At 44.6% G+C, this 60948-nt stretch overlaps 1 protein-coding gene across 9 annotated transcripts; it reads left to right on the forward strand.

Moving 5' to 3' along the window:
• The first annotated feature begins 11440 nt into the window (after positions 1–11440).
• PELI1 (pellino E3 ubiquitin protein ligase 1) lies at positions 11441–58215 on the forward strand. Of its 9 annotated transcripts, none has more exons than XM_080389584.1 (8): positions 11441–11532; positions 12528–12579; positions 49265–49409; positions 50467–50596; positions 52162–52263; positions 54276–54473; positions 54592–54780; positions 55799–58215. In XM_080389584.1, exons 3-8 carry the CDS (start codon positions 49339–49341, stop codon positions 56363–56365), a joined length of 1257 nt encoding a protein of 418 aa, XP_080245710.1. In that variant the 5' UTR covers positions 11441–11532; positions 12528–12579; positions 49265–49338; the 3' UTR covers positions 56366–58215. The 9 variants fall into 9 exon arrangements, with proteins under 9 accessions (XP_080245710.1, XP_080245707.1, XP_080245708.1 ...); XM_080389581.1 differs by having other exon boundaries at positions 11453–11838; positions 12528–12575; XM_080389582.1 differs by having other exon boundaries at positions 11454–11838.
• The last annotated feature ends 2733 nt before the right edge of the window (positions 58216–60948 follow it).

Raw genomic sequence — 60948 nt, forward strand, 5'->3', positions numbered from 1 at the left:
ACGTGCCCAACGCCCTGCCACCACCTCTGCCACAGCCTGCAGACCAGTACAGCTGCTGGTTTTCACTGGCAGCAGCACCAGAAGGCTGGAGTACATGGCGTACATTGTCTACATGGCATTGCCCGTCCCTTCCTGCAGCGTGGCAGGGGGCCAGGTGGGGTGCAGCCTTGCCCGTCACTGCAGCAGGGTGGGTAGCACGGTGGTAACGGGGTGCAGGTGCATGTGACTTTAGGATTCGGGGCAGTTTTGTTTTGCAGTGGAAGCAGCATTTAACTGTACAGCTGGTCGCCCTGCGAAGCAGGACCCTGCCGGGGGGCAGCAGTGCCTCCTCGCCGTGGCTTTTGCCCACCAGCGCTGCCACCAGCAGCATCTGCTCCGGCAGCCCAAGGTGGCCTTAGAAGCAGAGGGAACTGGGCTCCTGAGGTTTCGCAGCAGGAAAAAGGCAGTGAAGGGCCTTTCTGGGAAGGAGGGCCCCTCCCCAAAAGAAGCCTTCAGAAACACTCGTGCAGCTGCATGGGAAGGTTTGGCACTGCCAACGTCCTTCTCGATAAGAGTGCAAAAGTCCACTGCATTCCCAAGGGACCGTGTGTTACGTGTCACAGCAAAAACCAAGGCACACAACAGAGAAGCAGGCCAAAATACACAGCAGACACAGCACATCAGAGCCAGCACTGAGAAATGGAACCTGATGCAAAGCAAGGATTTTCAAGGTAGATACGGGCACTCAGGACCTGCCATGGGCTACCCCTTTCCCAAAGAACACAGTCTTAATGCCACCTTTTTTCCACGTGCTTTCACAGGCAGGAAAATGCCAATTATAAACGTTAAGTGAAACGCAGGAATACATAAATCCCATCCTTCACAGCAAAACCGTCTCACTTCTTCCTTTCTTTCTTTTTTTTTTCTAAAGCACCGCTCATTTCATGTCGAAGTACAAAAGATGCTGTTAGAGCTAAGCGCCCAGCTACCCCCCGGCAGCAGTGTCGTACCCAACGCATCCCTCAGAAACGCAGCATCCCACCAGGCGTTTGGGAGAGCCGCAGGCACAAAGATCATTGTTCGTGCCCGCTACCTTGACTGGCTCTACTCACGCTAAAACGATGCCACTTTTAAAACATAAATGCTTCATGCTTTTTATTTATTCTTGGCTATAAGCAGGTGCCTTCCTATGTTTTAAATAAGCTTTGCATGCCATAGCAGTTAATGAGTGACCAGTCCCTGCTAATAAAATCTGCATGAGTTGATTTATTGTGGGCATTAGCTTGCCAAATAATGCCTTAATAAAGAACTATTGCGGGGGAAGGCTTTTGGACTGTGGTCAGTATTGGGGGAAATCACTTACTAGCAAGGTGAAACATCATCCTCTTCAGCTTTTTGGGGGTTCTCACTGGGATCCCTCAGAGAAGAGTGGCGAACGGCACCTGGTGCTGCTGCAGCACCTCTAACTGCAAAGCAACGGCATCTCACCTCTCTGCCTGCTTCTCTTTTGCAGAGTGCCAGTTCCTCTGCTTTGACAAATGTCATTACTGAAAGTTTTGTATCTGTGTTCCCCGAGCAGCATACCCGGTAAAATGGGAATCACAAGCTGTAGATGGCACATTAAACCATAAGGAAGGGAAAATGAAGGAGCTGCATCCCAGCACCTCATTGCCTTTGCGATCTGCCTGGGATCTTGTGGTTTGTCTACATTTCATTCCAGTTTAAGGTGAGTGAAGCGTGCTGCTGGGAAGGGTGATGTGACTGCAGCGGTGGCCTTGGTGGCTCCCATGGGTGTGGGACGGGGTCCAGCTTTGCTATCTGGCCGTGCAGCCCTGTGCTCAGAGAGGTGGCTGTGGCACCACATGCCCTCCTGTCTCCTGCTCTGCCCTTCCAGCGGTCACATCCCTGCGCGGTGTGACTGCCACAGCGTGACCTGCATTCCTGTTTGTTTGGGGAAAACGGGTGCTGGGGCAAAAATACCCTTTGGCTGAAGCCTGGTTATGGCATCAGCTACGTGTTTATGCAAGAGGAGGTGTAGCAATGGCACCATTCCTGAGTCAGCTGGGAAGATGGTGCCATGGACTGAATATCTTGACTTCACCTGGTCCTCCCTGCACATCCTCTTCCCGCTTCCACTCAGTCATTACCCTCAGTGCCAAAGAGAAAAGCTCTCCCCACCCCAAGACATCCAGAAAAAGGTCATGCCCATGCTCAGCCAGGGTTAAACTGCAGTTTTGGCTTTGGTCTTGCATTCCCAGCCACCTCCGCGCAGGCTATGCCAGAGCAGAGCCCAGACACACTGTCTCCCAGCTGATTTTACTCATGGGTTATTTAAAGCAGACATTGATAGCTTTGAAGTCGAGGCAGCTGAGCGCGGCCGCTAGTGGCTAATGAAGGTGAATGTCAGGAGTCATCATCGAAGTGATTAGTATAATTAAACTGAGCCGTGAAATGCCAGCATGAGCAGCAGAGAAGTCCCTCTGATGGGAGATTTTGCTTCACTGGATTGAAAAGTAGGTGCTTCCCTTGGATCTCCTGATGCGCTGCCGATGGGTGTGCTGGTCTTCCTTCGGTCCTGACACCGTCACTGAGCGCTGCCTGCATCTTGGCAGCTGCTCTTGCTGTGACTGTGGACAAGCTGCTGCTTTTTTTTTTTTTTGGTCTCGCTTCCCCAAGCTGTAAAGCACGGATGAAAATATTTAGCTGCCTACCTGACAAGGCTGATGTGCAGATTAATTAATATTTCTCAAGTGCCTTGAAAATTGCCAAGTATTATTGCTACATAACAACTGTTGCTATGTAGGGAAAACGCCTGCCACCGGATCCAGGCACGGACGCCGCACCTACGTTTCCTGGCCTTGCAGAGGTCAAAGCCCGGCTTTGCTAAGAGCACGTCGCCAGAAAAATCCTCCTTTTGGCACCTCTGATGCTTTGCTTGTGTTGCCTCCGCAGCTTTTGTTATTCCCTTTGGTCGGGCGGTGCAGGACAATGCCATCAGATGCATCTGCGTGCCCCATCCCCCAGCAGCACAAGTGATGGTTTCTGCCAGCACCAGAGCCCAGGAGCAGCGGGTCTTGGCATGGCTGGGCTGCATGACAGCATGGCTCGCCCCCGTGGGGATCTGCTGGGCGGCCGCGGAGCAAGCCCACCTTCCCTGGGTGATGGGCTGTACCCAGAAACTGTGCCAACACCCAGCCCTGAAGAACTGTTTGGCTCCTGCTGGGAGGCAGTGAAGCAAGGGTGGACCCGCCAAGCTCCGCGGGCCGTGATACCACACCTTCACATCTGAGTGACTCACGAGGAGCTCCACGAGCAGATGACATCATTTCTCTTTCCCTTTCCACGCAACCAGGATATGAGTTCTTAAAAAATACCTTGTTTCCCTCTCCATTCCCTAGTTTTCCTTGCAGGAAAGCCTTGTTTCCCATAGGTGTGAGCATTGGCTTGGTGGACATCATGCTGGACGCTCCTGCCTCAGTGTTGGGGGCATGGAGGCAGCGGGGTGAGCATGGGTTACACCAGTGGCTCTGGGACCATCATCAAGCCTCCAAGACAAGATATATTAATAAATTAAGTGTTCCCCTGGTGGTTTCTTGGTCCTGAGGCCAGCTGGCAATGCACTACTGCTGTCAAAGTCTCCTGCAGCCCCAGACAGGGTGGCCCCATCCAAACTGCCTCCCCCGAGTGGTCCCCAGCTCACACAATTGCCTGGGCAATGCTTGGGCTTGTTGGCCTGGTCCAGAACGATGCCAAGGCTCCGGCATGGACCATTTTATTGCCATAGACACAGCCAATGTGTTTAGGGGCCATTTATCATCAAGCCATTACAGGCCATTTGGTGATGGGGTCCTGGCAAAGACCACCAGCGGTGGCTGGAACAGTGTTCCATTTTCCTCAGCATCACGCAGGACCCAGTGGAGGCACCAGAGCCTGGGCTGGTGGGCAGGCAGGGCTGAGTGTTTGCCGGGAGGGTGGAATGCTGGCTCCTGTTAGTGAGCCTGTGCTTTCACAGCTCTGATTCATTCTGGGTTGCAGCAAGCTGCCGTACCCTGAGCCTGCAGACACAAGCATGGGACGCGGTGTTCTTTGTCGTCTGGATAACATTCAGAGCAAGGCTTTTTCTTCACCAGTATCACAGTGACTTCTTTCAGGTGAGCCCAAGTAAAATGGAGGGGCTGCAGGAGAGGATTTTTCCCAGGTGCAAGGACCAGATCACATCAAATGACATTCAGTGATGGTAAATGCAAATTAAAGCACAGAGGCAGGAAACATTTTGATCTCTTCAGTGAAAGCAAGGGGATTTGGTATTGGCTTTATCAGCCCAGGATTGAAACGTGGCTATGAATGACAGAGTCTGGACTCTAAAATCCACCATTGCCCCTAAAAGCAATAAGAAATCCCAAACCAGTGGTAGGGTCCAGATGCAGACCCCAAGGAAGGGGCAAACACAGTGGCTACTGGCTGGTCTAGTGCAGCAAGACCAAGCGCTGCTGCTAGCCCTATCTCACAGGAGCCTGCAGTTAAATGGAGAAAAGCAGAGAACTGAAATGCTCGGCACACAGTCCTTGGAGCTCTCTTGTCTGGCGCCTCTGTGGTTGGTAGGAGCCTTCCAGTTCCTCCCCCAGAGATGTTACATGTGGCACCCATGGTCTGAGCCCCGCTGTGGGTAGTGCTGGAGAGACCAGAGGAGACCTGGTGGGTCCAGGCCCACCAAGCCACCATGAGTCTTGCCGGCGGCATCTTACCCGCCTCGAAATGGGTGGAAGGGTTGAAGGTGGCCGTGCTGACCTTAGCCCCGGCAGGGCTTTTGATCGGGTCCTGGCTGCAAATCCCCCTTGAGCAATGATTAAACAGACCTTGTTTTACAGAGCTCACGGTGGCCTCCTTCCCTTTAACTTCTCCCTTGGACTGCCAGCCTTCAACCAGCCAGAAGACACCATCTTCATCATAATTTTTTGAGTGGGAAAGCTGAGGGAAGAATATTACTCTGTTACCACGCAGCCAGCTCATGTGGCTTAAATCATAGCTACAACGGGCCTTCTGGCATATGGCTCCCAGGCAGAAAGCACAGGATTTTTTCCATAGCATGGGGGGGGGGGGGTAGGGAAAAAAAAAGAGCTTTGGCTGCCTATATTGAATGCAAACAAAAACACATAGACATCTGCGGTTTTGTGTGTTTTCATGGGATTTAAGGACTCAAAAGCTGCTTTGTTTCTTCAACCAACCTGTGGTTAGGCAGCGTGGACCTGGACGTGGCATAGGCTGGTCTCTAAGTGGTAAATCAGCAAGGGGATGGGGGTTGCTTTGCTCAGAGGAGGGTAGAAGAGGGGAGGATGAGTCGTCTGGATGGGAGATAGGTGCTATGGGTGTCCGCACTGCTTGCCAGTCTTTTTAATATATGGGTAAGGTACCGTCCCAGCATGTCCATCGCTCACGCTCCTGAGCTGGCCCTGATGCTGCCGATTCTCTGGGCCTAGCCCCTTCCTTTTTCGCTGCCTCAGTTTCCTCATGTGGAAAAGGAGCTGTGGAAGTCACCTGTGAAATGGACCTATCCTATGGGCACCGGCAGCACTGGCAAGCTGATGTTTATGTGCTGATTTTCTTATTACCTCACCCTCCAGACTGATACACCAGCTCTAACAAGTGACGCATGGTGTTTTCATTTCACCTAATTACACATTTAAATGTGCCTTGCTAAAATAACACCTGCCTCCTCCATTTTGCTGGTTGTGTCGAGGGTTGGATGAGAGGGAGATGTTAGCACATCCTCCTCTCTGGGAGAATGCATGGGGCTGATGTCCTTCTAGCCAGCAGCTTCAGAGATCATGCTTTAGAGAACAAAAGAAAAAGAAGAAAAAACAAAAAGTAAATTTTGGGACTGGGTGTCTAGAAAAGCTGAGATGTGTGCACAGTCCGTGGGAGGACCGCAGCAGCCGAGCACCTTCTGAGCCACCCACAAGATGCTCCTGGGGTGCTGCTGGTCAGGGGCTGACTGTACCTAGTGGGGTGCAGTCGGTGGAAAAATCACTGCAAATGCCCAACAAACTTTCCCTCTAGACCCACGTGTGAGGAAAAGCAATGAAATCCACACCAGAGCCCACAGGGCACAATCCTGTCCTCAGCAGAGGGGCGAGAGGCTTCACATGCTGCTTAAGCTCCTCTTTTGCAGTTGTCTTCAAGGGGAGGTCCTCTGAAAGGACTGCAGGTTTTGTCCCTCCTCATTAATTAATGTACATCAGCCAGATTGACCTGCATCCATCCGGGTGGATGGCTGGGATGAAAGCACCAGCATCCTTACTAAACACCGTGCTGGTGCAACAGCTCCATCCCTCCCTCACCTCTGCTGTTATGAAGTGCCTCTTGATTTTACATCTCTGCCAATATGCTTTGAGAAGGTAGATGTTTGCGTATTAACTTAACAAATTACATTTCTAAGAACCGGTGGAAAACCATGACTTACTCGGTGCACACAATGGGCCTGGCTGACGGTGAGCGATGGCACAGCCACCCCTTCACTCTGCCCAAGTGCTGGTGCGCGGCCCCACCGCTCTGCCTGAAAAAGGAGGGACCAGCTGCCGGGCTCAGGGGGGGTCAGTTTTTCTACCATCATTTGATGTTGAGTTCTGGATGGACCCAAGGCTGAGTTTGCAACGAGCTGGTGGATTCGGCACGTTCCTTTCAAAGAACTCAAAATTTGGTGATCAGGGCAATGCCTGCTTTCTGGGTTGCAGCATCGTGTCTTATGTGTGACAAACTCTGACCTCCTGTCATCCAGGGCTAAATATTAATTTGCTTAGCCCTTTCAAGAAGGAATTCAGCATTGACTTGTAATCTCAGATATTTTCACGCGACTGAAGCCTGACTAATGACTTAATCACAGCTCGTGGCACTGAGCCATGGTGATTACCCACGCAGACATGCACGGCAGCACGTTGTGCCATCAGCAGCTGCTCAGCACCTTGTCATCACACCCCATCCCAATGGCTTTGGTCCCTGATGAAGTCTGTTTGGGTGTAGGTTTGCATCCCTCCAAATGTTACAGACTGGATGGGAACGGCGATGCTAACCTCCAGCCTGGGGAGGCGGCTGGTTCAGAGGGGCACAAGGACACTCCTTGGGGACACAGGTTCTCCACTAAGAATGAGGGACCTCTCCAAGGTTTTGGAGAGGACTTGGTGAAGTATCCTGGCAGGCTGAACTTGGCAGCCCTGGTCTAGAAGATGACCTGGGCACAGCCAGGAGATGCACTGGAGCCAGAGGGGGAGTTTTGGACCAGACACATGTTTTGGGGGATGCAGGGTATTTAGCGGCATGACTGTGAGCCCGGCAAAGCCACCCCGGCTCAGGGTCATTTCATTTAATAACGTAGGCAGGAGCAGCACGGTGCAAACAAGCTGTTGCTGCTGGGGCCATGTGCAGCTCGGAGCAGGCACAAAGCTGGCCAAGAGCCTTTACTGTCTTTTGTCGCTGCAGTGATCTCACAGGACCATACGTGCTCTGGTGGGAACATTAGAGGGGACCATGTGTCATTTTATTTTGCATCTGACTCAGAAAGCCTGTTCGACACGAAGGCTGGAACAGTGTGTGGCTGTCAGAAAACAGAAAATCGTTTAAATATCAGAGATGATTTCAGAGCTGCACTTCACTGGGTGGCAGCTCCCAGTTTCAGTGCCATTTTTCCCCCTCCAAAAATGGTCTGAAATGAGGTGGCTCAGCAGAGGTGACGCTACCCACCTGCCCTCCCTTTGCCAACCGGTCACCCACGGTGCCAGGTCACCCCAGGACAGCCTGGCTGCCCCAGAACACCAAGCCCTTGATGTTTCGGGTCCCTGGTGTCTCACCGTGGAGGGGTACAGGCTAACAGGACAAGGGGACTCGAGGAGTCGGAGGGAGAAGCACCCCTGGGCTTGCCGCTGGAAGGTAGCTGAGTTAGGAAATCCAGTTTTAGCACCAGCTTCTCCAGACTTCAGGGCATGTCTCAGAAGACTGTAAGCCTCAAGCGTGGTTGCTCTTTTTCCATAGCAAGGGACGTGTGTTAAATATAAGGAAATGGCAAAAGCAGCCACCAAACTCAGCTGTTTCCTCCCCCTTATTTTTCTTTTTTTTCTTTTTTTCTTTTTTTTCTTTTTTTTTTTTTTCTTTAAGTGGGGAAGGAAAAGCTTTCTGAAAACCGTTCCTACAAGAGGAATGCTTCATAATGCTGGTTTGTCTTTTCATCTTCCTCTGAACTGTGTTTGAGAAAGAAATGAACCCCGAGGAAGGCTGGAGATGGGGAAGAAAACTGTGGGGACTGAGCCGGGGGGTTGCGCGAAGGATAAACGCCTGCACAGTTTACGAAGGTATCGGGGCAATAATGAACCAGCAGCCCATCAGAGGCTATTCATCTCGAAGATGCTAATTTGGAGTTAAATCAAAAAGGGTCAGCGATGGGACGTGAGCCCTGCTCCTGCTGTGGGTGCTGTGGATGCTCCCCTGGGACAGGAGCAGGCTTGGCTCCGGCTTTGGCACCCACGGGCAGCAGGGACACAGCTGCAGCAGGGGAGCTGGGAGACTGCACATCCCTCATCGGTGCTTTTGGCTTCTGCAGGAGGGCGGCACGGCTGGGCAAAATCTGGGAAAAGCATCAAAGGGGTCGAAGTGATAAACTCATGGGCTGCTACAGAGGAGCGCAGCAGGGGACAGCAGCCCAAAGCAGCTCTTGGGAGCCGACCGGGACCCACCCACCATGGCAAGAGGGACCCGTTGCCATGTCAGGGCACGAATGCTGTGGGTAAGGCTCTGTACCCTGAGTGCTGAGCTCGTCCTCTGCCCCCAGGCTTTCTTCAGCATCTTCCATGGGCTCTTCTGCCAGCTACACCTAATTCCTACAAGGCTTAGTAAGGTGAGCATGGGACAGTAGCATGAGGTCTTCTGCAACCTCACCCCTGTAAGCCCCAGGCACAATATTCACCACTCCGTGTCTCAGTTTCCCCAAGTAAATTGGTTAATAATGAGATCTATTAACACTGCCATGTTACATCACATGTGACAAGTGATTCATTACACACAAAGCTCCGAGCACGTAAGGCAGCACGCAGGTGTCAGGCAGCTTCGGGCTCATCCTGGCATGACGCCAGTGCATGATAGCAGTGGCTTTCCACCCACCCCACACCTCCTCCCCCATCTCAGCTCCCCCAGCTTTTGCTCCCCATCCCAGGGAAGGAAACACCTGGTCCCTGGCAGGAGAGATGTGGCTTTTTCCCAGGCAGGACCCGCCTTTGGTGCCGGGGTTCGTGCCAGCAGCTATGGGGAGATGTGGTGTGGGATCCTGCCCAAGAGTGAGGGTACCACTTGCCCAGTAGAGAGGAATTAGGGGATGCTGGTATCAACAGAGAGGAGATTAAAGGATGCCTCGACCAGAGGGCTGTAAATACCTAGGCTGGAAATAAAGCCGAGATAACGGGCTGCAGAGCGCGGGGAACAAAGCCTCAGCGGATCCAAAGGCAAACCAGTAAACGCTCCATGGAGGGCTCTGCTTCCACACTGGGCTTTGCCGGAGGCAGTCACCAGAGGCGGGGGTGGATTTATCATCGGGGCTGGTTTTATTGCAGGTGCCTACACTTCTTTGAAAGAAATAGTGCCTTTGAGGAAAAAGCTGGTTTTTGGATTCCCAGGGTTACACACTGGAGGTCAGAAGAGGTGATGGCCCTGACCCTTCTGTTCTTCTAAGCTGGGAGCTGCGCGTTTTAGCTCTTAATCTCTTTTAAGAATCCCAGGGCTGATGAAACTCAGGTTAAGGGCTGGTGGAGCCGTGCTTACACAGCCCAGCACCGCCACCATTTCCAACCCCTGCTAATCCTTCAGCAGCTCTCGGTGTGACAGCAACAAGAGCATCTCCACTGCATCATGCTGGGGCAGGACCGTGTTGTTTCCTGAGCGATGCCGTAGTAGAAACTCCCCTTTTCCCTTAAAAATCTCTTTATTTGTTTCGTGCTGTGTACAAGAGAACAAAACTGAGGTTGAAGGCCACAGCCGGGCTGTGATTTCCCTTAAGCTACAGAAAACATAGAGGAAAACCAATTGATGTGGTTCTTTCCATTGCTAGAAGGGTCTTTCAGCTGAAATAGGATTTCAGTTCCCCCATGAACATATTTTTGTCCAAACCGATGCTCCCACAACACCCCCAGAAGCAGCAGGGCCGCAGCACCCTGCCATACGGCGCGAGCTCCCTGCCGGGCTGGGATGCGGGTTCAGGTATTACCCGAGCCCCCCCGCCCCCAGCCAGCCGTACCCACGCAGGCCGGGGCAGCGCCCCGCGGGCTCCAGCAGCTGTTTCAGCCTGGCAGAGCAAGGTGCTAACACCCCCGGGGGGCAGGGCCGCCGGGCAGCCCCCCTGCTGCGGGGGGAGGGGGCTGCTGCAGAGCGGGGCCACTGCGCGGGGGGGCTGCGGGGCCAGTGCAGGACCCACCGGCTGAGGGGTGCTGGGGCACCCCGCCATATATAACGTGCCTCATGGGATATGCGCATGTGTGTATTTATGTGCAGGTGTGTGTGTGTGCGTACATAAATACACATAAACACATATCCACATGCATAGACATAGACATACATGTGTACTTATGTACACATATATGCATATACATACCTGTGTATATACACATATATATACATATATGTGTATACATATGCAGACATACATGTGTGATGTATAGACACATACATATTTATGTATAACTGTATGCATGTGCATAGACATCTAAACACGTACATAAGTGCATGCGCATACAGATATACACATGCATATATACCTATGCATGCATATATATGTACATATGCACACATATATGCATATACATGTGTGTGCATGCACACAGATATACACATATATGCATATATACATGTGTGTGATACACACGTGACATATGTATAAGTGTGTGCATGTGCTTACATATATACATAAATACATGCACATGCAGATGTATGCATATACATACACATATACACATATACACATATATACATATGTACATATACACATATATGGATATACATGTATGTGTGCACTTATACATCCGTGTGTGATATATACACACATGTATATTTGTCTAAATGTGTGCATGTGCATACATATCGATACACCTGAATATAGGCGATGCACAGACATATACACATGCGCAGCTATATACATATATGTATGCGTTTATACACTCATATATGCATATGTGTGTGCATTTATACGTATATGCGTGATAAATACATGCATGCATAGTTATGTATGGGTATGCATGTGCATATATATTCGCGTGTGTATACATGTATGCACATGCATAGAAATATGCATACGTAAACACAAATATATACACAGACACATACACACACATGTGCGCGGGAGCCACTACAAGTCCCGCCATGCCGCGCGGGGGGCGTGTCCGGGGCGAGGCCCCGCCCCTCCGCCCCGCCCCACCCCGGCGGTGGGGTGCGCGAGCGCGAGGCGGCAGAGGCAGAGGGCGGGCGGCGCGCTGAGGCGAGGCGGCGGAGGCGGCGGCGGCGGAGGAGGCGGAGGCCGCGGCTGTGGTGAGGGCGGCGGGGCCGGCGTCGATCGCGTTGTTCGCTCCGGTCGCTTCCCGGGCAGCTGCCGCCGCTGTTTTGGTGCCCGTGGGTCGTAGCGCCGGGGCCCGCGGGGGCGGAGGGAAGCGCTGCGGGGGCTCCTTCCCCACTGGGCCAGCCGCGGCTGCTGCCCGCCGTGGGGCCGTCAGGATAGGGAACGGCGGCCGGGGCCGGTGTCCCTGCCCTCCGCGTCCGGCCTCCCCCCCCCCCGCCTCGGCCGCTTGCGGCTGCCGGCGCGGGGTGCCTCTGCCGCCTGCTCCCTTCCTCCCTGGGGTGAGTATCGCGCCTGTCGCGACAGCCCCTCCGCGTGCCTGTATCGCGAGGGGGGCCGGGAGCCTGCCCGCTTCTCGGGCTGCTGCCCCCCCTCGCCGCCCTGCGCGCTTTGTGCTGCGCCTCGCCAGGGCTGCCTTTCTGGTGCTGTTCTTAAAACAATTATTTTTTCTCTGTTGTTTTTTTTTCCCGGGCGTTTGGGGAGCTTGTTACCTTTTTTTTGTTTCGTCCTTTTTTCTTTATTTTTTTCTTGTTCTTTTTTTTCCTTCCCACCCACCCGGAGTTGCCGAGCCCCGCTCTGGGGCTGGATGTGCTGGGGAAGCTCTTTGTCATGCCCAGCCGCCTGCCCTCGGGAAAAACAGCGCTTAGAAAAAAAAAAAGACAGAAAAAAACCCCAACAAAACTCGTTCAGTATTTGGACTCCCGGGTTCTGTTGAATTCGGGCGGTGGGTTTTTTCGGGCGGCAGTGGTGTTATATTTATTCTTTTAGGGGAAGAAGGAGCCCCATCCCCCCGCGAAAGTCCAGGCTCCATTGATCGCAGCCCCCCGTGCCGGAGCGCTGGCTGGGAGCAGCATGCAGGCGGGGGAAAACAAAACAAAGGGGGATTTTGTTTTGCTGTTGGTAACCTGCAGAACCTTGGTGGGAAAGCTTGCTTCTGTGTTTTTTGTTGGTTTTTTTTTTTTTCCCCTAGCTCTTTCAAATTTGATGTTGTTTTACTCTGGAAGAATCCAGACTGCCGGTAGGTAAGTTGGTGTCTTTTTTTAATTTTAGTCTTCTTGGGGGGAATCGCAAGTTTTCTTTCCCGTATCCTCAGCCTTGGTTCTTTTGTGAGCAGCCTGCCATCCAGTGCAACTTCAGTCGGGTTTTTTTCTTTTTTCTTCCCCCCCCCCCCCCCCCCCCGTAGTTAAATAATGCGGTTTCAGGAAGAGCTGATAGCAGGGGAACATTTCTGCTTGTAACAGCCGGGAGAAGATTTTTAAAAGGGAGGAAGAGGAGCAGTTGTGTTTTCAGTTGAATAATTTTTGTGTCTTGAAGGGGATATTTTAAAGCAATTATTACGTTTTTATACTGAAAGCTTGTTGGGTTTTTTACCCCCCTTTGTTTTTGTTTTAACTACCCCTCGAAAACTGCAGCTACTTCACCTCCGCAAAATGCAGCTTCTAGAATACATGCAAGCAAAACGCAGCCTAGCTGTAACGCTTGTGTTTCTACCCTTACCTTTCAAAGGCCACCCATTTGTTTTTGCTGGGACTCCTCTGCCTTGAAAACACACCACATGGCAAGTAAAATTATAAAGCATTTCAGCTAGACAGAGCTGGTGGTTCTGCATCCAAAGGACGATGGGTTTATTTTTTCCATTTTGAACACGCATAGGGGGTGGGGGGAGAGCCGGGGGAAAAAAGGCTGTTTCCGGTTTCTGTTCAGCAGCTTTTCATATTCTGTTTTTTACAAAGAAGCAGCCAGATGACCTGTTGATGATACATCTTCTGTCACTTTCTGGGCGGAAAGGCGCCGGTAGGTTAGTGGAGATGAAAGCTTCAGGCGAACAGGCTACCCAGATTTTCGTTTGCATGTGTCAGTGTGGCTTTGTAATGTTTTAGGCTGACAATTTTGGAGTGAGTAATGTAGTGCCAAAGTTCAGAGGACTGCACACTGCACGGGACACTTCTCCACTTCTCCCTCTTCTCCGGTGCGCCCCCCCCCCCCCCCCCCCCGAAGAAAAAGCCTGGTTTGTAGAAAATTGAGCACTTGTAGTTGGAAGATTAGACCTGTAAGTGTCCTAAATCTTTTTGAAGTCGCATGAATGGCCAGACAGGAAGCTTTAGGAATGCATTTGAGTTGTAGGTAGGCAACTACTGGGTACCTTAAGCTTAAATGTCTCCTATTTCAAATGAATTAAACCTGTAGGAACACCTACTTTATGCAGACTGTAGTCCTGTGAAGTGTGCCTAGTGAATGTTTCAGTTCTTACTAAACACTGAAATGTGTTTCGCAACGCCGCAGATCACCATGCTGGTATTCATCTTGGAAATTAAAGTTTTGAGCAACTGTTGGTATTTCAGTTAAAGCCGAATTTCGTGTAAAGTATGCCTGCCACAACCGTTTTGTATTTTGGTATCAGTACTGGTTTCTGTTAAGAAACTAGGCATGGAAAACAGGATCCTTTCACTTCAGGATTTGTAGTTAGCCGTTGCGTTCATAAATGCAAAATAGAACATCATCTGCTTGGAGCCAGTAGCATTTAAAACTCTTATTCATTTGGAAGGAACTAATTACAAGTATATTTCGATATGAAATGTCTTCTCAGACAGGAACTCTGGAACACAGGAAGGCAGAAAACTTGAAGCTGTTTATAGATGCTAATCCATGCCCTGAGCTAAAAAAGGAAGAATGAGGGTATTTCATGAGAAATCAGTCACCTTTAAGTGCATACTTGCAAGTGAAATTACACAGTTGATTAGGAATTCCTGCAGGATGCCAGTAATTGGAGGTACTTGTTGCTAGCTGGTCACTGTGCGCCTTGCTGGCTAGATCATAAAAGTTTTGACTGTACATCAAGAGGAAAAAGTCCAGCTCTTTTGCTTTCCAGACGTTCGTTCCTTAATCTCCAGATTCACAAGCATCCTGACAAACTGTCAAAGGAAGTGACAGCAAAGCGATGGTGTAGGAAGTAGGTCGAGCGTCGCTAAGTACTGCTGAGAGAGTTTCAGTGGAAAAAAGTAAGCGTGTTTCCATCTGATCTAGTTTCTGTTTCCTTTCAATCTACTGGTTAACAGGATGCACCAGTAAATCTCGTATTCCTACTGTAGTACCCCCATTCTACTGAAATTAATACTGCAGCCCTAATTGGGCCCAGTTAGTCTACCTGGATGGAAAGGTTCATGGAGGAGAAGGTAAAATAACAATTTATTTCTGATTCTGTGAGGTGCAAATCGTGTCACTTGGACAAAGCTGAAGTGACTCTGTGTCTCCCAGGAGGCTGTGGGCAGCTTGTGGGGTGGATTTCCCCTCTCCCTTTGCTGCTGTAGGCTCTCTGGTGGGTGGCTGGGGATGGGCTGGGGCAATAAGGTAGCATCACGGGGCGTTCTTTGTGGCCTTAACATTTTCCGGTGGATGTGGCAATTAATAGTCACAACCAATTGTGTTTCTTGTTTAAAATGTTTGAATTGACATACTGAAAAACCTGCCTTCCAGGTTAAAAAAGATGGAAGATTCTTTGGCGTGCTAGAAATCATCCTTAAACTAAAAATCCACCACCACCACCCAGTCCCCCAAGCTTTCAGTACGCTGTTGCCGCTTTCTGCTAAAAGCAGTAAAAACTACTGACAATAACTTGTTTTGCAGAAGAATTATAGCTTTGCACTATGAATATGTTCTTATATTTATATTGGTTTGAAAAGGAGATCTTGCTTCCAGTAGGAAGAGGTGCTTCCCTGCTTTGCATGGCTTATGGGCTACCTAGGTGAGCTCTGTGCCCTGGACTTCTTTTGCTGATCCATGTCATGTGATCTGGAGCACCAAATGTTGTTAGCTGCTCAAAATGACCTTTCTGGAATAACCCTGTAGTCATGAATTAATGTGAAATAGTTGACTGGAAACTACAGGCTTTACAGGAAAAGTCTGTTGTCCTCTCCTGGCACCCAGTGCTTGAAGGTAGGTGGTCATCCATTCCAGTCTTGCTCCAGCAGTGTCTACTGGCTGGCATACTAGGTGTAAATGCTGTCAGGTGATGTTGCAGGACATGGGCTCAAGCGTGAACTAGTTGGCAGCTGGTTTGATTCAGGCTGAACACAGCACCTGGGTGGAGGCATTTGGTTAAGGATTGCTGGTATCTTCTGGTCCCTGCCATGCAGGAGCACGGTTCAGTTCGTGAATAGGTAATAAAAGTTAATCTGCTGACCTTGTTTTTTAATCCATGCTGCTGAAGTCAATCTTAGTGACCTGACTGCCACCCGTGGTACATACTTATATAAATGCTGAATTTTTGGGCTTGAATCTCATGTACTCAAGAGCAGAGTGGACTGAACCTTGCAGTGCATTTCTGGCTGTGGTTTTGGGATTGGGAGTGTCCTATAATTTTACCCTTCTAGTTGAAGTTGTGGCAGTTGTTGGGAGTAGGAGTGATCAAAACCTCTTACTCTAGTCTCGCACTTGTATTCCTGTTGGGAATAGGATTTGTTTGATTCACACTCACATTGCAGTACATTCCTTGTTCACCAGTAGAGTACCTTTGTAGAAGATTTTGGGTATATGTCATGCTGGCTCAAAACGCTCTTGATGTCTCTTGATGTTAGCTATACAGCTATGTCAACCAGATGTTTTTGTGCGCCAGCCCCATTTGTAGTGGATTAATTGCGTAGTTGTGGTTTTAGAAGGGAGAAAAGCATTCCTTTCGGGAGAAAGTTCTTTAATAGCATAGAGATATTTGGGCTGGAGAGGTGCTGTCTGGCTATATTAGATATTATGGGCATGTATGTATTGGGGGGGGGGGGGGGGGGGAGCACCATCTAATTGATGAAAGTTAAAGTCCCAGGTGTAGGCAAGCTTTTGCTGATGGATTGGGTTTGTCAGCCTGTTAGTTTACATATTCAGTATTCAGGGAGGTAAGCATAGCTGTTATGGCAGAAAAGCTTTTGTCACTAAATGCTGCATTTCCATTTGTGGGTCTGTAACATTTGCTATAGTGGCTGAGGCTCTGCCTGGTAGACAAGTCTACAGTGCAGCACAGAAATGAACAGGTAGGAAAAAGCTGATGTTAAAAAGACTTAAACCTGAAGTGATATACAGAATATTTTTTTAAATTACTAGGATAGTTGATAATATGAATAGCTACTAGAGACTGCTGTTTTGTGGGTTGATTGAGCTTCTGAGTGGGATATTATCAAAATATTTTGTAGATGCTTGCAAGATATGGCATCGGGGCAAGTTGGTTGAGTAAGATTCTTTGAAGGATGGTTTATTGGAGCTAGGGCATGAAGAAAGGATAGGGGGAAAAAATCCCAAGCAAGCCCTCCCCTCCAAAACCAGAACAATAATAAAGCACAAACCTTACCTATCCAAAATGGTCTTTAGGTAGATCACCACCAATGTTTTTTTGCTTCCATTGCCAGTTGATTCTTCTGGGTGTACTTAGCTGCTTGTATTTCAAGTATGCAATGTTTCTGCAACTGTATAACCCCTTGGGCTTTATTAAAAATGCTTAAAAATACTCTTTCCTGAGCTAGGATACCTGTTTTCCTTCCTTCGTGGGCATGGTGGGGAGTAGAGAACATATTTGAAGGGACTGCTTTGTTTTATGTTAAGGTGACTGTTAAGAATTGCCATTGGCATCAGTGGAGGTCAAAGCCTGCAAGAGTTAATGGACACATGGCAAGAGCAAACTTAGTAATCTGGCTTCAGCATCTCACCCTGTCCTTCTTGCCTCTTCTGTGCTCCTACTTAATAGTCTGATGTTTTGCCTGAACAGAGTAGCGAGCAACTGGAAAGTAGCAGATGTTGAGTTAGTTTCTCCCTCCTGCCAGCTTGTCTTCTAGGATCGTAACCCCTTGACCGGGGTCAACAACTTGAATGTTTTAATTGTTCTTTGGGTCAGGGCAGCCAAACTGGCATCTCTGGGTTAGGTCTAGCTTGTAATGTTTCCACCCAGCTGGTCATCTTTGCCCAAGAAGTGATCAGTAACGGCTGGGGCAGCACACAAAGCACCTAGATGGAACTGTGGACTTCAGCTGTGGGAACTAGTGTGCCTGTGTAGCCTGCACATATGGCCCCCTTAACCATCAAGTCCATTGTGATATGCTGCAAGACAACATTAAACTATTAACAAAATTAGGCTTAGGGGTTTGTGTATTTGTAGCTCCTTTTCTTGTGTTAAGATCGTGCCTCTAACAGTTACAGATCTGCTCCAACGTGCCCACTTTCCCTGCACTCAGTTCTTCCAGCTTTCAATGGTCAAGCAGTACTAAGCAGTAAAGATTTGATTTTAAAAGTGTACAGACTTGAGTACTTCATCTGTATTTTCTTTGTCCCAAGACAAACTATTCATGTTAAGTGATTAAAGTGGTCCCTGAAGAATTCCTGCTGAGAAATCTCAAGGCTCCTTTTCTCTTAAGTGTTAATATGTATACTGAGATTTTTGTATGATGCTACCTTGATATCCTTTCCACTTATCTGAAGCAGTTGTAGTTCAGTACAATATTTTTACAAGAACAGATGTCGCCTTAATCATGGTTTAACACAAGGTTCAACTGGGAAGATAAGTAATGGTTCTTTTGTCATGTCATGTAGCTGAACTATTTATTTGGTATGAGGTTAGGGGAAAAAATCCAAAATGCATCACACAGGGAGGCTTACTATAAAGTAATTTGTTTCCTTTTAAAGAACTCGTTGCTCATTTTCCTTCTTTAATGCACCTCTTGGGATAAACTGCTAATTCTAAAAATATGTCAATTCCGCCATTTCCCACTAATACATTTTTTCTTTGTTTGGCTTGGTTTGCTTTTTCCCTAAGCCACTTTAAATACTCCAAGGAATGCTCAACATGGAAGCAAATAAATGCATGTAGGTAAGTGAGTTGCTGTATTTAGATTGCTGCTGTATTTCAAGGCTAGCGGAAGATGACTTTGAACTTCTGATTTACAGTGAGGGTACTTCAACCTGTAGCTAATGTTGTGGGTAGGGTATCTGCTTCCTCTTGGAGCTGGCTCCTTTCTGCTGGGTGAGCACTCAGTTTTGAATTTAGGAAAGAAAATGTAACATGCTCCTAAGGATGTCAAAAACGGGTAGAAACTGGGAGAGTTCCTCATGCGTAGGAAACCAGGGTTGTTGACTGTTTGCATGTGGGAAACCAGAGTTATGGACTGTTCAGCTCGTATTTGAGATATGCAGATCAAATTTTGATGGTAATTCAGTTTCAGATTTAGGAATGCTGCTTTCAGAACTCAAAAAAATGCTGCATGATGCCCACCAGTGGCATGAGTGCATTGGCTCTCCATGCACAGCTTCCTAGGAAATGTTTTTCCTTAAACCAGGTGTGCTCTGGTATAATCAGTCTCCTGTGCTTGAGTGGTAGGTGGCTCAGTGTCAGCTCTAGGACTCGACCTAGGCTGGAATGGTTGAGATAGATGAGACTGATAAGCTTGGGATGGAGAGGAGGAGGAATATCAGTTGCTGTACACTTGCTAACAATTTGGTATATTCAAGTGATGCACTGTTTTGTCCTTTTTTTTTTAATTTCTTCAACAGAATAAATTAAAGCCACATGTAAAGACTCTATTTTTACCCAGAAAATGTTTGCAGGTTGTTACCACATTGGATATTGGTTCTATTTAGTTGGCATTGTAATGTTAAAATATTTTAAACATTGATAGTGATGATTAGAAGTTGAATAGTTAGAGGGGAGAAGATAATAGTCAAACTGTAAAACAAGTCATTGCATTGTGATAACACCTGACTTTGACACCTGCTATTTGTGTGTGTTAAGGGGATATTTATTTAATATACCTTCCCCAAAGAGCTGGGAGAGAGCCAGCTCAAATTCCCTGAAGCTTTTGGGGGCAATCAATAAAAACTGCTTTTTAACAGGAAAAAGATCTAAACTTTATTTTCCCCCCAGTTTTTCAGATGGATAGTGTAGGGAACCAGAAGGCCCAAAAGCAGGCTCTTAAGAGTGTTTTGTTTGTTCTTTTTCTCATGTGATAGGTAATGTTGAGGCAAATTTGTGATGGTAGTGCTGACACCTTAGATAAGGATTGCTTCCTACTCCACTCTGCTGTCCCTGCACCTCTTCTGAGTTAAACCATTAGACGTGGTTTTATATACATATATATAGAAACCATAGATATATATATCTGTGCACTTCATACCCTGGGATTAGCAGACCAAGTTTAAGACAAATTATATTGTATGCACATTAGTCTGAAGACAGTTGATCACCCCTTTGTGCTTAGGTGACTTTCATGGCCAAGTCATTTTCTCTTGATTCCTGTGGTAGGTGGATCCATCATACTGGGTCTTCATTCTTTGGTATCTTTTGGGGTTTTTAATAGGGTAATTACCATGCTGCTCATAGTCCATGCCAATTCATTTGATGCTGTATGTCGTTGATTAGAAATACTCCAGTAGAGCTTTCCCTTTTGGTGCAGCATGAAGTGTTGGTTAAGGTTTCTGTAAACTAGGCAAGGTTGTTGCAGAGGGCTGGAGTGTACCAGTGTACCATGGCAAGGATAGCAGCTGGGTGATTTTCATTTTGTGTTTTTTTTGTTTTTTTTGTTTTTTAATGAAGTGATGTGTTATTCTGCTGAGGCAGTCAGCCACTTGCTGAAGTTGAGAAACTTGACCATGCAAATAGATAAATGCACGAGTAGTTTTAATTTTTCTCCTTTTATCTTCTTGCACATGTATATTTTTACAGTCAGTACTGTAGCCAGTGTATTAATTTTGTCTGAGGCTTTCTGAGCAACAGATGTGAACAAAAAGTAGGTCCATGTACCTCTCGCTGCTGGCTGAGAAAGACCAGGATGCTGTAGTAAAATGTGGGGGCTAAGCCACTTGTGACTTAGATAAAGCAACTGCTTTTGAATTTCTATGCCAACATGTATAGACTATTTAATTTTTTCCTCATTGAAATCACTATTCATATTTTACTGTTCTGAGACATGCATGGTTAGCAAGGGAAACTCCTACCTCTAGAGGGAAAGTGTTACAAGCATTTTTCCTGCAATCTTTCACTTACTGTAACTTTGGGGAGGAGCTCGTTTAAGTTGGCAATCTCTAAACAGGAGCAGAGATAGGAGCCTGATCTAAAAGATGAGGGAAGAGTTAACCTTTACCTTAAAGCAAAGAGGGACCAGTTGCAGGGAGAAGTGAGGAGCTTATTTACCATGTCAGTAATCATGTATAGCAAGCATCTGGTGTCTTTCAGTCTCTTAAGAGTCAGCAATAGCAAGTATTGTAGGCATGCTGCTATTAATGTATAGCTATTAACGAGGAGGATTAACAGTCAGATTTATCTGGCTGTATATACTACATAACCTCAGTCATCAAGAAGTAGCAGTTTTGAAGATCTAGGTAGTGCTTGGCTTATGTGTAGAGTGAGGAAGCATGAGAAGTTTCTTGCTTCATGCTGGGCAGATGTCAAGTGTAGCATCACCTGTGTTTTCTCTTCTCTTTCTCTCCAATTTTCCAAGGCAGGGCTGGAGCTGTGGTTCTTCTGTGCCAGCACCTTACACTGGCCTTAAAGACAGGAGGGGTCTTGAAGGGTGTGGGAGGATGTGGGGAATGATGTGTAAGCCCTCCCACACATAATAGCAGAAAGCCTTACAGAGCTAGAATTGCGCTCCACTCTCCTGTCCAACTGGCAGCTCAGTGTGTGGGAGGTGGTAGGGAGAGGAACCTGTGAGCTGGGATGATGGATGATGTCTCCAAAGCCCCAGATGAGTGTTAGGCTTGTCTTCTACTCCCCCCCCCCCCCCTTTTTTTTTTAAATTTGTCCTTATTTTAATAAAGGTAAGGAACCCACAGGTGTGTTGATGCTTAATTTGATAATGTTTGGAGGCTGCTACAGAAATGTGCATTAGTATTCAGTTACTAATCAAATCTTGCTCTGCTCTGAGGCATGTAAACTAATGAAGTACCAACAAATGTGAAGGTGGGGGAAAAAACTGATGGTGTAGTGTGAGTTCCTCAAGTTCACAGTTCCCATTTCTTCTGCCTCCACTGTCAGATGTGTAGAAGTGTCAGCATGAACAAGAAGCAGGTACAGAGCTTATGTGAGAGACAAGCTGGATGCTGAGGAGGAAAGCACAGTGATGTGGAATGTGGGGAGGTATAACAGCTGTTCGTAACCTTTGTCACAAGTGGAACGGATTATAAAATGATAAATACTGATTCTCTGCCAATTGGCATATACTCAATTCAGTATTGCACAAAGCACACCAATTAGATTTAATACAAATGTTCCCTCAGAAAGATCACCTTGATTTAATTCTTTTTCAGATGCATGGAGTAGAAATGGTCTGAGGCTTTCTGTTTGTTCTTTAAACACTAAGTGCTATATTTCTAGCTCTTGGCAGACATTGTCCACAAGTACTTCATGTTCCATTGGGCTTATGCCAAATCTAATGTACTGTGTGTACCGAAAGCATCAAAACCAGACTTACTTTAATTTTAGATTTTACAGCTACCATTATTGATTTTTCTTAGAGCTGTTCCATTCAGCCTGCTATTGTTTTAATTCCTTTTCCCTGCAGGAATTTGGGGAAGGATCTTGATAGTCTATTTGTGTGGCTAGGGACTGTTTATGTGAGTGAGAGCTGTAGATCAGGCTTGTCTGCAGTGGCCAAACTCTCCATTTATAGAAGCTAAATCAGCACACTGCATTATTTGTGAGCTCCTGTCTTTAATACTGACTGGTATGCTGTGACTAAGGATAGTGTTATAAACAGATTCCATCAACTGACTTTCAAGAAACTTGAATTTTATAAAAACCTGAGACGGGAAAGGACTGATACCATCAGCTAAACATACCAAAAATTGTGAACTTTAATTTTGCAGTGTTTGTATGCTGTATGACTAGAAGTCTGCCTGTAAGGCCTTGGACTCTGAAGAGACCAAAAAGGCAAGAGATGGGGGAGAGAAACAGCACAAATAGGGGTTACAGTAGGTAAACAAAGAGAGGAAGGAAATAATTGAGGGAGAGAAATAGGGTGTAGTGCAAAACAGCCAACCAGCATCGGCTGGAGCATTCATAACACTACAGTCAGGTCTGCTGTGATCCCTGCCTGACAGCTGTGTTTGCTGGCCTCATATTTTGGCTGTTCATCTTTTATTTTCAACCCTCAGGGCCAAGTAGCTGTGCATAAGCATGGCTTCTGGCCAGGTGGCTCAGAGCCCTCAGAGTGGAGCAGGATTCCCTTCCATTGTGCTGGTGTGGAAGAGCGTGGTACTCTGTGGAGCCTGGGTTTTCCCCCTCCTCTTCTTTTACTCCTATTAAATGACAAGTCTGGTTTGGTTTCTGCTTTGCAACTGTACCTTCTGGTGGTGTTGCTAGAGTAAAGTTGCTCAGCTCTTCAAAGACATGCATTTAAATGAGGAAGAGAGGTGTCCCTTGATACAGAGAGACATAAAATCCCAAGGAGTTCTACGCTCCTTATTAATAGTCATTATTGTAATTAGGATGTGTGGGAATTCCTAGTTAGCCTTTATTGCAGGCTTAACCATGGCACTTGGTGTTTCTTCTTAGGCCTAACTCTTAAGCTGAAGGTTTTGAGTGTGGTTTTGAATCTAACTTCAGTTGTTCAGTCCTCAGCCATAGTTTATAGATCAGACTTTACTCCGTCTTAAAGATGGTGATTAGTGTTCAGAAGCATTACTTAAGCTTTCACAGACTTCAGAAACGCTATTTTCTGCACCTGTTTTCTCATTCCACCTTAGCACACATGCTGGAGTCTGTTGAGGCCTGTTCAATTTGTGCCGTTTACCTTTGCCGAGCAATGTTAGAAGATGCTTTCCCAGTATGCAACCAAAAGACCAGTTTGGAAGAATTAACAGTAGAGGAGTTTTTGCAGCTGGACCCCAAGATGTGTTAATTTTATTGTAGCAGCTGGTTATGGAAGTAACTTGCATTAATGTTAGCAAACAAAACTGTGCCTCCTTTTTGCCTCACAAAAGTGTTTTGGTAATTTTTATCTTGGTGGTGTTCCTCACCAGAAGAATTGGTGCTACAGCATGCCACAGAACAGAGTAGAGGACTATGGTGCTTGTGTTCCTCTTGTCTCTTGAGTTGTTCCAAGTCCTAGAACCCCAAGCATAGCAAAAACTGTAATACAAAAATTGTCTTATGGGGAAATGCACAGGAAATTACTAAACTTGATCAAGACAGAATAAAGGGTTGTTACAAGTGTGCTTTTGTAACTGAGAATTTGAAATTTTTTTATTGCTGTTAATGTGCTTGTTTTCAAGCTTAATTTTCAAACATCCTTCATATAAGCTTAGTATTAACTCAATATGTACGCTAATAAGATTATTGCTGTACTAAGCTGTCTTTTGCTGATGAATATAGCTTTTGTTACCTAAAGGAACAAAATGAGTTGAATAGAAGAGCGAGTATAAAGAAAACAAAATTAGCTCCGAAGTTCAGAATAGCAGTAGTTTTGTTCCCTTGTTTTTCAAGATTAAACACAGCTTTTAAGTACTGCTTAGGAACAAACTCTTATTTCCTGTCATCTCACTGTTAATTAGTCCATGCATTTAAAAATACATCATTTTGCTCTTTCTGGAAATGAATATGAAGTCCGCTGTATGAAAGGTGGTCCCACCTCACTGTCTCTGTCCTGCGTTCAGATGTATGTGTGGAACCTGGTAAATCCACTGGAGGAACAGATTGGGGCAGGAATCTGGGCACCGTGGTGGTGCAGAAGCCTTGTGTCATCTAAATGGAGGGCAGCAGGCAGGGCTGCCCCTTTTGCAGGCCATGGTATCTTATGCTGCCTTAAAATTGCTTAACCACAGAATGTGCTCCTGCTATATGTTAGTGGTAACTGCTAAGTGCAGGCATTCCTGCAAGTCATGAAACTAGGTGCTAAATAATAGTTCTGTGATGCAGTAGTTCTTTGCATGCAAAGCTCGTGTCTCTGCACTAATGGCCAGGTTTGTCAATAAACAGAATAATACTTCTTGTGTGTGTGAATTGGGGATTGCCTGGTCCAGCTCACCCTACTCAAAGCAGTTTGAAGTTAAAGCCAGCTCCTGCATCCCTTTATTTTGCATGGTCTCAAATAGCGTACAGCCAGGTTGCCTGCTGACAATACTTGTCTAATGCTTACCTGCAACTGTCAGTCTTCTGTAAATGTAAAACTTAGGCTTATCCAGTATAATTCTGGAACATGTTCTTAAATTTCAGTAACTCTTGATCATGCTGAAACCAACTGATGGGTAACTGGATTCTTTGATTAATTCTGAACAGCTGAGTGTTTGAGTTGCTCTGCACTGGGAATACTGACTGGACACAAGGATATATGCTACGTTCAAAGATGTGTTAAATGGACTTTGAGAAAAGCACAAATATTCCAGTAGACACTGAGCCAACATTGATAAACCTCTACAAAATCATTCCTCAAAGAGGCTGTGAGCAACAGGTGGACTTCCCAGCTGACAGTTCTCAATTGCTGATGCTAGCCTTTTGGTGCTAATGTGGATGGGGCTTAACCATATGGTCTCACTCTGACTTTCTCTCACAGTGTTGAAAAATGTTGTCCTGTCTGCACTAGCAGCTAACTGATCTGAACCCATTGTTGACAGTCACCATCATCAACAGGTCATTTTCCCTCTGCGAGTGTGACTTTTGATTATGTATCGTAAATCGAAGTGGAAGTGCGGTTACAATCTCGTGGTTCTTGGACACGGTGAGTTTACATCTACACAGTTGCTCTAAGAACAGACTTTCCTACTTGCACCTGAACTGCTTCTCTAGATGAAAAATTTGAAGGGAAAACTCAGTAACAAGGGAACTTAAGAGTTAAAATGGACCTTTTATTTACCTCTAAGATTTTGATTCAGCTTAGTTGCTAGATGTACAAGTGTAGAACAATACAAAATACTCATACTCTCTTGCTGTTACTGTCCATAGTGGTATCTGTTCTTTAAACATTGTCTTTTTTAGTTAAGTGGGGAGAGAATGCTTTAAGTTGTTCATTAGACATCATCTCTCTACAGCAACCACCCCCAGCTTTTATAAAACTGCAAATGATTGTATTAGAGAGATGCCTCCTCAGCTGTACCACATTGTACTTTCTCATGCCCTAGTGTTGGGTTTCTACTGCAAATTATTCCCAGAAGCTCTGAGCTGATACAGGATTTAGTGCCTGCTGAGGGCTGTGCCTTTTCCCTCCCATCTCCCTGGGCTGCGCACACGCAGCTGCCCATCCCCAGATCCAGGTTGTACAGCCCTGCACCCTTCTTTGCTCCGGACCTGCTGACCAGAGTTTTTCCATGAGCTGACTTCTCTCACTAACTGGAGAAAAACAAATTCAATCACAGGAGTTTTCTGAGAGGTTCAGGGAGCGTGTCTTTAAGTTTTGTCATTACGCTGACTATATACCCTTCTGATGTGTTAAGCTTAAAAGTTCTTGCCTTGCTTTCCCTAGCTCTGTCTGTGTATGTATCTGTGGCTTGTTCTTTTTCCTTAGCCCTCTGGTTTGAGGATGACAGCTCCTGCCTCCTTTTCCTATTGCTTGCACCAAAGCAGTAATGTAGGGTTGTGAGAATATCAGCTGTTCCTTGCTTGAACCAGTTTTCATACCAAGTTAATGCAAGTGGAATTGAAAGTACAACCTCGGGTACAGCGGGTGTAATTAATAGTGAGAAGACTTTTAGCATGTAACTTTGAAAATGTTTACGGTTTTAGTTTGCATCTCAGGGGATTGGAGCAAGTAGGCATGAGATGCTAATCATAATAGTGTTTTTCATGATCAAAGGTATCAGTACTTCAATGGCTGCTATTTTTGTTTCAACTGGCAATGCCCTAAAACTGGTTATGAGCAGTCAGTATTGGTCGTTAACAGCCCAAAACTTTTTACGTACAGAAAACACCACTTCATTATTGATTTCCTGTGAGTTTGCTGACTTGAATTTATGCTGCATATTTATTTTAGTTTCTGATCAGCTGTATGTTCTGCTGCACCTCTCTACTTTCTGTCAAGTTTGTGTCATGAGTGAATTCTTATTTCAAAATCACTTTGCCATTGCATTTCAAGGTGAAGCTCAACAGATAGTAGAATATGGCTTTAACGGTAGTGTAGCTGTTAGAGATTTGTTTTACCAACTCAAGAGTCTCATCTGTTAGGAAGAAGGTTCTATCAAATGAAATATGGTGGATCAGAGAGGACTTGCTGTGTTCAAGTACTTGTGTATAAGCCAAAATGCTTGCAACAAACTTAGTGGGAGCGTCTTTCCTTAAGAGTTGTGGGATGCCATTGAAGCTGGTGGCTTGAGAAGCTGGAAGGTACCTGGCACTGGAGTGCTTCATCTCTTCAGACAAACAGTACGCAACTTAAATACTGTAACCGACATTGAGCATTGCTTCTGACGGCACTGCAATTATTCTGAAGGTCTGGACCTTATCCAAAATCAGAGCAGTGAGTTAAATTACACGTCCAGCCCAGATTGCTCTAGTACAGTCTTGCCTGTGTAGGCTGATAGTGATCTTGCTTATGCTGGTTAATTCAGTTGCCTTCGATGCAGTTGAATCCTTACTTGCACCTGCATAATTGGGCTCAGGTATCAGGGCTGATGGCGTGACCGGGTAGACAAACAAAAACAGAATTTGGACTTTACTTTCTTTTCCTTGCTAAGTATGCTTTTACTTTTTTTTAATGCATGCTATGTGTAGAAACAAAGTTCTGTTGCTCAATACAATTGATCATCTGTTAAACAGATGAGCTACAAACCTCAGTTTTATTTTTGCGAAACACTGAAGGCTTAATGTAATAATGAAAAGAGAGAGCGAACTCGGTCTGCTGCTACATTACTGTGCCAGGAAATAATCCTTCCTCCCTGACCAGTCCCTTAGCTGTTCCAGCCATGGTATGATGTAGTTTTATTTTTTTAACAATGGCTTTATTTAGATTATCCTTCTAACTAATGGTTTTGGCATGGTTTGAAAAGACTCTTAAGGAAGAGGATCTTGTTGCAGTATTCCAATCTGGGCTAAACTTACAGGCTGCAAGTATTTTTTTTTTTTATTTATTTATTAGAGATTCTTCATTTGTGCCACAGTATAAACCATCTTTGGAGCGTGTTTGCAAGCAGTTAGCCAAAAGGCTGAAGTTTTGTCAAAGGATGCAGTCTTCTGTAGGCTGGAGCTGTTTTAGATTACTCTGTGCATTTCTGGTTGGGAAGAGATTCCATGTAACAAGAAAGCTTTTCTTACGGTCTTTGATTTCAGTTGGCTGCCACTTCCCTGGGAGTTCCAATTGTAATATTTCAATGCCTCTTTGTGTTAGGTCTTCTGCTATCTTTGCTCAACTTTTGTGTCCTGGACCTCTATTTTTTGCAGGTAAGCAAGACAAATCTTGCTGCTTCAGTGTATACAATTATATAGGGTATTGTTTTGAGGGTGGAGATTGCAGCCTTTCTTTTCCTTCTTATCTGATTTTTACATTTTAAGTAGACTTCTGTATCAAAAGGTAAGGAGTAAGCACTGTGCTATACATTTGGGAAACACAGATATTTAAAACTGCTAATAAAAAAAAATGGTAAGTAGCATGTGAGGATGTTGGGACAGAAATCACATTTATTGTGATTGTAATAACCTTTAATTTTGCTGAATGAGGGAAGGTGACCTGGAAAATACAGGTCTAAGATGTTTAAAGAGGCCTAGTAATTCCTAAACTCACACCCCTTAATGTTAGGCTCAGCTGTGTTCTTAAAAGAAGGCCTTAGGACAAGTAAAACACAGTTACTCCCATAGTTGGGACTTTTGCAAATCCCAGCCCAGCAAATACAAGCATGCTTGCTTTTAGTACCAGAAGCAGAAAAAAAATAACTCTACATTGCAAAACTAGGATTTTAACTATTATGGTCACATGTAGGTTTTAAAGTGAACACTTTTTTTAGAAGATAGGCTTTTTGTATTTGCCTGGGTTTATAATTTTTTACTATTTCTGCAATTAAAATGAAGTGCCTCCCTTGTAACAAGGGAAAAGCCTCAGTCAGCTTGGAAGTGGTTACTGAAAGAAAAATGCTTCACATCAGAAACTAATGAAATTATTAATACACTCCATACACTGTCTTGGCTTGCTAATGTTCTATGGTGTTGATAGCATTTCAGAGTTGTTTGGTGCTGCTGACCTCACATCTTTTTGTCCTAGTGGTCATGTTTACAGACAAGCAAAAAGTATTATTAAAGAGCAGCTAGAGGAGGGCGAGTTTGTGATAGTGCTGTGTTTATTTGTATAGTTCAGAGTTTATTTTGGGTGATGTAATTCACTCGCTTCCATCAGTGAAATGCTAAAAGTACAGAATGACTTCAGAGTTCTGAAGAGTACAACAGTGGCTGTGGAGCCAGAGAAAGTCTTCCTTTTATGTTTGGAGAATATATATTGCTTCTGCAGCTGGTGTTGGAGTTGCTGAAGTGAGACTGAGTATGCTTGAAAACTTGTTCTTGAAATTCTAAATAAAATGTTTGCCAGTAAGTTGTATCAAGGCAATACTAATCAATGTATCAATGCTGCTAAAGGTAGCAACTTGCCTATTGTCTCAGCTGACAAGCCTGACAAACTTGTAGCTTTTCTCTTGCTCATCTGACAATTCATAAACTCATTCTGGTGGTTTAATATCAAATTGGCTACAATGATTTTGCTGTATGGTAGTTCTTTATTTAGTATGTCTGCTGCATAGTTTATTACTTGAATGTGCTTCCTTAAATGCTGGGGTTTTTTTTACTTTGAATTTGAATTGGTCCAGGAGCTTGAATGAGCCTCTGCTGAGGCTGGGTAGTAACTTCTTAATGTGTACCAGCTTGGTTGCCTGTGCCTGTTGGTACCCTCTGCAGCTGCATGGCCTTCTGCTCCACAGATGACTTGAGACATCCTTAAGCAGGAGGGTAACTAATGACAAATGGCAAACTGAATGTGAGGAGAACTGCAAACCTTTATGAAGGCGTGTGAATGAGGCACCACTGTGCTTAGTATGAGCAGCTGTTAGTAATTTGAAGAGATGTTCATAAACAATGTCAGTCCTGAGAGGGCTGGTCTACCCCTAAAAACTTGCAAAGATGACTTCTGAAGAGCCAGATTTCTTGGAATGAATCATTCTGCACGGAAGGGCTGACTAAAAAAGGGCAAGTGAAACAGCTCCTCTGTACCAGATTATTGCTGTTAGCTTTGCTATACTAGAAAAACAGGACTTAAGGTTTCTGTGGTATGCAGAGGTGCACTTCAAGATACCTGTACAGACTACCAATAGATGGTTATCTGGAGTGCACACCGTGGGTTAAAGTGCAGGCTGCTCTCAACCTCTTTCTCAAGATTCAGAAAAGTAGTCTGTGTTATGTTAACCACTCGCTTTGGTTAATAAGTAAGTGCACTGAATGCTGTAAATCAAACAAAATTGATTTCAAAACTGTGTGAAGTACTACTGTGTTTCAGATTGTCTGGTGCTGTTTAAAAATCACTTAGTTGTGGTGCTGTCAAAACTGCAACTCCTTGTGGCTAAATGCTCTTTTCAGTATATTTGCCCAATGGTGTTTCGTGTTTCCTGAATGGAAAAATTTTTCTTTGAGAGAAAATGAATGCTTCTTTACTGCTTAAAGCCTGCTTCTCGATGCATACAGGTACAAAGTGCAAAGCCAAAGTAATTGCTAGAGGTGAGTTTGCAAGTGTTGAGATACTTTTGCATTTATCTTTGCATGTTGGAGAAATATCTGAAATGGGAACGAAAGGCAGAATTTTCTTTCATGCATGTGCTAACGCCCGTCTAGCCCAGTCAGTAACTGCTCGCTACACTTGGTTTTGAGGATTTTTCAGGTAATTTTGGAATGTGAGCTGGTATGCACAGTGAACCAGAGTCCTAGCCAGGGTACAGCTTTAAGCATGTGTTTTTTCAGAAGAAATTACTGAGCTCTTTTGCTTGAGAACTTTGTGTGGGAAGTAAGTGAACTTGCATTGGATGATGAGAAATACATTGAACTCGTGTCCCCAAACCCCAATTTTAGGAATCGTATCAATTTCTAGGCCAAATCTCGAAGGTTTGTATTCACACAGAATTCTGAGTTTGGTGGATCAAGGAAGAACATAGGGGTGTTTTGTCTTCAGGAGCACTTTCCTCACTGGTAACGTTACTGAGAGTCAAATTGCTGTCTTGCTAATGTAGTTTCATTAGGGTTAATGATGTGTTCACATTATTGAAAATGTGAGGGCAGTCCATGAAACTAGCAGCTGAACATTACAATGCTGCCTGGCAGTGGGTGCACGCTTTGACTATTGCTGGATCAGTGTTCTGCCACAGTGACAAGTCAGTATCCACACACTCCACTGATTTAAAATTGCTTTTGTCTTCATATGCTAGATTGTTGTCTGATTCAGTGACATACTTTGAGAGGACAAAAAGCAATACAGATTCCAAAGTGCATGGCTGTTTTAAAAAACTGCTACTATCTTTGTGCAAAAATACCTTTTGGTGTTTTTCCAAAGATGATCCACATGCGTGAAAAGTATTTTTCCATCAGTTCTGGTTGCAACTGAAGACTACACTAACTTCAGAGTTGCCACATTCAGCTAGATACTTTCTCTTACTTGAAGGTAACATTTTTCTGTATACATAGCAAATTGAAAACTTGAAACTAGTGACACCTTGAAAACTTTCAACAAGAAGTCAAATGTTGATGATTTCCTTAGCTCTTAATTAAAACTAGGCCATATGGTCAGGCTAAAGTCCCTTGGGTCCCTATGGAAGTAGTACTGCTCCATCTCCATGGCTGAGGTATTCTGTCCTCGGTGCTTTTTTTGGTGAGAATATATTTGGCACAATACTGCCAGATGTCGTATACGACGAGAGCCAAGAGTACTGACCAGCTCTCTCCTTGTACCTGTAAACAACAAACTGGATTCTTGTCTCAACCAAGGAGTAAAATTTAGGGATGGCATCCCTACAACTGAATTCTTACTACTGTTTGGGAGTGACCTTTTTGGTGTTAGGTGCTAGTGCCTGCATAGAGGTGAAGTGCAACTGCCTGTTTATTTTTATAAGCAGCAACCCTCTTATCCAAATTGGATTAGACGTGCAGGAAGTAAAGTATTGGTCCACTCTAGGCATGCTAAATTATACATGGCCCATGGGATTATAAAGGGGGGGGGGGGGGAAAGGTAAATTGAATAGCATGGTTTTCTTTCTCTGAGCAGTAGCAAGCTGGGAGCAGGTAGGTGATGTAACACAAGGAGGTGGAAGAGATACCTGAACTTTGTCCTCCTTGAATTGCTGGCTGTAGAAGGCAATTAACATGGGAACTTAAGTGTGCCAAAAGTTAGTTTTGTGTTTATGTATAAATACAAGCTGTATTAGCATAAAAGCTGGTTCACCTCACTGGGTAAGAGATGGCTTTTCATGTATCTGGAGATATTTGAATATACCTCTTTTAGAAACCTATTGTACTTGCAAAGGAATCAATTCTTGTTCTCTTGAGTCATTGCCTGAAGTAACCTTTGTTCTGCAGCTGAGCTCATACAACACGATTTAAAATATTCCTAAAGAAACAGGCATGAATGTCAGAAATAAAGGAAACTGAGGTACCGACCAGCCATTTATGTGTAGGGCTGTAATATATCCTATCGGGCCACTATAAAAACCTGACACTTGGCTTGCAGAGAGTAGGCAGACCTCTGACAGCTATCCAGAGGTATGTAGGTCATACACTTTTATATGTAAATGCTGGAGGTGGTATGTTTAGAAAGGGCCAGGTTTTGTACCTTATATAAAGACTGTCCAGGAGGAGGAACATAGGAAGATGGTACATTTATTAGCAGCGATTTACAGAATATTCAGGTATGAACTACAGACTTGGGTCATTCACATGCAGAGGTGAGGAGAGCAGTGTGGAGGTTATCCAGCACTTTCTTTATTTTACGGGAATTGCAGATGAACTACGGTCAAAATGATGAATGTCAACAGTGTGGTGAGGAATTTAGGGTAAAGCAGAGGGAAACTATTGGATAAACTTGGCTTTAGTGTTTTACAACCTTTCCAAATGAAAAGGTACTTGCCTTATTTAAGATGCCCATTTGTGTGATGTGGGAGTCTAATAGAAACTGTGTACTGAATAGTTTTTAAACTTTGTCTCTCAAGATTTTCTTTCCCTCCTCACCTAGAGTGTGAGTGTGGGGAGTCAGCCAGTTACAGATTAATTTCTATAACTGAATACTCTTTCTGTCCTTTTTTTGCTAATCTATGTGAAATGTTTTTCGCTACTGAAAGTGATGTAAAGATGTGTTAATACTTCTAGTGACTGTCTTAACTTTCTCTGAGGAAGTCTGTGGTCAAACGATCTAGCTTTATGGGAATGAAAACTTTCAGGTAATGCAGGTTCAGCTAGTTCTGCTAGAAGGTACCCTGAAAGTTTTGCAAGCAGGAAAACTACATCTTGGAAATTAATTCAAATTGGGCTTCCCTTTCTTTATGTAGGGGAAGCCACAATACCTGAAGCTCAATGAATCTGAGTTTTGGTCTTCAAAGAACACAGAACTACAGCTAAAAAGTTCTTTGAGGAAGTGCTTGTGCATAGCCTAGGTTAAGTGAACTTGCAGATACAGTATTTGACTTGCAGAGTTTTCAAGATCCAGAAATGTTCCTGGAGAACTTTAAAAAAGTCACAATAGCTGTTTCCAGGTACCTGAGAAACTCAAGTTTACTCTCTTGGAAAGAAGCCTGGTGCAAGTACATCTGTGTGTTTCTGTCTTACCGGGTGGTTTACATCGGTTTGGCCTTTTGGGAAATTAATGTGTTTTCTTCAGAATGCCTTCCCTATCATCCTTTCAGTCTTAGGTTTTTTAGGAATCCAGCATGTCTGATGCTTCAGGCCATTCTTGAAAGCCAGGTGAAGGACCATCTTAGGAGCAGCTCAGTTCCTAAATGTCTGTCTTGGGTAATGATTGCTGTGAATAAGAGTGTTGTAGTGTCAGTGTTGAACTGCATATTGGGACACATTTGTTTTGTGAAGCTGTTGTAAAATACAGGGTATGCTGTGGGTCTCACCCTTTCAAGTGTTTAATCAGCCCAAACAATCTTTGGTGTGGCTACAGCAAGCTCACTGCAGTAATTTTTGCCAATTGTTTTATTTTAAGCAAATGTTGAATCAAACAGTCATAGGAAGGCTGTGAACAAATGCGAAGCTCCAGACTGGTCTGCAGGACTGCTTGTCGGCTGCAGTTGTCCAGTGTTCAGAACGCCTTTCCTGTCTCCTGAGGGAATGCGTGTCTTGACAGGCCATTTCATACATAACGCTTCCAGTCTGCTGCAGTAATAGCTTGATATCTGGGAAGCCAACTCCTGCTTTGAGCAGGCGGTTGGACTAAATGACCTCCTGAATTATCCTCTGATTCTGTGAAGCCCCTTATGAAGAAAGGAGTTGGCTCAGCCTCTTGGAAACGTGTTAAGCATGTAAGTCAGCAGTCCTGCTGTCCTGTAGGTTATTTCTTTATTCCTGCCTGAGGTTCCTTCAACTCATAGTAAGGTTAATGGTGAAATACGTTCTCAGTCCAAGGATCGGAAATCTTGCATGCACTTTTCATGATGGGATCTCTCCCCTAGGAGGCTGAAAATAGTTGGTACAGTGCTAAAAACCATGTGTGCCTACTAAACCAGAGATTAAACTAGAGACAGAGGGCCTGGGTTTTTTCAGTTTGGCTTTTTTCAGTCTGTAGGGTGGGATATGCATTGATGGTAACATGCTGTCCTTGAGTAGAAGGGCCTCCCTGGTGTACCTGAGGAGCAGGCACACAGAGATCTAAGGGTGGAATAAGACTTTGTAAGAAATGCTCATTAGGTTTGATGGCAAAGTATGACTCGTTGTGGGAAATGCCTCTCTGCAGCGTGGTGATTTGTTGCCTGTCTGTAACTAGGCTACTACAGCTTCAGTGACGAATTGCTCCACAGTTGCCTAAGGATCACCATGGTTGTTGGATGACAGACATTTTAGACTTGGCAAATCCCTTTGAAGGAGAATTTGCTGTCCCTTAAGAGCTTGAGATTCTACTTAGATCTTTTTGTCAGCTGTCCTGCAAATCTAATTAGCCTCTCCTACCCCTTCCAGAAGTGGTCAATGTGGAAGAGTTCATAAAGTACCATCTACCCTTCATGTTACAGAAACTTGAGATGCAGAAAAGTGTTATACTCTGAAAGCTGTAGCTATAACAATGGACCTTTGTTTGCTCAGCCCTTACGAGCATTTTCTTACTTCTTGCCACAAGGCAGCACACAGTAGTGCAGGGGATTAGGTCATTTCCTTCCCTCCTCCTCTTCCTGCAGATTTGATTAACGTTTCTGTTGTATACTCTAAATAGCATGTTCTTGGCTTCAGGCAGCTCACCCCCTGCCCCCAGTCTCCTTAAAACACTGTAGTAAGACTTCATTAACTGTATAACATAGGAACTCCTTGCACAGAGATTACGTGTGACATAGCAGAATGAAAGACTAATGGGGCTGGGAAGCCAGTAAACTTACTTCCTTTCTTCCTCCCCTGTGCACCTGGGGTTAGACTTCTGGGAACCCCCTAACAGTGTTAATGCTTTGTAGCACATCAAATGTTTGTCTCTTCTGGGTATCGTTGGCTTTGATCAGAGTTCAGCCACTGACTTTGTGGGAAGCAGAGGTAAGGTGGTGTATAGCACATGTTCAGCCTTCGGTACCTTCAGTAGTCAGTGTACAAATAGACTTCCCCTTTGGGATCGTTGACAGATCCTAGTCTTTCTTCTATGGTTTTGCTCTCTTTTCTCAGTGTTTCCTTCAGTCTCTGTTCCTTTGTACCCTTGTGTGCAGCCATTTCAAGCACTTACCCTGTGTGGGGTTTTTATCCGCTCCCTGCCTGTTTTGTTAAATAAAATTATCATCAGACATGTTTAAAATGTCTGTCCTGAAATCCAGTAGTAATATACTGATCAGGTTAACTCTGGGGTGAAGAGCTTGCCATTTGGGCTTCTGGGCTGTCTGCACACTAGAGGACATAACGTTTTCCTTTGCCTGTATCTGCAAGACTGTCTTTTTAACTGATACAGCTAGAAATGCATTCCTTTTCAAAGCTCATTTTGAATGTCATGTGAAATCATATAATTATATCAAACTGTACAGCATCTGCTCATGAGTCAGATAGAAGAACATGACGATACAGTCCTTTATTTCTTCAGCAACTTCAAGGAAAGAACCTCCCCTGCAGTTAAGCATCACTTCATGAAATTAGCAGTAATATCTTGGGCTACAGATTTTATTGTTGTAGTCTGGCATGGTCAGCAGCATCTCTGCTCCGGGAAAAATCCAATAGCTTGCCTAGCGACAGTGAGGCATTTGTTTCCAGTCCTCAAGGCAGAGCACAGTTCTTGTGTGGAGTGGGAATCATTCAACCCTCCTCTTAATAAAAGTGAGGGGCAGTGTTGACACAAGAACAGATGCGTAGAGCATGGCTGAGAGTAAACACAGGCAGGGAAACAAGGTGGTTCAAACTCTGTCTAGCAAGGTTCTGAGGCAGCCACGTAGCGGTGAGGCTAGGGGCAAAACAAGCCCTCAAAAAAAACCTGCTTTAACATGGGGCACAATTAGCTCCAAAAAGGGCATTATGGGGTGTATTTGCCTGATAGCAGAAGACTGCACTCCAGAATACCCACAGGGTCGCTAGTATAAAGGCAGGTGGGATGTAGAGATAAGGACTGTTATCTGCGGGAAGCTGGCTTGGGCCATAGAAGGTATAGCCACCGGCGTTTGCTCACCTGTGGCTTCTTATGGGGCTGCAGCATAAAGTAAATCCATAAGCATATTAACCTGGATGCTGAAGAGTGGCATCTGTAAAATAAGAAAGTAAAGGAGCTCTAGAAGCAAACTAGTCTGAAGTTCTGCTTTTTGGAATGAACACTTTTGAAACAGTACAACTCAAATGTTACGGCTTGTGTGTGAAAACTAACACAACCTAAAAGCGGTCATACCACTGCAGTTAAATACCTGGACACAGAGCACCTTTTGTACTCTTGTTGCTGTATCTGTGTGTTAAGTGATACTAATACAGGCCTGGTGTGGTCGTATTTTCTTTTTTAGAAAAAGCAAAAAATAACCAACCACAGGACAGTATTAAAACTGCCAACCTTGTATAGGCCACGACAAAGTATAACATAGTTGAAGGTGGTGGGAGAGATGGGGCTGGGCAACAGTTCCACCCCAGTAAAAAGTGCCGTTTTAAGGTTCTGCAAGTTACCAGTGGAAAAGCTGGCTTAATGTGCCAGTGGCGTGAGGCCGTTGATACTTGGCAGGGGGCAGGTCTCAACTTTAATCTCAAGATGTGGCTTGATGAGGCTGGTTTTACTGATGAGACTGATTCGGAGGGTTCTTATCCCCTCATTTGCATTGGTATAGTGGGTTTACAGAACAAATCCACAAACAGATAAGCAAAATTATTCGAGGTTTTAAAATAGTTGGGGTTTGAGTATTGTTTTGGGTTTTCCCTAAGCCCTTTACCAGTTTAATAATCTGATAGCTGTGATAATGACTACACCGTCTCACATCAGAGTTCAGTAGCATGGTGGTTTTAGTGGCCAAAAGAGTTGGGAACAAGGGACCAGGACCACTTGTACGTTGGAAGTTTCTCCAGGTACTTCTCAGTGTTCAGCAGTTGTGGCTTAGTCACTTCTGTGGAGCAATGTGATATCTTTGTGCTTAGTAATCTATGATAGGAGGAAAAAAAAAAGTATCTTGGAGCCTCTGTATAGTTTTGTTACCCAGAATATCCTATGGCAAGGTGTTCTGCAGTTGAGTTTTTCAGGTCAGTGACAAGATCCTCTAACAGGAGGACAGCCTTATGGTATTACTTAGGGAAGGGTGGCTGTGGAGTACAGGTTGAGGAGAGAAAACAGGTATGCATTCGCCTTGTTCTCAGCAATGAAACTGAGTTATGTGGAGTTGCAACTTCTGCTGTGTTATGGCACGATGAACAAAAAGCTGGTTTGACAGTGCTTAGCTTTGAGCACTGCTGAGTAATGCCCCTGCCCTTCCTGCCTTTGCTTTTGCTGGTATGACTGCACGGCCATGCTGTGAGCTGAACTGGGAACCAGATCCAACTGGAAAAAAAAAAAAAACAAACTCTAAAAACATGGACGGGTCAGGGAAACCATTCCATAAAGTTGCGCTTGCAAAATTGTGGTGGTAAGCCAGGGAAGGAGCAGCAGAAACGGAAGCAGTAGTCACCTGTAGAACTTGGAGGTCTCGGGTGTCAGCCTGCATATGTGCCGCTTGAGCCAGGCTAACGATGCACGTCCTCTTGGCCCACTACAACTGTGATGTAAAACTTGATGTGAAGGTTACGCTGTGTCATATCATGCTTGCAGCAGCCTCTGAGCATTTGCATGATCGATTCTAAGAGGCGGTAACTTGGAAGCTGCGATAACTTGATCACCATTATATGGCTCAGACATTAAAGTTATCCCACCCACTGGCTTGATGCAGTGATTTTGATGTTAGTGGAATAAGAAATGAGCTCAGAACCTGGTCTGGCATGTGCAGGTTTGCCTTTCTGAACGTGCATGCTACAGCAATGAGCTGTTACAGCATTGTTGGCTATGGGAGTCCGGTATACACGGGTGGTGTCTGCAGGTGTGTTGTGTGTCCAAATCTAAAACATTAGTGAAAACAGGGATAGCAATGCCTGAAGAGTTTCTGCTGGCTTAACTCTCACTGTATTAAGAAATCACTTTTTGTGTGGGAGGTGAGGAAAGCTATCTGGGCTAATAAATGATGATTTTAAAAAATAAATAAATAAAAAGAAGGTATAGCATGCATGGGTACAGTTATGTAAGAAAAGTGGGGAAGGAAATAGATCAGCATTTCTCAAAGAACCTCAGCCGCAGATCTGCTGGGGAATTGGGCTGCAGGATCGTTCTCAACACACCCTCTGCTTCCTTTTTTCCTTTTTGGGGCCAGAGATGGATGAATTTATAGAGTGGCAAGGAGGATGCAGGCTCTGACTCCAGCCAATGGTGCGTGGCACAGCGGTGTTTACCTAGCTTACGCAAGGCAGAGCCAGCCCCTCTTCAGTCAGAAGGCACTACCCACAGCTTAAGTAAAAGCACACAGAGCAGAGGCACTCAGTCTAGCAGTTGCTGAGGGTTTAAAGGAGTTGGTGGATTTCAGCTGGTTTTAAACAAGATCGAAGGGGTGGGTTTTTCTTCTCTACTGTGTAGAAATACTGAAAGGACAAAAAGATACTGGTAAGTGCTCTGCATGCTGTCATTTTTTCCTTTCTGGTGTTGTATTGTTGCAGTCTCTCTTACAAAAGCCTCCTCAGTTGCAGTGTTTTTGAGTGAGAAGCTAAAAGATAGTTCAGTGATATGGTCGAAAGGGAATCTGAGAACAGGCAGTGTTTGTGGGCTGCTCTTCCACCTAAAATAGGAAGAGACGTTCAAAGTGCATAGTATAATAGAGGCTTCTTGTTTGTAAGAAGTGTCAGTTGCTTCTCATTTTTAGGGTGCAAGAGCAAGATGCCTAGAAACTGTCATTGTTAATGAACAAAATCATACTGAGGGGAGTTTTTCACAGAGCTGTTAAGTGTTGTCTAAACCAAGAAAAGTAATGTATTTGTAATAGGAACTCCTGTTTTTGCAAGTTTCTGTAGTATGCTATGTGAACAGGCTTTGGTGTGATACAAACGCCTATTTAGCTGATACTTTGGTACGTGAACTGCCTCATCAGGAGTTCAGAGGCTCATAAAAAGCAAAACGGTAATGTTCAGATCGGTAGAACAAGAAGTCATTGTGGTTTTCTGTAAGCACAGGGTCCTCGACTGTGTATTCTGGTTCAGGTGCACCAGACAGTAGGTCTCCCTGGGCTCAGACATCAAAGCGTAAAAAGCTCCATCTATTTGTGTATCTGCCCTTTGAAAAATAAAATGCCTCTGTTTTGGTATAAACCCTTAATCTGTATAGGGAAGTTGTGTTTCTGTCACCAACTTGCAGTGAAAGTTGGGACTGCTTATTTTTAAAGTAATACTGTGTAATTTGCTTGAAGGCAGTAAAGACAGTGATTTTAAAGGATCTGACTGCAGAGTTCTCTGTATCAGAACTGCACTTTTGCCACATTGTGCCAGTATTCTACAGAGTTTGATGTTTTCCTGCTTACACCTTTGCAAGGCACTCCCTGAAGATAAAATAGGTAGTGCTTTACTAGCATGCCTCTGTCATGTTGTTTTGTGGCTTCATACTTTACGGGCTATATAAATAATCTTCATTTGATAATCTGAGTATGAAATCAAAACTGTCCCTTTTAACAAAACAGTTTGTAGGAACAGCTGAAGTGCATGTACAGCCAAAATCTCATGTAGAAAGCTGCAAATTAATCTTAAGTAGCTCATGTGACTAACATTCACAGGTAGTTCAGCTGATGGAGCAAGCAGAACCTGTAGAGTTTGGCCCTCGTGCTGCAGGGGTGTTCAGCAGTGGAGCTTTGCCTCGTGCAAGGTTGTGTGCATTGGTACTGGTATACCCAAAAGCTGACGTGGAGGACATGGGTGGTAAGGGGGTGTAGACTGCATGTAAATGTAGCGGTTTAACTGGTGAAGAACTTTTCAGCTAATTAAGGTTACAGATAATATTGCAGTGACAGCTTTAAAATAGACACCTTGTGCTAAAAGACAAATGTTTTCAGCTTCCCACACGCAGCCTGAATTACATCATTTAGAACCTGTAGGAGGCTATCGTGGTTTCCTCAGGGGAGGATCAGCTGTTACTTTTTGTAGCTGAAAAAAATGCTGGATATTATTTTTTCCAGGGGAGTATTTTCAGAATTGATATTTGTCAGTCTGTTGGAGTGGATGATTAGCAGTTACATGAATCTTACAGGTTTAGTACGCCCAGCCACGTTCTCATCCCATCGATGGCAGTTCAGAATAACAGGTCTGAAGTTAGCAGAGGTCTGATTGAAATCAGGCTCCTGTGCTTAGATGTTATTTTCCATCTTCTGAATAGGAATGCTATTTTTGAGTACTGTCACAAAGTGCAGATTTTTCTATAGGTGCCTATAATAGAAGTCTTGTTCTGAACCACTTCCCTTGTTCATTGAACAAGGTTGCCTGTCCTTACAGCGCTGTTCCTGACTTCCCTAAAATTGCTGAGAACTACTCAGACTTGCTACTGCGGCTGGAACAGAACTTGAAGGAGCACACTGGATGCCAATTCAACTAAATCTGCTGTTTCTTAGACTGGAAAGATAGGTGTAGCCTTGGTGCAAAGCAGTAGGTCTGCTCTTGTGTATCAAGTTAATGCTTCTTTTAAAGTGTCTACATGCAACGTGCTTTTTGTGTGTTTGTGCTGTGACTCTTGCATGACTTGTTTCCTGGATGATGAGCCTACTAATGGCAGATGTCTGTGATAAAAAGACGCTTTCATTCTGTTCATGAGCATGAAAACCTCCTCCACTGAGATTTTACAGATGTTCGCAAGGCGCAGCAGCAGATAGTTGTTTGCATTGTTTTATGCTTGGTGTCCTGTGCAGGAGAGACTGCTCATTTCAGAGCTTGGCTTTTTCTTATTTTCACTGCTTTCATATCATAAGACACTTGTCTGTGTATAGTGGATGACTAAGCTTATTCAGAGGTTATAAAATAAAAGGTGAAAAGTATAGACAAAGGAAAGAGTAAGCCACACAAAAGCAAAAGGCTGGACTGATTTTCCACACTATCAAGGCTTTTTTTTTGTTTTGGTACTGAAAAAGTCCGTTTTCTGGAAAGGAGAAAATTAATTAACTGTCCTTAGAAAGGTAAAGTAGGGCTACTATCTAAAGTGCTAATGCAACTTGAATACCTAACAGCTGCATTACTATACCTTTCCTGTGCGTATGTGGAGACAGAATCTGGCTGATCTCGCAAGTGGAAGATAAAATCTGCTGAATTTACAGTTCTGAGTATGTGTGTGAAGGAAATGTGAAGTTGGTTGTAAGTGGAAACTGGGAGAACTATGGTTGACAAACACACACTCTTGTGCATGCTCTTTGACCCAGGTGATTGCTTCAGTAAAAACTATTTTACTAAAAGTTTCCAGAAAGATTGCTAGGAAAAACAGTTAAGGGAGAGTAACTTTCCAGTGGTGATTTAACCATCATGTAGAAGAAAGTGATTTCTCAATCTTTGTCTCAGTTTTCAGAAACGTAGTGATGCAAGCAGCTGATTCCCTATTGCTCGCATCAGTGGAGATCAGCAGTAACATCACTGATATTGTGAAATGTGGCAACCTGGACTTGACAGGGACTCGTAATCAAACAAGAAGTCGGTCTGCCTGGAATTACTTTTTTTTTTCCCCCTTCTCTGCCATTACTTACTGCCTTTTCCTTCTTCCATGCTTGCAGATATCTTCACCTCGAGAAACTAATATTCTTCATGGATCCTTTTTGTCTCTTGGTGACTTTAACTTTGATACTCTGGTCCTTTAAATCTGGAAGTCAAGATTTTGCCTTTGAAGGGATGAGATGTAACCGTAGAATAGAATATGCAGCACTGAAATACTGTGCATGCATTCAGAGGAGCTTGGTTCCTGATCTTGCAGTCATGAGATTGTCTAATAGAAATCAGAGTGCTAAAGAGCATGTATAAATGGATTTTGGCAAACTCGGGTCCTACTTGTGTCTTGTCAGGTAACTGCACTGTTCAGTGTGAATTCTTTGTTTGAAGAACAGTGCGGGGATTTAAATCCAAATAAAGCTATAGACAGTAATGTGTAAATCCCAGGAGGATTAAGATAAATTTTGTTTCATTGGTAATGGAGTTGCTCATTTTGGGTTTGGCTTCCCAAAATTAATTATTCCTACAACAGTTTAGGTTGTGAGGGGTCTGGTCCAGTCCCCCTTCTCAGAGGCGGACTGAACTGCCTTAAATCAGGTTGTTCAGGGCCATGTGCAGCTGAGGTTTAAATATCTCCAAGGTTGGAGATCCCGCAGCCTCTCTGGATTGTTTTTTGTCCCCTAGTAGCTGATCAGGATTTTCTGTGGTGCAGCTTGTTTGTTGACTCTTGTCCTGTCACTGCGTATTTGTCATAAGGACTGGGTTCTATCTTGTCTGTATGCCCCCTAATTTAGCACAGAATTGCTGAGGGAAGAGCTGGATATGAGAATTGCAAGGATAGTAAATGGAGAGCAAATTGTATAAAAATAAAAACATCAGTAGAGACAAGCAGTCTTGTGCTTTATTTCTAAAAGCCAATAAAAATTTCCGAACCTTAGAATATGAAGATGTAGAACATAAAGAAGATAATATTACAAATGGGGGGAAATCCAATTTTTGCATCTGAGTCAGCATATTTTTATTTTAATATACTCATTGACAGAGGACTTCTTTTTATACTGTGAAAGTGGTTTTTTTCATGCAGTATTTTAGAAAAGGGCTAGTCTGGCACTAGCTACAGTTGCTAGCAGCCTATAATGCTGGCTCTGTGTTTAGAAAATGATGGTAATTTATTACAAAGAGACTTTTATTTTAGTATTTTTAGCTCACAGCAGAGTGTTTAATGAATCTCAGCTTGGGCTCATTGAATTTATGTTCTCCCCTCCCCCTGCCCCATTTTAACCATTAAGATACTGCCGCTATTGCTGCAATTCCAAAAGCTGCACTTGGTCTACTAAATAGCACACTTATTCATGAGGTGCTGTGCCTTAGTGCAAACAAGAACTGAAGACTTTCTGCAGAAGCCACCAAAGGCTAGTTGTGTAGAAGTCTCATGATCAGAAAAGGCAGCTGAATGATTGAGAATGGCTGGTAAGCTAGAGCTGATAGTTCAAAACCAACCAAAATTGGTTATATTTCTACGCACACACACACACCCCACACACACCCCCCGAAAATGGCATGTTCAGTGAAAATGGGCAGGCTCTTAAACTCTTCATCTACTCTGAAGCATGGGTTGTGAGGCGGTCTTCCCAGAAAACAGTCTGCCTCTAGATTCAGACTGGTGTGTGAATGTGACAGGAGAGACTACGATGATACAGCTTTTCCTTCTGCTTGAACATAATCAGAAATCTGTGTCTTGCTTTCTGCCATAGCAATCCTTGCCCTCTGACTCGAATACTGAAGAGCAAGAAGGCTTGTAAGAAACTGGATTTCCATTCCTAAAACAAACTTTAAATACTTTTTTCAGTTTAGATGTCATCTCTTTCCTGTCCCTCAAAACAGTTGCACATGACAGTATTGTACAACTTACCTTCATTGAGCTTTCCCCTGCCTCTAGAGGAACCAGTGTTAAGAATAAAAAGGTAATACCTGTTCAGGGGTAGTTCCTGTCCTGGTTTCCTATTTTTGCGACTGAAAAATGCTAACTGGTACCCGTTGTGGTTTTGTGCTAACTGTAAATGGTCGTACTCGCCTCTTGCCCAACCAAGTAATGCCTTCCTAAAGCAAGTTTTTTCTGTGTGCAAGTGGCTTTACTCACAAAATCTTTTAAATTTTATGAAACAGGACTGTGTACAGTTAGAGTTTTTCAGGGTTTGGTCTCTTCTCTGTAGCAGAAGCAGAGATCTCAATATGAAAAAATGTTGCTGCCAGTTCTATGATTTTTGGAAAAATGTTCATAGAATCACAGAGTAGTTTGGGTTGGAAGGGACCTTAAAGATCATCTAGTTCCACCACCCCCAGTCCATAGGCTGGGACACCTTCCACAAGACCACCAGGTTGCTCAGAGCCCTGTCCAGCCTGGCCCTGAACACTTGAAGGAATGGGGGTGTCTACAGCTTCTCTGGGCAGCCTGTTCCAGTGCCTCACCACCCTCACATATAAATCTATCCTCTTTTAGCTTAAAGCCATTCCCCCTCATCCTATCATGACGTGCCCTTCTAAAAAATCTCTCTCCAGCTTTCTTGTCAGCCCCTTTAGGCACCCCCAGAGCCTCCTCTTCTCCAGGCTGAGCCAACCCAACTCTCTCAGCCTGCACAGGAGAGGTGCTTCAGCCCTCTGATCAATCTTCATGGCCCTCCTCAGCTTGCTGCAACAGGTCCGTGTCCTTCTTACGCTGGGGACCCCAGAGCTGGATGTTGGATGGGGTGGAATCTTGTAATTGACACCTTGTTCCTCATCAATGCTGAAAGTTCTTGGAGGAGTTTAGAAAAGTCTGTTGCTCAGAGCCTATTCCAATGAAGCCTGTTCCACCAGTGTATGGAGATGCTGCTGCAAAAAACAGTAAAAACCTAATTTGTGCATATTTTGGTCAGTCAAGTCACTTCCCTAGTGGTATATGGCACCTCAGGGCCAAGTTGTCTTTAATGTATTTAATTAGCCTTTCCTAACGCTTCCAAGAAGTGTCCTGTGTAGGAATAAAAACTGGTCAGGTTGTACTACAAGAGAAGGCTTGTTCTGTAAGTTAGTGGATCCTTCCTCTCAACTCAGGAGCACTCCCTCCCATAAGTTCAAAATGCTTTATCCAGCTTTAAGTGGTCTGTAAACCTGCTCTGCTTCTGGGGTGGAGATGTTATCCCATGGCCTATTAGACTCATCTCCAGTGTAGCAACACTGGAGTTTTATTTGCAGATGTCAAATTTCACTTGGACTAGTCTTCAGGACTTCACTGGAAGAATATAATTAAACTTTCTTATTTCTGGGGAAATAAGTAAAGTCGTCTTTTTGGGTACAGTGTATCAGGCAGATCATACCGGGTGAGAAGTAGTGTCCATGTTGCACTGATTATTTTTTTAGGGGTGTTGAATTTTGTATGTGCTTGAGTTGAAATTAACTAGGTGTTAGTAGTTGTGAAAGTGGTGTGTGCTGCTCATAAAGGTTCCAAGATGTATTTTTAAAAAAGATCAAGTTCAAACATTCAAGCCATGCTTTGGAAAATGTACAAGCAAGCCGTTCTATGAATGATAGCTCTAGTTTTCTAACTCGTAAACCTTCCTTAAGTCAAAGAAGTGGGTTTCCATCATATGTGCTGGTCCCAAAATAAACTTAGCTGGATTTCTTTAAATGTGAGACAAAAAAGGTATTAAGGGGGAGCTGAGTGTTAGATGTTGGACACTTTTATACAAAGATTTTCTGGTTAACTTCTTGCATTGCTGAAGTCTGTCACTTGGAACTGCCATGCCTTTTTATGGTTTCTGCTCAGTTGTCTCTTAAGAGGAGGTTACTGGCCACCTGTTCAGGTTACTTTTTAAAGTCAAGTCTCCTTTAACTGTAATTACTTTTAATGAGGCTCAGAAGCTGACTTTGTGGCTGGAGATGTATTTGGTAGCTTTCCATGAAATTGTTCATATGGGCAAACGGAAGAGAAGTTAGACCAAACCTTTTCTTGTACTAATGGGGAAAGTTAAAGTTATTTCTAGCACTTGCCTTCCCACCTTCTCTAAGTGAATGGAGTAGCGCTGTAGCAACCACCGTAGTGTTGGGTGGATACTATTAAAATCTTCTTTTACCTTGTCATGGTATTTACTAGTCCTGTGCTATTTCCCAACGGGCGGTGCTGTAGATTTCACAGTGGTATTTTTTCCGCGTTGTTAAATGTCAATCCAAAGGACAACCATTATGTATTCTAGCAAAGAAATGTGAAGCCTTGCATGCAAAATGCAACGGCAGAGATAAGAGTTGAATGTGGAGAAGACTGAATTGCAGAGGAGAGGCTCCTGAGGCGATCAGTATTCAAGCATAAAATAGGTCAATCATTTGGGGAGGCGATTAAAACCCGAGGAGCTGTTTTGAGAAGACAATATATAAATAACTATAATGCTAGAAGATTATAAAGCAAAACAAGAAATTATGACCTTGATAGTAAAGATACTTTATAGAAAATATTTTTATATACAGATAAGTACTTCAGATTTATACTCAGTTCTTAAGTAGAAGGACTTCAGAAAGGTGATGTGGCTGGAGAACCAAGCACTACTAAACTCCTAAGAGCTATATAGTTGTCCTGGTTCGGGTGGGATAGAGTTAATTTTCTTCCTAGTAGTTGCTTCCTAGGAGTGCTGTGTTTTTTGATTTGGTATGAGAATAATGTCGATAACACACTGATGTTTTAGTTGTTGCTAAGTATTGTGTACAGTGAATGAAGGACTTTCCAGGTTCCCATGCTCTGCCAACAAGGAGGTGCACCAGAAGCTGGTAGGGAGCAGAGCCAGGATAGCTGACCCGAGCTAGCCAAAGGGCTACTCCATACCACGGAGCATCATGCTCGGTGTATGAACTGGGGGGAGCTGGCTGGGAGGCATGGGTTGCTGCTTGGGGGCGGGCTGGGCATCCAGCCTGTGGGTGGTGAGCAATTGTATTGTACATCACTTGTCTGTACTAGGTTTTATTTCTCTCTCTTTTTGTCATCTCCCTTTTCATTATTATTACTACTACTATTATAATACTTTAATTCAGTTATTAAACCGGTCTTGTCTCAACCCACGGGTTTTACCTTGTTTTCCTGATGCTCCTCCCCATCCTGCTGGGGCTGGGGGGAGCAGTGAGTGAGTGGCTGCATGGTACTTAATTGCTGGCTGGGGTTGGTCATGACCCATGACGACAGCTCAGTATCAATGTCAGTAAACCACCCCTGCAGTGTTTTCAAAGGCATGTGGTTTGAGAGAATTGCTGGTGTGGTGCTCCAAGGCGTAGGGTTGTGATCCCAGGAGGCAAGGAAGACCCCAGGTGGCTACAGCAAACATGAAAATTGTGAACACAGTTAATGTTGTTGTTAACCTTGTTATTAACTGTCTATCAAATGGGACAATCTCCACTTTGATGTGTGATGATAGGAGTTCAAGGTCAGATCTGCATATAAGTTGGCTTTAAATTCTTCATTTTGGAATTCTAGAGGCAAAATCTTGGGCCCCACCTATAACACTAAGTACCTTCACCATCCCAGTGAAGTTACTGCTACATGTGGGTCAGCAAACTAGAAATGCTTCAGAGCAACCCACTCTGCTTTGCTCTCTTCTGTGCCGCTGTTGCTGTTCCTGTGTGACAGATGGGGACTGCTGCATCAGTAAAAGGCACTTTCTGCACCAGCTAAATGATGGATATCCGAAGGCGTGAAGCAGGGTAGCTGGGCTGCCTGGTGAAAACGTGCAGTGCCTCCTATGCAACAAAAACGTGTTGGTGTAACTGTCATGTAGATGGGACAGACACTTCAAGGTAAATGTTGTGCAGATCAGGTTTGCTGCAATGCGCTCACACATCTAGCGGTGGAGTCAGGATACTGTTGTGATAATGCTACGTGTGTGCTAACCACAGTCTTCAGTTAACTTCTTCTTTCAAGCATTATGAAATCCACAGTACCCAGATGTGAGAGTAAAAGAGAAGAGATTTGGAAAATAATGAGAAATGAAAGGAAAAAGTAAGGTTTTGCTTTAGCCTCCTGATTGTGTTCATAAGGCATCACAGAAAGTTTGTAGGACAGCAAGATGGGAGGGTCTCACACAAATATGTGGGGTAGCATGTAAGAAAGCATGAAGGAGCACACAGAGTTTTCAGAGAGCACTGTGAGCTGATTGCAGGTGGGGATGAACATATTTATGCTGTAAGTATAAGTATATTGAGAAGAGACCGTGAAGCTAAGCTTCTCTGTGAAGAAGCAGAGAGGACTGGGAGAGGGTAGCCCTCAGGCTGGTAAAGGGATCTTTGCATCAGCTTCTGAATGAACGTGAGCAGGGCATCAAGCCCTGCCACATCCTTTTCTCTGTTGTTAGGACATAAGATGCGGGTATATCACATCTGCACGGTGATGTCTCTTCTGCTAATATCTACGGTGTGGTTGAGGCAGAAGAAAATGGGGATAGAGCATTGTAGTTGTGATCAGTTGATGACAGGATTGAAGAAGTACATGAGCCAATACATGTATTTGCACAGAAGGCAGCATGTTAACCACCAGTACTAAAACAGCTTAATAGCCTTTTGAGTTGATATGAAAACTTCCCTGGAAGGACCAAGGGAATGTTCCTGTTAAAGAAAGCCTCCAACAAGCTACCATCAGCTTTATTCTTTATCGAGCATGTGCTCTGCTGGGTAGGCTTTCTCTGCAGGATGGTCAGAGGTAGGTTGGATAGGTCAGAGGTGTCTGGAAATGTTACTAATGAGAAGCTGTAAAAAACATCAGTGTGAACTGTTCCTCAAAGCAGAAGTACGAAAAATTGCGCTTCAAGAGATGGTTCTCATTAACAGTTACGTGGGAAGCCCTTGGGAAATGTTCGGACAGCTGTTTGTGTCATTTGTGTCTGGTTAAACATGAGAGATGACAATGGACACCCCAAACTTGTAGGGTAGACTCAACATCAAATTGTCATACAACTTCTATCTGCAAATCCAGACGTTTCTTGGAAAGCTGAGCTAGATGCTTTCCGAGAAAACTTACTTCGAGCTGATGGACTGCTCTTGCTTTGGGTTTTGGTTTTTTTTAAATTTAATCCCTATCAGGCTCTACTTGATAGTTGAACTGAACATACTAAATGAAGCTATATACCATTTATCCTAAAAACTAGCATGGAGGAAAACAACTGTGGCTGTTTTATCAAGGCCATACTGGAATTTGCTAAATGCACTTGTGGTTTTCTTGTAATCTGGTAGTTCTTCCAGGCAATTCAACCATAATTGATGTGGTTTTATATGTATGTTCTTAAAATTATTTCAGGCAAGACCAAAATATGGAACGCAAAATAGTGTACTGATCATAGCAGATGTGCAGGTTTGTGTAATTGTTGGATTTGAGTCTTTTTTTCTTACACTTAATTTTATCTTTGTTTTTACAGGAAATAATGAAAAAAGTGTGCCACAACTCTTGATCAGAGACCTGAAGTTTGAGAAGAAGTCATTAGCTAAGCTCATGTTTTCTCCTGATCAAGAAAATCATCCATCAAAAGCACCAGTGAAATATGGTGAATTGATTGTATTAGGGTAAGTGCTTGTGTCTTGGTTGGAAGGGAGAATGAAGGTAGAACTTCAGGGTGCACTTAAAGCAGACAGAATGCAAGTTGCTGTGAGATGGTGCAACAACCTACCGCTTGAACTTCCTTTTTTGCATTCTGTCTGGGGAGTGTGCAGCTGAACGGTGAGCTGACCTCATGTAAGGGGGTGTGGAGGGCAGGCTGCCGTTTTCTGTGGCAGCCAGGCGTTACACATAATGTGATAGATTGGAAGGCTGTGCCGCAGTGTGCATACTTTTTTGTGATGGCATGAGCATGGAGGTAGGGCTCTAAACACTTGAGTAGATGCAAGGTGATTTTCAGCTCTTGCGTTCTTCCCAGGTAAGCGTTTTGTGACACAGGCAGCCAGTTTTGAAGGTTTCCCAGTTGGTTCCAGATTGGGCCAAGACAGATGACTAACATGATAATGTGGAAGAGTTCCCTAGGACTTTTAAGTAAAATAAAGAGTTCTGTAAGAACATGGTAGCTGACTATAGTATCCAAGTGCAAATGGAAGATTTTAATAAAGCAGGTTTGCCGCCTGGCCTGTTTATGTTGATGTGTTCAAAGTGAGAGTCTGAGGGTTTTCCAGCTGATTAAATTGGAGTCTTGGAGGAGCTGTTTCTTACGGGTTTTATTTCAGTCCAAGTTCTCTAAAATACGAGCTCTCCACCAGGGTTGATGAGTTTTTAGTCTTTCATTTCCAGTATGAACACATCATTTAGAGATAAAGCTACAGATAGGATCTTACTTGATTTCATGTTTGGGACCTGGGTCTTTTTCGATTGTCAATAGTAGCTTTGAGATTAATCTGGGTAGCATTCCTTGTCCTACAAGCTTTGTCTGTATTTGCTGTGGTTCTGTGGGCATGTTTCAATATTGTGTTTATAAATTCTTGGATTTAAATGTTATTAATTGGAAATCTGTAATTATGAATACCATACAAGAAGATTTTTGCTTAGAATGAAAGTTCTTGTGGGTCTGTATCTCAGCAGAAGCTAAGTCATATGGGAAGATGGACATTGTTCTTTTTCTGTGCTTTTTGATAGGTACAATGGGTCTCTCCCAAATGGAGATAGAGGAAGAAGAAAAAGTAGGTTTGCTTTATTTAAAAGGCCGAAGGCAAATGGGGTGAAACCTAGCACTGTGCATATTGCCTGTACCCCTCAAGCAGCAAAGGTAAGCTTGACTTGTCTGGTTAAGTCTTATTTCGCCTGGTGCAGAAATGTTCAGTGAAGTCAGTGCTGTTATGCTGAGATGAAATGATGTAAAAAGCATGAGGTTCTGGCAGCAAAAAGAATGGTTCATGTTTATCCAAGGTTTTTTGGTACGTGTCAGGGTTAGCAAGCAGCCATTCAGCAAAATAAATCTGGTGCCCAGTCCTTGCCGTGTCCAGAAAGAAAAATGTTTATTTTTGAAACATGAATGTTCAAGGCACAGGCTAGTCATGTAAAACACTTCTTATTTTGTTTTGCTTCCAAACTCACTAGACATCTGTTCTAGACTTCCTGTTTTCGCACTCACTCATGCTTTAGGGCTAACTTCGCTTCACGTGAAGCTGACTCTTAAATGATCCTTTGGCAAAGCTCGGCATGCACTTGCTGCTCCGTCCAATGGGTAGGAGTTCCCCAGGGGTGAGGACAGGTGGTTTTTGCAGGGCATGTTTTATAGAGCCTGTAATCAGTTTCAGAGTTCCCATTAAGAAGCAGTAAAGGCAGGGCTTAGCTCCTGAAGCGAATTGTGTTTCGTGTCGAAACTAACATAGCTAAGGCATTACCCTGAAGTACTTCTGTGTTGTTGTTCAGGTGTATCTGCAGTTATGTTCAATAATACGGAGCATTTCCACTAAAACTAATGGAAATTGAGAATGCTCAGTGGTGGTTTAGAGATTGCCAGTGTCAAGATTAGGCCCTTAAACAAATACAGTAGTGTCAAGTGTCTCACCCCTGAATAATTACGAATATTAATTTACACTTAAGAATATCAATTCCCAAATTCTGGGAATGGCATCACATATTCTGAAATCAAAAGCATTTTCCTGACCAAAGTTCTTGTAATAGGATTACATCTATAGGGTATCTGTGAAAAGAACGTTTATTTTTACCAATTCTTTATGGTCTTCAAGTGCTATTTAGAAGCACTTCTAGAAGAATGTTTGTTCAGTTCCTAGCAGGTAGTTGCAGAATGAAGATCTAGACTAACCAACTGAAACCTAGATTACTTTGCTACAGTTTCTGCAACCTGCGCTGAGTTTCTTCATTTTGCCATTTACCAGCACTACTTCTTATGTTTTTTGTCTATGTAATTTATTAGTCATCACTGAATTTAGCAGGAGCTCAGATCCTTGTCACTTTGCTGTTGGAGAAGTTCAGGCAGAGAAGGCCATGAAGGTGTTACATTCAGTTTTAGCCTTTCTGCTCGGTTGTTCTGTTCTTTTGTGTTAAGGCCGCTGTTGCTTTAACATGAAGCTTGACTAATAATAGGTCTCGGTTACACGTATTTTGTTGCAGCATGCGGTGAAGAGACCAGTTTGGTCTGTTGCTGAATCAATCCTGCAGTTTCTTTTAATGGCCAGGACTGGTTTTTGTGAAGTTTAACTACAGGTGTGTCACTAATAACCATCTGCCTTAATGCATTAATTGAGCAGAACAAGAGCCTGGTTATATATGTTGTCTCCTTTTGCTGCTGTATTCATGAGAGTTACTGTTTACTGGTTCAATAATACTTGGCATTTTTTTCCATAGGCAATAAGTAACAAGGACCAACACAGCATATCTTACACTTTGTCTCGGGCCCAGACAGTAGTAGTTGAATATACACATGACAGCAACACAGATATGTTCCAGGTATGTGAAACAAATGTGATGTATACATGTATTCTCGCTTTTTGGGTAGTTTCTAACAAGGTACTTTCTCAGGCTTTTTCCCTCAGAGCCAAAAGTTGCCCTGCGACACTTTCTGCACTTTACTATATTCACAGACGTTTTAATTCTGTTCGTTCCCCAGGCCATCACATGAACAAAGCTGTATATCTGTGCATCTGTTAGGCTTGGGCAGAGGTGAAAGTTGGGTTTTTTGTGACTAACACACAAGATTATGGTTTTGACTTTGATTGCTGGTCTGCAACTCACATAACCTGTCTCCTAGTCAGTCCTTGCAAAATGAAGAATAAAGTGCACAGTTCTCCTTTTGCACTTGGAACTTTGCTTCTAGCATTTATGAAGGGATTTGGGATCAGCTAGTTGGAGGCAGGTTAGAAAAAATACATGAAAACACAGGAAAGCTTTTGACGCAACCAATACAAAAAATACCCCTAACATCTTTAAGCAAACCCAGAAATTGTCAAGCGCTGGGAAATGTGGAGAGAGGAGGCCCAGTTCTGACGTGCTGGCAGTTCAGAGCTACTTTGCTGCGGTTCCTGTATGTATGAGAACGAACCACAAACACATTTGCAGCTGTGGTGTGCGCTTAAATCTTATAATTGTTTCCTGTTTTTCTCAGAAGGAAGGGGTTTGTTTTGGGGTTTTTTGGTGTGCTTTGTTCCTTCTGGTTCCCAGACTGATCTCGCGTTGAATTATTTTTTTTTTGTTGTTGTTGATGTCGTCACTAATTTATGGCAAGGAGTTTTGCTGTCACAGCATTTAGCTGTGATGCCACTGCAGGATCTAAGGAGGTGGGAGGTGTGGGTAAGTGGTGGAGGAAGCTGCTGTGCAACTGCAGATACCTGCAACACGGGGCAAAAGGGCTGTGACGAACTAACTGCAGCATAAGCTATTGTTTGTGTAAGTGTTCTCTCTTCAGGCGTGCTGTGGCGTGTTTGCTGCTCTAAGATCGCCAGTGGCAATCCCTGTGTACTGATGGGTTATCCTGCCTAAGCAGCAGTAGAAAAATACACTCTGACAAAGCAGTTTCAGTCTCATGAAAGCTCTCCAGCCTTCACCAAAAAGCACCTCAGGCTTTTAGGTCTCTTGCCCAGCAGTTGATCAGTCTTAATATAACCAACTATTTTATAAGCTGAGAGCTCTGGAAGTGAGTGAAAAGTAGTAGTGTGTAAGTGGGCCTTAAACCTGGCTATGTGGATGTTTGGGAGAGGGATATAATTTCTCATCATACTTCATAAGGAAAAGGACAAGATGAGTGGACTGGAGGAGCCCGGAAACCCATGTGGTTCTATCAAACCCAGTACACTTGTGTGGGACTGCAAAACTCATTCTTCCACGCAGTCAGAAAAGAAGGCACAGCTACAAGAAAAATGTGATTGTAGTCAGATGTTGTGTTCTGTGCGGGTTAATGTAACCCCTCCCCACCACAAATACTTCGTACCTGGTCTTTCCTGACAGATTTGCTATTCCTCAGTGCCCCACTAGAGCAGGAGAGTCAGCTCACATAACCAAATTTTCCTATATCTACACCTCTACCTAGTCTGGCATCGTTCAGAATATTCTGGGCATGCAAAGTGGCTGAATGTCACACTCCTGCCTAACTGCTGTGTGCTGGCTGTGCTGGTGCTGCTGCAGCTGCTCTGGCTGACCTGAACGTAACCTTTCTGATGAGGCGGCCTTCAATGGGAAATTGTCTGGGAATTGACTTAATTATATCACTTTATTTCCCCTTCCTTCAGTAGGCTGTAGTCAGCCTTCAGAATAACTTCGGTCACATGGAGGTGGAATAACTCATCAGTTCAGATTAGGCTTTAGAAACCTAAATTGAGGTTGGTGCAAAAAGGAATGCTTCAAACTGGAATGTCATGGTTTTTTCTTGATCGCTTTTAAATGTTTTGAGTTTGGATGTTCCTAGACCCGAGTGCAAACTTCTAAACAGTTGTGTGTTTTGTTTTGTTTTTTTAATCCCTTTCCAGATTGGTCGGTCAACGGAGAGTCCTATAGACTTTGTAGTGACAGATACAGTGCCTGGGAGCCAGAGTAATTCGGATACGCAGTCTGTGCAGAGCACTATATCAAGGTTTGCCTGCCGGATCATATGTGAACGTAACCCTCCTTTTACAGCAAGAATATATGCTGCAGGATTTGACTCCTCAAAAAACATCTTTCTTGGGGTAAGGGAACTCTTTTCTTTTTTTTTTCCCCCAGAGTTCAGTGCCGGCTTATTTTTAAACTGACGCACAGCTCTGCTTCAACCAAATTGGAAGCTTTCATTGATGTGATTTCTCTTAGGAGAAAGCTGCAAAGTGGAAGACGTCAGATGGCCAAATGGATGGACTAACCACCAATGGGGTTCTTGTTATGCATCCTCGAAATGGATTTACAGAAGACTCCAAGCCAGGGGTGTGGAGAGAGATATCTGTGTGCGGGAATGTGTTCAGCCTCCGTGAGACCAGATCAGCTCAGCAGAGGGGGAAAATGGTAAGAGTAGTGCCCGACGTTTTATGCGACCTGTTAAAATGGGGACGGCTGTAGGTGGTCAAGCTTGGGTATAAACAGGGGCTGGGATCGGCCTCATTCAGTGTAGATGTTGCCTCTGTAATTAGTTACACTGATGACTTTATATGTCTGTCTTCATACGCGAAGGTGTCTTGCTCAACCTGAATAACTGACAGTTTATCTGCAAACTAGTACTTAATTGCAGATCTAGACTGTTCTCCTGGCTTGAGTTGCCAGTCGACTGTGCTCTTCTGCAAACTGTCAGTCACGCACATTTTAAACAGTATTTTCTGATTCTCCCTCTTGATTTCATGCTTGTAAGATTTTTTTTCCCCAGTTTTTTTAATGGAATAATAAAGAGGAATTACAGTTTTATTGACACATGACTTTATACCTGGATATCCTTTTCTACCTTGGTATTCTGAGTTTTCCTCTTCCTCTCGATGCCAAAGCATTGGCGACATTTCCAGGGGATAATTGTTTTTGATAGACTTGGGATCTCTTAGCAAAAAGAGATTCAACATGAACACTTCAGTAAGTGATACGTTTAGCTGGGAATGCCAACAGCTGACTTTGTGGAGGAGAGGAGAGCCATGTGTAAAGGTGTCTTTGAAGAAAACAGTCTAAAAATGTGATGGAGGACTAAAACAAGACTTGTGCCATTCCTCCTTGATGCATTTCAAGTAACGTGGTTGGGAGTGCGATAGGGATGGAGTTGAGAGAAGTTGTTAAGGTCAGAGAGGAGCTTTTTGTGCTTTTTTTTTTTTTTTTTTTAATGGACACAATCTCCTTTTTTAAAAAAAAGAAAAAAAGAGGGGGGGGGGGGGGGGAAGGGAGGAGTTGACCCTGGGCTCTCCATGGATATCTTGTATGCAACGTTCAGGAGCTGCTTGGAACTTCTTGGCTGTACGTTTGAGGCAGATTAGTGTTATGAAAGTGCATTACGTTACTCTTCAGGTAACCATAGGTGACACCTCTCCTTCCCTTTGTCTGTCCCAAGGTTGAGAACGAAACGAACCAGCTCCAGGATGGCTCTCTGATCGACCTGTGCGGAGCAACGCTGCTGTGGCGCACTGCGGAGGGGCTTTCCCGCACTCCTACTGTCAAGCACCTGGAGGCGCTGAGACAGGAAATAAACGCAGCAAGGCCCCAGTGTCCCGTGGGGTTTAACACCTTGGCATTCCCCAGCATGAAGAGAAAAGATGTTGTAGACGAAAAGCAGCCATGGGTGTATCTGAACTGTGGCCACGTCCACGGCTATCACAACTGGGGAAACAAAGAGGAGAGAGACGGCAAGGATCGCGAGTGTCCCATGTGCCGCTCCGTTGGCCCCTACGTGCCTCTGTGGCTTGGATGTGAAGCGGGATTTTATGTGGATGCAGGACCTCCAACTCACGCGTTCAGCCCGTGTGGACACGTGTGCTCAGAAAAGACAACTGCATATTGGTCCCAAATCCCTCTTCCTCACGGTACTCACACTTTTCACGCAGCCTGTCCGTTCTGTGCGCATCAGCTGGCTGGTGAGCAGGGTTACATCAGACTCATTTTCCAAGGACCTCTCGACTAACACATGTGTTACCAAGGACTGCAGTAAACTGATAAGCTAAGCAATTCTGATTTTTAAACCAACTGTTTTTCGTATTCTCTGGGCTTTGCTGGTTTGCATTAAGATGAAGAATTTTGGGGTTTTTGTTACAACAGCTATATTGCTCTCTATTGAGAAAAGTCTGGAAATGGAAGAAATGGGGGGAGGGGGAAAGGGGAAACTGCTTTTTTTTTTTTTAGTTAATAATTACTTCTGAAGAGGTGAAGGAAGTGTTGTAGAGTGAACTTCGATGCCTTCCGTTTAATGCTTTCGAATCACATGCCCACAGTGTTTTGAAAGTTGTTTCATTCTATTTGTACATGGAGGGTAAATAGTTCAAAGAACATTAGTTTACAGCTTGGATGCAAACATTGTAAAATATAACATGTATATTAACTCTTTTCTATTTATCTTTATTATTGAAAATACATAGAATGTTTAGTGAGTAGCATGGTCATAGCGTGTTACATCCAGCAATCGGATGTGTACAGTAGTTCTGGATGGAGAAGGACGTGAGATGGAAATGGTAGAAAAATCTTTTAATCTAAAATACTGAGTTCTTAGAATAGTTAAAATGCTTTTTGAACAGAGCTAATGCAGATTACAGTGGCCTAACGGTGTGCTTTTAACCGTGTTGAAAGGTAGCTGAGGAGGACTTCTTAAAATGTCTTTTTGGTAGGACTGTACTTAAGATCTGGTTATGAGGAGAATATTTACCAGACTCTTTGAATATGCAACTTAGTCTAGATTAAGGATTTTTTTCTCCCTTTATGCTAACACATCTCTTTATTTAGCATTAGTGGCATTTGTGAGGGTTTTTCCAGTGTTAAACTTTAACGAACCTGAAAGAGGAGGCTCGGTTTGTTCCTTGCTGTTTGGGGGTGGGGGGACACAGGTGGGGAGGGGAGAGGTGGGGGCACCCGTGCCCCCCACATGTGGGGAGTGGGGAGCAATCTGCGTGTGACAGGCTTGTCGGTGGGACGTGCTGCCCGGTGCCTGGGGGCCATGGGCTCCGCGCTCGCCTTCACCTCGGCTGGGCCGCGCGGAGCAGAGCTGGAGCCTGTACCCCAGGGTGCACGCCCGCGCCCTGGCCTCCTGGTGCAGCCTGATGGCAGTCGGCTGGGGGGAGCCCGAGGTGGGTGCGGGCTGCGTGTGTGACACTGCTCCCTGCTCGTGCTGCCCTGGGCTCCCAGTAACGTCCTCTCTACTCTCCCCTCTCTACCCTCCTTCTCCCTCTGTATCCACCAGAAAAGGCCAGTGCACTACATCCAGCTTTGCTGCTAACCCACTGTGCTTCATTGCAAATACACAACCGGACCTTTTTAGGATTGAGTTGAGCTTTTTTTTTGGCCAGCTTCATACTTTTTTTGTTTTCCAAAATACGTACTGTATAATTGACAATAGCAAATTTCTGTACTTTATAGCATAGCTTTAATTTTTTCTTGTCAAAGCTGTTCTAAAATTTTCTTGGTTTGAGAGAGACCTATGTTGCTTAGATGTCATGAATTGTGTCAATTGTTTCTCCATTTAAAAAAAAAAAATATATATATTGTTTGGTTCACTCAGGAAATGCATGTGTCAGGAAACCTGTATTATAAGTTCAGTTAGCTGTCATGTACAAGTAACTGCTGTTACTCCCTTTCCATAGAAATATAACTGATTTATACATTTTCCAGATTATATGCATTAAGTAACAAAAATTATGCAGCAAGAAATCCCTGTATTGTAGTTGTTCTAATCATCTTATTCAAACTATAGTATACTGTAGTTTAATTTTTATTTGCAAATTAATTTATTCAAACTACGTGAGTAAACACTTTTCAAAAATAGAAGTTCTGGGATTGTCTGTTGCTTTGCTTCCAAGAGATGGGACAAGAGGCTGGAGATGGCCCTTCACCATCAGGTGAGGTGTCTGCTCTGCACATGTGGCTTAACACAAACTTTACGGTTGCTTTTCTTTTTGTGCTCTTATCCTGGTCCTGGATTGGAATGGTTCCTTTCAGGTGTCGCCTCTCAGTGTGTTCTGTATTTAACTCCACATTCACAAAGGCAAGATTGTTGTTCAAAAGAAGCAGTTAAATGATCTCTTCCCTGAGAAAGTTACAAATAATGGGATGTAAGCAAAAACTCTTGAGTAAATGGCTGGGCTATTTGCAAATGTTGAGAGCTCTTGATTCCTTCTTCCACAAAATCGGATTGGTGCTGCTTCTGATTGAGATCTCGCTGGCTACGAGGATATGAAATACCAGAAAAGGACACGGTGAAAGCTACAAAGCGGTGTGAGTAACACAAACAGTGAAAACAGGTTGAGAAGGGGAGGGTAGTGGACAGGTGACCGCAGTGCATGGCCCCGTGCTGGAGGCATGGCTGGGTGCTGGCCTGGAGCCAGTCGCAGGCGGGAACATGCACAACTGACACCTGGAGAGGGGAAGAAGAGGTTCATGCCCAACACACAGACCATCATTAAGCCTCTGCCCCATTAAGATGATACGTTAGGCTTTCATTATACTACTTTGCCCCCACCCCCGAAAAAAATACAAAGAAACTCCCCAGGAGAAGGTGCTGCCTTAGCAGAACTGGCGTTTCCCTGGGTACAGTATGCTATGGCAGCCCTTAGGAGCGTGCCCTGTGCGCTCTGCCTGTTGCATGCTTTTCTGGACCCAAGCTGGGCTTAATCCGGTTTTTACAAGGGCAGAATGTGGGCATTGGAGTGCCTGCGACACGGAAATCCCGCTGTCACGAGCAGGACGGTGGCAGCTGGGTAGTTGGAGGAACACTTCCCGTGCGCCGCACAGGCTGACTAGGAGCAGTGGCTGCGGTTCCCTGTCTGAGTTCCGCCTGGGCTTCTGTGCCTTAATGAATAATTTAAATAGAAGGTCTTGTAGTCTGTAAACTGTGAAATGAATGTTGGAGTAAAATGATCCCTTTGAGTGCAGCCAGCTGATGTAAGTGCCCTGCACCTTGAAGCCTTTGCAGCGCTGGGTGGTGACGCGCTGGCATTGGGGCTGTTGACCGTGTGCAGCCGGACCAGCCCCCGGGGACCCACGGACCGAACCCCCTTGCAGAGGCGTGGAAAGAGGCGTCGGTGGTGCCAGCAGCAGAGGGAGAGCGCAGCTCTGGGGGGCTCCCTGCAGGTATGTGGTGCTGGCGGGGGTTGCACGTGGGTGTAAGCGGAGGCCCTTTGGCCCCAAGAGCTTGGGGATGCTGCACGTCGGGGCTGAGCGGGCAGTGTCCCGCTGTCGGCTGGCACGAACGGCCGCGCTGTTCTGCATGGTACCTGGTGAGGTGTGTAATGCAGGTGATTTAATGAGCTAATTTGCTTTTCAGCTGTAGGAAATTGCACGGATTTAAGGCTGGTAAAAGGCAGCAGCTTGGCCCAGCAGCTGGCTCATGAAAGCTTCATTCCCTGAGCAGAAGCGGAGCAGCTGGGCGCACTGGCTCACCGCAGGGCAGGAGGCTGGTGCTGGGGGCTTGCTGGGGGCTTTCCCCAGGAAGGCCTGGGGAGCCTGGCCGCTTCCCTTTGCTGACTCAGCCGCTGGGTTCCAGCAACACCGCAAGCGTGTGGGATGAGGGTTTCTAATCCCATCCGCGCGAGGCTTGTTACACCCATGGGAATGAGGCTGGTATCCCAGGAGATTTAATGACATAACAAAGTCACTCAAGCAGCCATCCCCTGTTTGGAGGTACTCTGCAAATCCCATAATGACCCTGCTGTGGCATACTTGATCTCTTTCTGAAGAGAAGCTTTCCGGGATGGATTCTAAAAATACAGTTTGAGTTCTGCAATGTAAATCATGACTACAGCTGCCTACCTGCCCGCCGCCTTTCAGACTGGGTTAAGCCTGGCTGCTGTTAAATTAGACCAGACTTCCTGGTCCCAGCCTGGGCTCCTGCAAATCCCTCCTTCCTTTTCTGTAAAAACACCGGCAAAGCTTGTCTAATTCCAGCGCTCAGTTTTTAACACCAGGGTTGTGGTGATCCTGGAAATGCATCTCCCAAGGTTCTGGTGGCTGTAGGAGATCGCTCATGCACACCTTGTTGTGCATCCTGTGTAAAAGATGTGGAGAAGCATCTTGGTGGGAGCCACGATGGTTGCTGTGACTCGGGGGCCCACACAGGTGGCAGCGAGCCTGTCCCTCCCCTGGTGCCTCTTCCAGGGCAGCAGCAGCAAGAGCTCAGGACCCCATTTTCTTGCCGAGAACAGCCCCGCATCGAGCTGCTGTTCTGGTGCAGTATCCCCTGGTGACAACGATCCCAGTGACACCAGCTGAGCTGGGGAATGTCAGTGGGTGCTACTGCACAAGGAACAGCCGTGCTGGGTGGTCCTGCTTGTCCCTCTGGTCCTGCCTCCCTCCTGACAGCAAAAGATTTAAAAGAGCAGGGGAAAAGTTCCTTTGATTCCCTCAAGTCGAAGCTGTCGCTGTGGGAGCAGCTGTCCCATCCCGGCCTCGGGGACCGCAGCACTTGGAGTGGGACCGGTGGTTTTGGGCACGTCAGAGGCTGTGCATCAGTAGGGAACAGCGTTGGCCTAAGCCCCAGTGCCAGAATCTTTGTGTTCCTGCCCT

This window comes from Falco punctatus, assembly GCF_963210335.1.
Source record: "Falco punctatus genome assembly, chromosome: 5".
Taxonomy (NCBI): Eukaryota; Metazoa; Chordata; class Aves; order Falconiformes; family Falconidae; genus Falco; species Falco punctatus.

What these genes read in the sequence shown, in the direction of transcription:
- PELI1 (XM_080389579.1), top strand. Translation starts at nt 25,182, where the DNA reads ATGTATCGTAAATCGAAGTGGAAGTGCGGTTACAATCTCGTGGTTCTT. An exon ending in TCTCGTGGTTCTTGGACACG is followed by an intron (nt 25,237 to 49,264) that starts GTGAGTTTACAT and finishes TTGTTTTTACAG; the next exon opens with GAAATAATGAAAAAAGTGTG. An exon ending in CAAAAAACATCTTTCTTGGG is followed by an intron (nt 54,474 to 54,591) that starts GTAAGGGAACTC and finishes GATTTCTCTTAG; the next exon opens with GAGAAAGCTGCAAAGTGGAA.